The 62,888-nt window shown below is 41.5% G+C and overlaps 3 protein-coding genes and 1 long non-coding RNA gene across 5 annotated transcripts; 2 read left to right on the top strand and 2 right to left on the bottom strand.

Annotated features, from left to right (window-relative positions):
* Positions 1-20,693: 20,693 nt before the first annotated feature.
* LOC128455032 (phospholipid hydroperoxide glutathione peroxidase-like) lies at positions 20,694-24,777 on the top strand. Its single transcript, XM_053438660.1, has 7 exons — positions 20,694-20,848; positions 21,830-21,924; positions 22,563-22,707; positions 23,020-23,171; positions 23,707-23,731; positions 23,862-23,921; positions 24,273-24,777. The coding sequence occupies exons 1-7, from the start codon at positions 20,780-20,782 to the stop codon at positions 24,303-24,305; spliced, it is 579 nt and encodes a 192-aa protein (XP_053294635.1). The 5' UTR covers positions 20,694-20,779; the 3' UTR covers positions 24,306-24,777.
* A 4,949-nt stretch (positions 24,778-29,726) lies between these two features.
* Positions 29,727-33,064, bottom strand: LOC128454913 (uncharacterized). 2 transcript variants are annotated; one of them, XR_008341658.1, is made up of 4 exons: positions 32,571-33,064; positions 31,212-31,335; positions 31,010-31,099; positions 29,727-30,518 (listed from the first exon to the last, which is right to left on the bottom strand). It is a non-coding gene; the product is annotated as an uncharacterized LOC128454913 (long non-coding RNA). The 2 variants fall into 2 exon arrangements; XR_008341657.1 differs by lacking the exon at positions 32,571-33,064 and having other exon boundaries at positions 31,212-31,521.
* Positions 33,065-34,399: 1,335 nt separating this feature from the next.
* Positions 34,400-36,329, bottom strand: LOC128454568 (zinc finger BED domain-containing protein 4-like). Its single transcript, XM_053437992.1, has 3 exons — positions 35,223-36,329; positions 34,509-35,052; positions 34,400-34,420 (listed from the first exon to the last, which is right to left on the bottom strand). The coding sequence occupies exons 1-3, from the start codon at positions 35,498-35,500 to the stop codon at positions 34,400-34,402; spliced, it is 843 nt and encodes a 280-aa protein (XP_053293967.1). The 5' UTR covers positions 35,501-36,329.
* Positions 36,330-39,760: 3,431 nt separating this feature from the next.
* LOC128454569 (phosphatidylinositol 4-phosphate 5-kinase type-1 gamma-like) lies at positions 39,761-54,092 on the top strand. The gene is made up of 19 exons (XM_053437993.1): positions 39,761-39,836; positions 44,543-44,571; positions 44,673-44,762; positions 44,894-45,024; positions 45,128-45,245; positions 46,770-46,922; positions 47,594-47,893; positions 48,595-48,803; positions 48,887-48,970; positions 49,658-49,706; positions 49,831-49,915; positions 50,032-50,223; positions 51,126-51,282; positions 51,378-51,446; positions 51,534-51,913; positions 51,989-52,149; positions 52,846-52,918; positions 53,871-53,960; positions 54,058-54,092. The coding sequence occupies exons 1-19, from the start codon at positions 39,761-39,763 to the stop codon at positions 54,090-54,092; spliced, it is 2,481 nt and encodes an 826-aa protein (XP_053293968.1).
* Positions 54,093-62,888: the final 8,796 nt, after the last annotated feature.

Below are 62,888 nucleotides of genomic sequence, written 5' to 3' on the forward strand. Positions count from 1 at the left end.
GCCTCATGGTAATTTCTTAACCGGTCAACTACAGGAATATTGGTTAAAATTATCAACATTACGAATCTTGAAAAACTTTATTCGATCATTACCTGTTACGCCTTACTAGATGTCACCAATAATCGGTGCAGTCAGTGTCTACTCAACACTTGTAAGCAGAGAGGAGAGCTAGTCACTGTTATTCATGGCTTGCACATCAAATTATCCGATATGAAAATAGGCGTTGCAGCACAGCTGGAGTCTTACCTTATTCTGTGACAGTGTACACACACTGGGCTGAAATAATGAATACTAAAGGATGATGCATGAAATGTTCTCTAAAACATCTCTATAACCCTAACCCTACAAACATGAAAAGAATAGATGAAGCCAGCACGTGCACTGTATGGACACGTGCACACGTACAAACATGCTAGGTAATGGGACTCTGTCAGTTTTAATTGGACCAAGGCATGTGTGCCTGTTTATAATGAGGCCTTCCACACTTATCTGATTCTTGCCACAACCTGTTCAACCCAAGCTACAGGATCGGAACACCATTTCTGGCTCCAATTAACTCTCTGCTGTAGGCTGTCTTCAGGACAATGTATTGACCCACATAACAGTGCATGTCACTTAACCCAATCCTCAGCTGATGCCTCTGGATAATCGCCACTCATGTTGAACGGAGGGAAAAGTGTGGGCTTTTTCTACAGAACATGGCTCACTTTCCTCCGCCGCTCTAAACCTCCTTGCTTATGGTTCAGTTCAACCGTTTCATCCATCAGATTCATGTGAGAGTGTCAATGATCTGAGTGTCACTGAAGGACAGGGGATGTCGCACCATGTTAAGCCCTATGAGACAAACTGTGATTCGTGAATATGGGCTAAACAAATTAAATTTGATTGATTGATCTAAATGTGAGATTGTTTTTCGCCGACATCCATAACTTTGCTCCCGATTAGAATATGTCAACTACTGCTGGAAACGCTGGTGTGAGATTTTGTACATGCACATAGAAGGGATAGATCTACATTTAATTATACAATATGTTGCAGTTCTAAATGAATTTTCTAAAAACAACTAAATCCTTGTTTTTGATATTCAAAGTAACAGGCTGTTTGATTTGTTTAATTGGATAATATCCGCTATACAGGCGTCTCCCATCTCTGCTGTAACTTCCTAGGGAAACATTTGCCAAAGGAAAAGTTCTTGCCGAAGTTACATATTGTACGTATAAAGAAAACGTCTCAAAAATGTGTTTAGAATTTAATATTTTCCTATATATTAATTTAGTGTAAAATAGCGCTTCCCAAAAGTGAAGCCAAAACATCCCGATCGTCCCCCGGTGGATGGCTGCAGGATAGGTCATAAGCCCCACCCCCTTCCATGTTAGCAGATGAGTCATAGGAAAAATGTAAACGTCAAACTACACATCAAACAAAGCTTTCCCAAAAATATTGTCTGTCATTTCTGGTAGTTTTTATCATACTGATGTTTGTGTGTTAATTTTTCATATAAACTTTGTTTTAATTAGTGAGTCATAGTTAGTCATGTATGGCTCTACTCCCTGATCACTACTGCCCAGTTTGGCTTCAAATGCCATCAGCACAGAAAGATGGCAGAACCCATATCTGGGATGTTTTTGCTTCTTTTTCTTTTTACAACCGGAGGGAGAGAAGACATGCCGTCCATCTTCGTACACACTTGTACAATGTCACAGAACTGCTCACATGGCTGTTCAGAGATGTGGTTTTGATTTACAGTTGCAATCAGAGATATTCAACCCCCCAAAGATTTTAAGGATTTATCAATTAATGTTGCTTCGGATGACTTCTTTATGAGTTGAGTGATACAGAAAATCAACACGGAAAATGCATGATGTAGTATTTGTGTGTAGCAGTATATTTTGTTTGGATAGCCATGTCACAATTATTCAACCCCTATATAATATTGTTATTTTTAAAGCTGTCTGACAGTTTTTTTTGTCTTAAAGTTGAGTTGAAACATTATTAAGCCTTTGGGAACTCTATACTGATCCTTCATTTGCTTCAGCTGTGATGCATATATAAACCCCACCCATGAAGCTATTCAAGGTGAGTTGCAATCATGGGAAAGACAAAGGAGCTTCCACAAAAGCTGAGAGAGGAGATTATTTCATCACAACTAAAAGGCCTTGGGTAGAAGAAAAATGATATTCCAAGAGACACAATTGGGAACATTATAAGGAAGTTTAAAACTGATGGAGCAGCTTCAAACCTGCCTGGCCGTGGAAAAAAGCCCAACATTTCATCAAGGACCCTCAGCAACTTAGTCAGAACAACTCAGATAAACCCCTGTGTGACTGCAAGACACCTACAGGATGACCTGATGAAGGCTGGTACAAGTGCGTCAGTGGCAACTATAAGACGTGCACTGAATAAAAAAGGACTTCATGGCCGGCTTCAAGAAACACTCAGCTCTTGACCACAAGGAACATCAAAAGTCGACTAGAATATGCCAGGAGGAATTTGAATAAGACTACTGAGTTTTGGGTGACAGTTCAATGGACTGATGAAACCAAACTGGAACTGTTTGAACGTATGAACCAGCGGTATGTCTGGCGTCTGAAAGGCCAGGCTTAGGACCAAAAGAATACCATCCCCACAGTCCAGCACGGAGGTTGGTCAAAGATGATGTCGGGCTTTTTTTCTGCGGCAGGAACTAGCAATCTTTATTGTGTACATGGCATCATGGATTCACAGAAACCAGGCCATTTTAAAGAGGAATGTGATGCCTTCTGTTGACAAATTAAACCTTGATCGTGATCATTGGACTTTCCAGCAAGACAATGATCCAAAGCAAAACCTCCAAGTCCACCAAAGCTTGGTGGAGAAAAAGATCCTGGAACGTCCTGGAGTGGCATTCACAGTCACCAGATTCAAATTTGATTGAAAATCTTTGGTGGGATTTAAAGAAGGCAGTTACAGCATGGAAGCCATCAAACATCACTGATCTAGAGAGTTTTGCACTTGAAAAATGGGCAAAGATTCCAATTGAGAGGTGTGAGAAGGTTGTCCGCACTCACCGAAAACATTTTTTAGAAGTTATAAAAGCTAGAGGATGCGCCACAAAGTACTGAAGCTGGGGGGTTGAATAATACTGCACATGCACATGTGTTGAAAGAGTTACATTTTTCATTTGAACTTCAAAGTTAACTCAACTTCTGTTGTCAAAATAACTTAAATACAATCAATAAATATCCTTTGTTGTTTGATGAGGTTTTTTTGTCATTTATTGTCATTATCTCTCATCCACATCCCTATAATGTCTATTGAGGTGAGGGGGTTGAGTATTTCTGATTGCAACTGTATATCTGCAGCTGTAGGTTTCCAGAACACATTGTTCATGGTTCAGTGCTGAAGCTTCTACTCTGGCAACTTCTCACCCCTTTGACTTGAAAGGTTCCTACTTTTTTTTACTCCCACGTTATATCTCAGGAAAGGGATTGTGTTCCTTCTTGAACAAATGGGTCAGTCTCCTACGAGTTTTATTTTGCACATGCATAACAACATAATATGTTGCTCTGAAGGCGAAGAGTGTCCATACTCTTGCTGATATGATCAGTAATAACTTATGGTGTTACCTTCTATGCTCAGTAGATGTAGTTTCATAACATTTCCTTTATGAGATCCAAAACTTCGCCGCTGTTTTAATCTTAGAGTGACACTGCAATTTGATATTTTTAAACTTCCATTTGCACACCTAGAATGACATCCTGGGACATTACTCCCCTCGTTTTGAAAAGGAAGAAATGAAATTGGAGAAACTCAGCATGTCAAGTCAAATAGCAGTTATATTTCCTCATTTATATGCTATACTAGAACAAATGTTGCCTAAAAATAGGGCAGAGGTCTCAATAGACAGAAATGTTCAATTCCACCCACACCTTTCGGTGGCGGCGCTTCATTAGAGTGTATTCACCACTGGATGTGCTTTGGCTATCATCACATGGGCTTTATAGACAGAAATTGATCCCACATCACATGGCAAAGATAGGACCTGCTGATTTCAGAACTCATTACATGCAGAGCTGATGTTGGTGTTTGAATTCTCCTCCGAGAAACACGGAAATCTTAAGTGGATCAAAAATAATTTAAACATGGATTATAGCCTTGACATTATTATTGTACTGTCTGATATTCTGGAAGGTTTCATGTTCATATTTTAATGAAATGCAATTCAATCAAATACACCATTTTTCTTGTCCCATAAATGATTAATCCGACTAAAAATTCACAATGGGTTCACTAATCCATTTATTTTTGCTCTTGTCGTTTTGTGAAGAGTGGATATCAGTTTTACATGGAAAGTAAAACAAGGTTCAGCTGCCAGTGGGATTATGTTTTCACCCCTGTCCTTTGATTTGATTGTTCGTTGGTTTGTGTATGTGTTGATAAGAAAGATTACACAAAAACTGCTTGACAGTTTACCACAAAGCGTGATGGAAGGATGCAGAGTGGGTCAGCGAAGAACCCTTTAACTCTTAGGGCCGATTCAGATTAGGTGGCAGATCCAGGAATTCATTTTTCAAATTCTTTTTTTTCACATCGCAAGAAAGGCCATTCAACATTTTGAACCATTTTCCCAAAGAGTAAATGAGTGATTCTGATGATGAAAGACAGGCATATATAGGGAATTGATATCTATGAGTGTATGAGATTTGGTGCAGATTGATTGAGACATTTGCATGTTCCTGAGAACCGGTGTATTTCTTGTGTAACAGGTAATTCGTGGCAATTTCTGTTGTGATTTTCCACTAACACACCGTCTCATTCATCATATGAAACAATCATTATTCAATGTTTTTAAATAGATCTAGGATCTGTATGTTTTTGCTGTAAGTAAAACCAACCGCAATTTTCCTTTCTTGATTGGACAGAAACCAGTAACATTACGTTGATGGACTACAGTAATGATAATGTAGAATATACTTTATATAATAAGGGCAGATAATAGCCCACAATAAAGTCACAAGCTTTGTGAGTCATGGCCCCCCGCTGAGGTAAGATGAGAGGATGGTAGTGAGTTGAGTCGTGCTGGTACAGGAGCAACAGTTTGTGTGGGGAAAGAATCCAGGAACTTCCTGTTGCTGCAGCACTACATTACGCACATGATTGTACAGATGAGGAATACTTATTTGATACTAAATATTTCTAAACGGCAATTCACATCGAATATATTATGATTAACTGATTAAAGGATGTTGACGCACTGTTGATCATAGCCCTGCCTGCGTATATAAAACCTGGGTGTGTGTTATCGTGAGGCAGGTTTTCACTTACTTTGAATGTAAACCTCATCTTACAGGAGTATGTGCTGCACATGTGGACCTATTAGTAAGTGTCAGCGTGAGCAGATAATACACTGTCGGATAACTGGGAGTCGGTTGCCATGCGGCTAATCCTGCTGCTGCGCTGATATCCTCTTTATAGCTCTGAGACAACCAACCCATCTGGTTCGGGGCCACCGGGCACCAAGGTAAACACAACACCCATGCAGCGCGCACAGTTGAACACACACACACACACACACACACATTCACACATTCACACACACCGCTAAAGAGAGAAACAGTCTCTGTGATGTTGAGCCTTGATCTTCAGAGTGATGATGCTAAATTTGTTTGAGGTTTGTCACACATGCAAACCAACAGAAGCCATGAGTGTACGTAGAACAAGTGAACACGACAAACAGGAGGCACAAAAAGAGGAGACAGATGGAGAGGGGGTGAAGACAGTCCAAGATGAAGTATGTACAAAGTGAAGGGTGGACTTGTACCAATCTGTAAAGCAGTTGGGAGAAACAGCCCGAAGTAGAAGGAAACAGCAATCACAGAGAGGAGCAACTCGTTTCATTTTATGTGCCACTTCAGCACAGTTAACAGAGAGCAGATGTTCTCTGCTGTTCTCTCTGCTGCAATAAACACAAAACGCATTAAAATCATCTGTGGGGCACAGCTTCCAGCAACAGCTCATTCCTCTGACTTTATTGAAATTGCTTATAAAATATAAAAACTGCATATTCGCCGATCTTTTAGAGGTTATGTGAGGCTTCACATGGAAGAGAACAGGAGCAAAGCCTCCAACACGTTCATTGCATTTCAGGAGAGTTTTATTGAGGTATAATTGAGAATGATTAGAATGATATTAAATTCATCGTGAACATGAGGAATAGACTTTGGACCTCAGGAGGAAGAGGAACTCCATAGAACTGCCTATGCATTAGGTGCCTATTAAGATATGAAGGAGACTTTTTCCCCTGTAGGGACTGGTGATGAGAAATTAAGCATGAAGATGGAATGACCCCTTTGATTGGATGGTTGGGGGGAACTATGGTGTCCAGATTTGAGGTGGTGCGGGTAATAACATTATTTCTGGTAGTTGTAATAAAAATAATATGAAACTAAAGTTTCATCGTATTAAATGTGTCTGACAATGGGGTATATATAAAGCCTCTGAGTGGACATCCTGCACTTTGCAGGTTGATTCAAAATTATAGTTCTTGTCGTTTTTTACCATGGAGCTTGAACCAGCAGTAAAATTGTGAGGATCAATAAAACCAATAAAATGTGTAGTGCAGGGTCAAATAAATGTATAGTCTTCCATCACATTACCAGCAATACTAACATGACTAACAGTTTGAGAAGTCCTGGTATAATATTTCATCAAAAACTGCAGTCTTTATGTCACTCAAAGTCGACATAAAGTCGACATAAAGCTTTAAAAAGTTACTATATTTCCTCCACTGTGAATCAATTATCTACTTATACAATTTTTCAAATGTCAAAAAAGATTTGTATTTGAGGCTTTTCATCAAGAACTTCTGTTTGACAGACAAGATAAAATCCTTCTGTTGTCTTCTTCGGATCTCCTCCCACAGCATTTATACTTGAGAGTGTGTATGTGTGTGTGTGTGTGTGTGTGTTTGTGTCACACACTTGTCAAAATGCCAATTTTGACAAGTGTGTGACAGTCGAATCCGTCAACAACGGCGGCATGATGAATCCTTACACAATATGCTGGCAATGAAAAGTGTCTCTCAAACAGACAGAGGGAAAAGAAGGCGCTACCAAATAATGAGGGCCGCTGATTGGCTCGAAGACAAGAGAGGCTTGATTGGGTCCACAATCACCAGATGCCAATAGTTGTTGAATGTCTGGCTGCAGTGCTCTCAGTCATATCATCTCCTGAAATCAATAAACACAGAAAGTTTGACCGGTCTTTCTGTGGACTTCAAAGTTGCTCCTGAGTGACTCATAACACAGAGTTTTGTCAGGACAAACAGAAATAGTTCTGTGGGGTGCTGTGGAACAGTAGCTTTATTTTGACACCTCTGCTGACACACTGCCTTTGAACAGCAGGTTGTCCTTGGCTCTGTGCACTTTCTTTGCTTGTTCTTTTTGTCACATTTTGTATATATTGCCTATATTTTAATCCTGTCTCTGCAGCAAAAAAATACACCCCCCACAAATAAGCTCCACGGTGTCGACAAAAAGCCGGAGGGGGAGAAGGATGAAATGGCCGGAGCAAGGTACTCAGCTAATAGAAAAGAATTTAATGAAACGAGCACCTTTGAGGCTCAAGTCTCCGTGGACTTCTGAACGATGCTTTCACTGGCCTTTGAGAAGGGCAACGTGTGGATGACTCATTGCCCTGCTTCAACTGGCAAAAGGGACTGATTGCTGGTATTTATGTACAACACAGAAATGGTGAAGGGGTAAAAGGTAGCAGCGCAGCTTGAGACCTAACGCTATGTTCTCCAGAAAAGTGCAATCTATAACTGGTGGTTTGAGGAACGAGGCACTATGTGTTCTTATGGCGGAATATTATAAAACATATAAGAAAGTCATATAATTTGTACCTGCTGGGGTTTTTCCCAACTGAACATTCATTAAGTCACTTCCCTGAACGGTAATAGTTCTGTTGTAACTTAGCAACCGTGAGTAGGCACGGCCTCATGTGACAAGGGCTGAAGATATCGTATGTTTAAAACTGTAAAATAAAATGAAAACAGAAATATTTCCCTCCGACATATAGTGCATTAGAATTATACAGTAGCTGTCAAAGTATATACTCAAGTGAAGTACAATTATCTAACAAGTGTATTTAAAAATACAGATGTCGGAATCAGTGGCTGCCGACATTTTCTTTAACCTCTCCTGTCAGCCACCCTGTAACATGTGTGGAATTTGTTAGATTAAGTCCATGTGGGAATAGAGCGGGACCATGTTCTCAAAAATTCACAGCAAATACTCAAATAACTCAGGATTTAAAGAGTTGCAAAACACGTCGAAGACACTGACGTAGATGTTAGCGTGATTGTTTTCCCATTGAATGCGGAAATGAAATTTGAGTTTTTTCAAAAAGACAGCTGTCCTTGTCCTGGACCTTGCTCTCCAGTTTGCCTCTCATAATTCAACCAATAATTCTGTTTGTTGCAATACAAGAACAATTGACGGGTTCTGAGCAACTTCATCAGTGAGATTGGTGCACAGGCAGGCGGCAGAAAACTGACCAAGACCATATAAGGAGATCAACATTCTTGTGTTTGTGCTTAAAACTGAGTGAAGAAGAAAAACTATGTTCTGCTGATGAAATAAAAATGTCAAATGAGTGAGTTGTCTGACTTCACTGTACTCAGAGATGTCCATCACCTGAGATGCATGTTAATGGACATAAAAAAAAAAACTACACACACACACACATTACATGACTAAACTTAGCCTTTGATTGCTGCATTGTACTTCCGGCTCTCTGGCTTGTGTTATGCACTGACTCATTCACATTCAATTTCTCCTTAGTTTTTCATGTGAGTCCTCTCTGCAGAGCTGTTATCTTGGGTTAAAACAAGTCTACACCCTCGGTCAATATGACCAGCAATCCCCTTGCTATCCTGTTAAATGCCTTCCATATAAAAGTTCAGCATCCCTCTTGTCTTTGCCAACGAAATTTCTTGCCTCTCCAAAGTTGCTCACAATGGCAGCCTACGTGTGCGCTGTGTGAAATTGAGGAGGACCTAAGACAATAACTCTTAACACCACAGAGCCTGCATTTATTTATATTGTTAACACTCCCACAAACTAAAGTTGGAGACTTATCAGCCTCCAGTTATCTGGTGATAGGTGCCAGCAAACGCGGATGCCATCACAAAGCCACTGTTGTAATTTGAATGGATTATATCTTGTGTAAATCTCAGCCGAAAATCATTTACTACCTAAAAACAACTCTACACATTGTGTTGTTGTCAACATGTTCTTTTGTCACAGCTGCCCAATGACAATATAATACAGTATGACATCAGGACAGCTTCTCAAAAGTGAAGCCAAAACATCGCCCCCTGGTGGCTGGCTGTAGTTCATGTCATAAACACTGCCTCTGATAGGATGTGCTACTAAATAAAACAATTTTTTTTCTCTTAATATGGTTTCTGTACGGTCAGCTCTTATCACATTGATGCTGGTCCGTTGTTTGGATTATTTACTTGATGATCTAAAAATGCTCTGAGACGTCATGATTGACAGCTGAGACTGACCTTTTCTCAGGTCGTTATTGGATGTTGTTACCATGGCTCCACTTTCCCTGATCACTACATTTGGCTTCAGTGGATTAGCCCCTCTAAGTGACTCTCGGTGAACTGTATTATCTAAAATAAACTGTTTTCCTAAGGTGCCAGTGGTTTCTTCCTGCAGTTTTCAACCTGCTGTAATTTCCTACCCGGTCCAAATAGAGGGTTTAGACCCGGCATTGACATTCGATTGCAAGTGGACAGCTCTAAGTGCGTCAGTTCACACCTGACATTGGAATGGGTCTCCAGTGACCGTTTGTGATTGGATCTTGCGTCCCCGCTTTACATGCAAATAGACACTTGCGTCATTTCTGTTTACAAAGACTAAATTATGTTGTTTTTAGCCTGTCTGAGTCTACAGATGGGTCCGTTGTCAGTGAGTGTCTGTATGTGTGTGTGTGTGTGTGTGTGTGTGTGTGTGTGTGTCGACGTTCTTGCAGTTATGCAAATGATCAATGTTATGAGCCCATGAATGATGCGCTTTGGTAAATACCATACAGGAAATGTTGTTTTCATAACATGGAGTGTTACCAAAAAGTAAATATGGATATTTAACCCAAAGAAGAAGGATCTTTCTTTATCTGCAGTGTGGAAATGTCATGAGCTGTATGCTCACTGAACTGAAACTGAGGGGAAAAGAAAGGAAGATCACATGTCCCTCCATATCTACTCTGCCTGTTCAAATCCAAGATCACCACCTGATGAAGAGCTCCACCTGTAAACACACGTTTTCCATGAGATGTCAGCTGTGCACGCTCAAAGAAAGAGAAAATGGATGTACAATTTAAATAGATTTAAATAGCACCAGCTGTGTTACTTATATCTCTGTTTGTTCCTGCCTGGCTATTACAATTATGCCTTCAATGGAATTTTATTTATACCCTGAGAAATGTATATCTCCTCACTTAGTTATGCTTCACCCCCCTGGGAGTGTGAGATTACTCATGGTGGTATAGATCTAACATTTAAAACTCATTTCATTCTAACCTGAGCTGTTAACAGGTCAGAGACTCAAGAAACTCATTACCTCCGCCCAGGAGGTTATGTTAGCTGGCAAGATCGCACAAAAACAATTGAACTGATTCCCATAAAACTTGGTAGAAGGATACGATGTGTCAGGGAAGAACCTATCAAATGTTGGTTCAGAATTGGATCAGGGGGTGGATCCGTTAAATTTGTTTCACTTTCTTCAAAATTTTTACAGATTTACCAAAAATGAATTCATGGATCTTGTTGAAAAACATTATAAACACACATATATATATGTATGTGACTGATTTCTGTGAGTGGGTGATTTGGTGCAGCTTTGATGAATTCAAGAGGACTGCAGGTCCTTATGTGGGGAGTAGAGTCATTTCAATATGTAAAGCTGTGAAGACAAAACCAATAGTTTCTCACCTCGCAGGGAGAATTGAGATCCTACAATTGAATATGGAACTTTATGGTAATGTCTAATAACACACATGTGTCTCGGAGATCAGCAGGATGCTGAACCAGCAGATACTTGATCCATACTCCACATGCGAGTACTGCAGATTATTGTATATTTCGCTCTGCAGAGAGGAAAACCCAGGGAATAGAGTGAACTCACATGTTATGAATATTGTTAATATTTTGACTAGTTTATTATTGATATCCTGCCTACATATGGCAACTGTGGCTCACAAGGTAGGTGGGTCTTGGTAAGACTAGAAACATGCCACATTAATGCAGTCCCTTCAATCTCCAGTTTATTTGGACACACAGCTAAAAGACGTAAAAACACATTTTCCACATTAAAAGCAATATAAAGTTTTGTGTTTTCACAGCATATAGTAATTTCTACTTTTGTGAGATTCTAAGATTATGGAATATGTCAGTGTTTTATAAAACATGTTGACAACATGTTCTACTGTTGCTGTCGAGTTCCTAGGATTTCTGTCTACCCATCAGAGTGGAGATGTTTTTCTGCATAGAAATGCTTACTTAGGGTTCTTTGAGCAATACAATTATTAAAGTCATGTGTTGTTGTGTGCTAAAATACCACTCAAGTTTATTTGATATTTATTAAATTAATTCCGGTGATACTGCCCCCTGTATTATTAATAGCCTTAATCTATATGTGGGCTCTAGAACTATTCTATTGATGAATAGTAATGACTAAACTTCCCAGTGGAATGAAATTGTGCATTAATGGTTTTCTTTGTTTAATCTCATATTGGTTGGTTAGTTGAAATGTCTGTTTAAGTCTATGTGAAAAATAAAGTAAATACAAATAAGTAATGTTTATGATCAAAGTATTATATTAAAGACTTAGAGATTTAGTTGGATATTGGTTGGCATTGGCTCTCTTTCATTAGATCAGATGAGCTGACGTGTGCAACAGATGGATGGAAAGTATCGAATTAAGTTCTATCATCTGAAAATAAGCATCTATCAGATATTATCTCTATCCTTGAAAACAATTTAAAAATCCGTCCTTTTGAGTTATTTTGTACACCCACACATACAATAATAAATGGCGTGGAGAGAGAAAGGCTTTCTTTAAAGCCAGCTGCAGAGGTTATTCCTGCTGTGAGGCAGCAGGTGAACATGCCTCTTTGACTCTCTCCTTTGTGATATTGCTGACACACTCAACCCCCTTTTGAAAGCACATCTAGAGCCCGGGTGCACTGCTGCACTCGCCAGCAGCACATCACGCTTCTTAATAGTCTAAAATGACATGAATCCTAACAAGTACATTTCCAACTGATTCGCTCCCTCCAGCGTTTATGACTCATGTTCTGTTTTGAGCCACAAACATTGGATGTTTTCAGTCCAAACAAACTGTGGGGAAGGAGCCGCATTTATCTTTTCATTGGCTTTTTGGCTTTTAGGAAATTGATTCAGCTTCTGCTCCATGCAGTCAATTTTCTCTCACTAGCTGTAGCAGAGTTACTCTTCTGCTGCAGCATGTTCCGCACATGTTGGTGTCATTTAGTGAACGTGATTGGAGCCTGTAGACCGATGTACCAAACAGGTAAGATACAAATCCCTTGTCAAGCGTTATTTCATCACATTAATTCAATTATTCACTTTTGAAAACGGTAATAGTGAGAATAGGAGTGCATTCGACTGAGAAATAATTCTGGGCTTGGTGGCTAGATGAGAAGTAGTCAGTAGGTTGCAACATGCAACGTCACCACTAGAGGGCACTATATTCTGACCACTATACCTTTAATGAATTGATGTGAACTGTAAATTTACCACCTGTAAACAGAGGGCAGTCGATAGCGTTATCTCCCCTGTTGGGGACGGGGAAAGGTAAGGATTTTAGTCCAGCATTAAAAGTTAGGAGCGCTCACTATTTCTGCAGACCAAAATGTCCCCAGAGGTAAGCTGCACATGGACTGGAAAAAAACAAACAAATGATTCAACATCAAATTATTCAAATCTTTGAGAACACAATAGTTTTATATTACTTTATAAAACACTTTTTACTTATGTATTTAAATGTATAGTTTACATTTCCTTATTTCAATCCAAAATGATGCAAACCAAAATAGAAAAATCAAGTAAAGTGTGTTTGTTTCCACATTGTTTTCCGTGGATACTTCTTTGCCACATTTAACTTGAAGAGGTTCAATAAGTTCACATGGTCACTAATGTTCTAACAATTGACCTTTTTCAGAGCAAGAGATAATTTCAATTATGATGACCTCATGAGGAGCCAATGGAATATTCTATTTATGTTCCTTTTTGCATTTCAGTGTGATTATGACTCACATCATTACTTCCGCTACATCGTACATCTGACGTCCTTCCAGTTTTAAAACCCCAACTAGAAATAGTTTAATGATCACTGCCACTGTTGTATAATTTGGGGTGTTTTCTTTCTACTTTTGCAAAAGATACAACTCGGTTTTACTTTTCCATTTTGTTTACCCCAGTGCATGTGTGTTCCATGTCCATGTCACGAAATGCTGGGAGAACTCCACCAGGACGTTATAATATGATTTAGGTTTAACATTTTATTCCAAGTAATATCTTATTCAGGTTATTGTGATAAAATGCTGTTTATATGGCAGTGTCTTAATCAGACTATTGTCTAATCCCATTAATATCTGAATACTGTTGTCACTCAATGTGAATGCACAATTTAATAAAATGCCTTTGAACACCTCTGAAGCTTTCTATTCAACATGTTCTATCTTTTTCGATTGGACGTTCAGAATCTAAACTCTATGTTTTACTTCCTGTTCCTACCTGCATCCAGTCATCATGCTCAGATAAACCAATCAGCTCCATGTCTCAAAAGCAGAAACAAGTCTTGCATCAATTATCTTAAGACAACAAAAAACTCATACTTCGATTTCTGATTTTGTTATGCCATGGCTTTACCTCTGTATTTAAATGACTTACTTTTTCAACAACAATCAACATTAAAGCCGTTTCTAAAGTTGCGTTTGTTTTTATCTCTCATTCAAGTGTCCCGGCCCCTGCAGCTCAACACCAGCTCCTTCCCAGCATGATGTTGCCAGCTCATTGCCTCACAGTGGGGATCATGTAAAATGGTTAATGAGCTGTGCTGCTTTCTCTCAGACATGGCTCTTTCAATTACAGCAGAGAGTTCACGTCTTGTGTCATCAGACCACAAATACTTTTATCTGACGCTTTTTTCTTTCTGTCTTTGTGGCAACTCCAGTCAGTGCCGAATGCCTTATTCCTCCAACCACCAAAACCAACTGAATCTGTAGATAAAGTGGATGGTTAGTCCACCACTGGCTGTGAGTGAGGTGGTCAGGGTTGACCCAAATCTTGAAATAAACAAAAATTGGTGCCTGGTCATTGACGTGTGTGCGTCAGTTGTACGTACTGCCACAGATAGGTATGTAAATATGAATTAAGTTGGCGTACATCTTATAATAAATGAAACCACGCTGCATATTTTAATTTTCAAATTCTAAAGTTTGGTTTAGATTGGCAGTGTGATGCACAACGTAACCACAGATAGTCTGAAAAAAAGGACTAAATGTGAATAATGCTGCACGGAGAGGTTGCTGGCATGTGAAAGGTTACAGTTGTCTCAACTTTGTGATTTGTTTTGTAGACCTGCTTATCAAGCTGGCTAATATAGTGACAATGTAAACAGTCTGAAGTGCTGTCAGGTAGCAGTTCAGCTGATCAGGTAGCAGAGCTTGTTGGGTAAACAAGTAATTATTAAGTTAAACTAAACATTCAAGTAAGCTACAAGTAAGTGTTTTAAATTATGAATCGTGAACAATGAAGATGAAAGTTGATACCTTGATGTAATATATTGATTTCTAGAATGTAACTTTGTTCGGATTACCACCTATTTGAATTGTTCCAGTAACTACCTAGAGTTACTAAGTTCGTGTATTCTTTATATTTAATAATTTAATAAAACATTTGAATTTATTAGATACATTTTGTCACTACCAAACACTGATATCACAACGCATTTTTCTCACAATCTGATGTTTTTCAATCTAGTTTAAGATCTTGAAGAATTTTCCCATGAATAAATATTGAATCCTTTGGTTTATTCAAATAAGGGCTTGGCAAACATGTATTGTTTCAGTAGCAGAAGAAGATAACATTTGGAAAGCAGGTTGAGGATTCTTACTCATCTAAAATATATCATTTGATTTATTTAAAGCTCAGGTTAAGTCGATATGAGAGGTACGAGTGTAGGATGTGTTGAGGGGGGGGGGGGGGGGTATTCACCTGTCAGTACTAACACTGAAGGATTCAACACATGGCACGCCTGCCTGCTCTTACTTCTGCTCTCCCAGGGAAGATGGAGGGATAAGGAGGCTGATCTGGACCATTGAGATGCAGTCATGGGAAACAGACTGCAGAACCTGTTGCCTTGCCAACCAAGCCCCTCGGAGTGTGAGGGTTAAATGCAAAAGATTCTCTGCCAATGCAAATATAGGCTGCCATCTGTTTTCATTACAGCCCTTTTGTTACATTTTAAAATATGCAAGAATGTGCGGGCGTGTAGGTGTAGGTGTTCACATCACAGGTCCTTTTCACCGGGATCCTAATTGGATTTTTGATGTGAATGCAATTTGCATATACCTGGAGTAATTACACGATTCAATACGCTTCACAAGGTGCAGCTACGATATGTAGGCTCCTTATATTATGCAATTGTATTGATATCACTGCACGTGTGTACCGTAACATTTAAAATGATCACTGACAAATAATTGAATACATAGAATTGGTTGAAGCTTGTAGTCATCATTGTTGCCCCTGGTTTTAATTTCAACAGCTGCACAGTAAATATAGTCCATCCATCTATCCACCCATCTTTTTACATATCACCCAGTTGTCCATTCCAGGTAATACCAGTTTTAACTGCGCTTTAAATTATAGGAGAAACTTCTGAGAATCTAAAGTTTTGTGGTCAACTTGATTTCCTGTTTCTGACTCTGAATCTCCAGAGGAGCCGTCGCAGATACGGCAGCGGCAAAAACAGCAAACTTGTTGCTTAGGAACAGTGAGAAATAACCCTAACTTTTCTTGAAGCATCTGATCTTATCTCCTACGGTGCGCAAAGCTGTGTGTGTGTGTGTGTGTGTGTGTGTGTGTGTGTGTGTGTGTGCGTGTGGTTGAGTGTGTGCGTCGCAGGAGGTGGGGGTGGCGGTTAGGGGAGTCAGGTTGAGAAGAGGTTGTTTCTAGGCAACTGTTTGTTTTTTTTAAATATAAAAAACTTGTTTGTTTTTCTGATCGCTGTCTCTTCCTATTCATTACGATGCCGCTTTTCCACAAATACGATCTCAGTCCGGCCGGGGTTAACTGGGTCCCCGGTGTATGACCCAGCATATCTCTGTGATGTAAAAAACAAGTAAGACGCTTTGTGCTGTTTGAAAAAAGATCACAAAGATTGTAGTTATATGGATCCGAGGGGACCATGTCTTCTGCAGACAATACACTGTATATGCAGACTTAGGTGGAATTAAAGACGAACTGTTAAAGCACTTTTTTTTTATATAGGGAAAATATTTCCGTTTGTTCTCTGCATGTTTTTTTTGTCTGAAACGTACATATTCTACAGTTGTTCGCCTGCACATCCGTCTTTCTCCATGCACATGCCTGCACCTCGTCTGCAGTGGCCTTTGAGCATTTGACCTATAGCAGCTGCTGGCGTGCTGCCCAGTCCTGCCGCAGACCGGTACAGTTAATTACACTGCAGCCGCTGAAGTTCAGTTCATAAACAGGTAGCCTAAACCCGTTGTTCATTAAGTTTTCAAATGATATGGGGCCTGTTGTTGGGATAACATGCGTGTGCCATGCAGCAGTCTGAAATGTCATCTTGTGACCTTATTATCCTCATCATTCTAATTAAAACTGAGTGTGTGTGTGTGTGTTAGTGTGTGTGTGTGTGTGTGTGTGTGTGTGTGTGTGTGTGTGTGTGTGTGTGTGTGTGTGTGCGTGCGTGTGTGTGTGCATGCTTGTGTGCGTGCGTGCGCATGTGTGTGTGTGGCGCAGATACATTTGAACATTTGTCCAGCAATACTTGATGCATAAATACACAGAACAGAGTTGTTCTGTAAAGTTCATTTGAGGTAGTTACACATAATACATTTTTGAGGTAGAGAAAAACCCACTTGCACATCCAATCTACAGTATTATTTCCATAGAGTACAGACAGAGCGGTGACTAATGACAGCACCTACCTCCTCCTCCACAAAGCAAAACAGGACACTGATGTCTTTGATTTGAGTTTTAATTGGCTGCATGAGGTGTTTAATTAGAGGCTTCAAACTGGATGTTTCAGGTGGAAACCTGCGGCGGATTCCATGTTTTGTCGAAGCCCTAATTAAAAGCCCCTTCCTCAGAAGAAACGACCTCCACATTACCCAGACGCACATGCTGTGCATGTCAGCATGCATGGGTTGCGTGTCAGAGGGCAGACAGCCCGCTGCCACCACTCACAGCGAGTTCACATGCAGCATCCCTTTAATGATCCAGTGCAGTAGTTGATCCTAGTGATCTGACGCTGCTCATCTGTACGGCGGGTCGGTTTGGTCAAATCACTCTTTATGAACCTCAGTTATGCTCTTTATTGAGATCCATGAATGATTTCTCTGAAAAATCCAGGACAGTTGAAACACGCCCTATCTCACCATGTTAAACAAAGGGACAAAACAATTCCTGAATCCCCACCAAAGTTTAATGGGTTCCTCCTTGACCCATAGGACATCTTTCCCCAAGTTTTTGTGGAAATCAGTCCAGGAGCTTCTATGTGATCTTGGTTAAACAAACAAACCTGTAAATAAACAAACAGACAAAGGGTTAAACATAACTTTATGCGAATACGTAATAAAAATACATGTTTTAGAATAGTTTTCTGAGGGTTATCTGACATAGCACTGTGATAAAACATAACAAAGACTGAAAAATGGCTGTTGCTTACAGCATTCTATAATAAACAGTGGATATCTTACAAGATACAAATATAACGCTTTAAAAAGTACAAACATATACTTTTTAAAGCGTTATATTTGTATCTTGTTTTTTAGAATGTGATTGTCTTGGGGTGTGTGTTGGGCGGATCCAGGATACTTTCCAGCTCCTCTTGAGTCTGTCTGGTTGATATGGTTCAGATTTCTTGCATTTACCCCCTCTTTAATATATTGCTCACATTTAAATCCAGTTTCAGTCACTGTAAGTTTCTTAAAACATCAGGGAAATATGTGGCGTATTTTATAAATATAAAAGAAATTTGTCAGCAAAATCTGCTTTATTTTGTGCGGACTGATGTAATTATCTGTGGAGGATCAAGAATATGTTTATCATGCCCTGAGCAGCAACTTGTTTTACAGTCGGCAGGAACCACACAACTGTCAGACAAGTAATGATGATGAAAAGGGAATTTTAGACCACAATGAAATTAAATGACTGGTTTGGGCATTTAAGATCACCCTGACTCAGATTGAGCTAATATTGGAAAGTAAGCAACAAAGTAAAAATCCCAACCAATATCTGAATCACAAGCTCCTCTCTCGATTGGCCGCATGGTTTGGAACGATTGCTTTGTGTGTTGTGTCCCACTCCAGGATCCAGTTTCATACATTCAATTAAAGAAGGCTGTTTCACTGGGACTTTAATTCTGTCCCATGGTCTGACGTGAGACATGTGGAGTCTATTCTAAACAATGTCACGGAATAAGGAAGTGAAAAGGAATGAGTCCTTGACCTTATTTAAAGATAGCACCAAGATGCTGTGATCATTCACTTGTGGATCAGAGGGAAAAAAGGCAGCTCTCATCTAAATATGAGCCAAGAGGCCGGGATCAACCTGTCCCGTGTAGCAATTACTTAACATAGAGATGTTGCAGCCAACGTCAATATTGTTTCTCAACACAACTTTACTGCATGTTGCATTCAAACATGAAGAAGGTTATGGACTCCACCAGAGACAATCTACAAGGACTTCGACTCTATGTACAAATCTCTCCTGCAGCTAGATAGCGCCCTCTGTTGGAAAAATAAAGAAACTTCCACCACTAATTTCCACAATTTAAGTCTGTATTGTATTACTTTCAATATCAGTTCTTCACAGTTTTTTTATTACAATTGTTTTAAAACAACACATTTAATGTTTATTTTCACCAGGATAATGTACTTGATAAAAGTATTAACATTTAAATACACATTCCATCAGGGGTTTTTATCTCAGAAAACAGAGCTTTGGTGTTTTTTCAAGTGAATGTCATACGCTTCCGTATGACAGTTCGTAATTATGATAGTTACTGTAAACAACTGTCCTCCACCTCTCCTCTATTCTCACCCCATGAGTCAGGTACTGTTGGATTGGTTAAAGGGCGTTTTATTGTTTTGCTCACAATACCACCCCCATTGCACAACCCTAGTTTCCACCTCTCTCTTAACATTGTATAGAACTATATCTATAACATATAACTTGGACAGTGTTAATATATAATACTCTATATATTGTATCTGGGAAAATTATATTGTTTTATTATTTTTTTTAAATGTCTCTCTGCTTTCAGAGAACTTTCACACATTAAGACATCATGAAGATTTTGTGCAAACATTCATATCTAGTGTCTATCATTAGCCTTCCAGTTAATACGCCCCCTGTTTCTTCCCAGGGTTTCCAAGGAGGAGGTTTATTTGCCTTATTGCAGCAACATGTTTCAACAAGAAGTCTGATGACACAACTCGCAAGACGTCTAAATCACAAGGCTCCTGCCCTTGAGTCACAGAGGGGTTCTGGCTTATCAGCAGAAAAAACTTATCTTACTTTTGGCATTGTTTTTAGAATATCTTTGAACCTGTCTAAAATATTCAGTTTTTCTTCTTTCCATCACATAAGATGCATATTTGATGGATACCATCTTATCCCTTGATAGATTTCTCTAGCAGCAGGTGTGAAAGATGTGCTCTCTCAGAAACTACATTAAAGGATTTTGATGATTCATTAGGGAACCGTCGTTGAAGGTATGTGCTCTACCGAGTGTATTCTAGTTTGTCATTTAACACAGTTAAAAAAAGTCGGGGGGAAATCCTGGATCAGCCCCTTACTCTGCATCTGTACCAAAAAATGTATGGGTTCTTCTCGGCCCTATACATCCAGGAAGGTTGGCTCAGATTGGTCAATAAGTTTTTGCGCAATCCCCCAAAAAACATCAACCTACAAACAAATTAAAAACTAACTAACAAACACGGGTGAACAGATGACCTGTATACAATGTGTGTATCAAAAACTGGTTGGCAATAACCTGAAAGGTGATAATATGCTAATGTTGTTTCCCCTAAAAAGAGGACAGTATTATTGAAGGCTTGATTTTAAGTTTTCAAATAATAAGTTTGACTGCAATGGCTCAAACAGTCATATTTAGGAGAAGAGGGGGGGGGGGGGGGGGGGGGGGCAGTCAGTGATGAGTCAGGTGGAGTGTGATAAAAGGACACACCCTCCCTCATGGTGACCAGAGAGCCTCAAGTCACAACACCAACTGAAATTCAAATAGTTTTTTCTCCATTTGCACTTGTCATCTTGATTTGCATTGATCTCTCTCGGCCGCTGTTCTAACCAAACCGGTCTTACTTTTGAAAAGTTGCCATTTTTCCTCTCAGGTCCTTTCTTATTTCCAATAAAGTTTAAAAAGGTTGCGTGTTGCTGAAGTGGGCGGGCGCTGTACCACATGTGACAGCTGACGTCACAGCGGACGCCGCCATGCTGCAGCTCCTGCGACGCACCGCACTGTTGTGTCTGGTGGCGGAGAGAGGACTAGTAAGAACCATGGTGAGTGGACCGGACTCCTCCGTGTGTGTTTCCTCGTTGACTGTTTTGTGTGGTTCAACCGTGTACGTGTCTGATGCCTGTTTAAACTGCGATTAGAGGTCAGGCAAATCTAGGACGTCTATTTTTAAATGCAGTGCAACAGAGAAATAGGTCCGACTGGGATGCAGCTCGCGCCGCTAGCTTCCTGCAATAATGTCGGCATCTGGTATATACAGTCTATGGTCGGCACGTTTAAATCCAACCAGATACTTTAGTGTTTCTGCTGTGGTGTCGTGACTGCTGTCATCGGCCAGTTTTACTGAGACACCCTGAGATGAAGAGATATGGTTAAAGCTGCTGATAACATCCATTGAGATAAACTATCAAAGCTGCTTGTGGTTAATCCCCTGATTTTGTAATTCGTTCACTTCCTTATTCTGTAATTTCCTGTTCCTGTGTGACACTTAATCACAGACATCTGTTTTCCATGTAATGTCATGGGTTGGGATGTGTTTTATGACACAAACAGGCCGAAGTGCACTGAGATTAAGGAGAAGTTGTGGACCTCCACGTCTTTCCTCACATCTGGATCAGTCATTTTCCTGCAGAATCACTCTTGCCAAAAATTACACGGATATTATTATTTAAAGTCAGTCCATAACAATTATTATCATGATGAATGGCACATTGTTATTACTTTGAAGTTCAAAGAAGAACTTGTGCTCCTGAGTGATCTCTGTAATTTTAAAGGATCAATAAACAGCAAATCACCGAAGCTTCTCATCAATATAAGTTGAACCTTTGTTTTATTTCTACTGATTAATATTACGTTTTGATAATGATTGAGATTGTTTTATTGCCCAGCCCTGACTCGTCTTGTGTAATTCTCAAGTTGACACTTATATTTGCCCTTTGGTTTGCCACCATGGACTTTAACCATGATAAGCTCCACTCTACGTCTTACTCAATCACACCCCCTCACCTTCCTCCACCTTTCTGCAGTGTGCTCAGGTGGGAGACCCGAAGAGCGCCAAGTCCATCTACGAGTTCTCGGCCAAGGACATCGATGGCAATGAGGTGTCACTTGAAAAATACAGGTAAAGTGAATGTATAAAACTTAATATCATACATCCTTATGCTCTAACATAGGCTTTTTACAGTTCACCCAAACATAAAAATCCACTTATTATCTACTCGCCATTATGCCGATGGAGGGGTGGGTGAAGTGTTTGAGTTGATAAAACCCTTTTGGAGTTTCGGGGGGAAGCAGCGTTGCAGCCGGAACCAAATGGACTAACTGCAGCTATCGTTAGAACTGAGACAAGATCAGAGAGACTTCTGTTCTATAACAGAGGACATTTAGGCTGAAAACATGATGAAAATGACACCGTTTCGAGTCTAATTTGAATGTCAGGGCTTACAGACACTTGGATGACATCACAGGAGCACTATGGAGGCATTTTATGTTCGTTTTTTTACATTTGAAGAAGTATTTTCCATTCACGCTGTTTACACCTGAAACTCCTAAAGTGTTTATTTGGAGTCAAACACTTGACTCCCCTCCATCGTCTTAGTGGTGAGTAGATAATTAGTCATTTTTCATTTATGGGTGAATTATCCCTTTTAAGTTGCAAGAATTTGAATAGTATGGAGTTGAAATGTCTTGTGTGGTTGTTCTGACAAGACGTCATTACAAATATGACAAACATTCTTGTTTGCTTTTTGTTCCTGCCAGAGGGTTTGTTTGCATCATTGTAAATGTTGCCTCCAAATGAGGAAAGACCGACGTAAACTACACTCAGCTAGCGAAGATGCACACTTCCTACGCTGAGAAAGGTTTACGAATCCTGGGCTTCCCCTGCAACCAGTTTGGAGGACAGGTAACAAGCATAGCCTGATGACTTTTGATGGTTTCAGATTCTCTATTCTTTACTGTATCACGAGAATGCTGCCCAGTGATGCAATTCATACAACACATCACCCCTGAACTGTTAAACTATTGGCTGTTCATCTTGAACATTCCTTCCATTTCCCAATGTTTCCTGGTTGGATAAATATTTACATGATTATTCATCGTACCATTACGCAGTTTAAACAGACATATTCTGTTTTCATTCCATGTAAAGCTGTATCAATTCAGTTGCAAAACTACGATCAGTATAATCTTTTACTAATATATTTGTGTTTTTCAGGAGCCAGGGACTGAGTCAGAGATTAAAGAGTTTGCCAGAGGTTACAATGCAGAGTTTGATCTCTTCAGTAAGATTGATGTGAACGGAGACAATGCTCACCCTCTGTGGAAGTGGATGAAGGCACAGCCCAAAGGCAAAGGAACCCTGGGAAAGTGAGTTACTGGCCAACTTAACTGTTGACTTTATAAGTATGATGACATTGTGCAACAAACATGTTCATCAGCCAAATGTTCATTATTATCATTCCTCTGTAAAGGAGTCATACTGCTTGTTTGTTAGTCTTTTACTATGATGTTTTGAATCTTGTTATTTGATTCATCATCAGTGAATTTCAAACTTGGTTGGAGGCCTTCGCTTTTTCCCTTTTTGAATATACTGTATATTTAAACAACCAATAATTAATGGCTTTTAACACTAAGTGGATTAGGAAATATGGTAATTCCTCACTTTGTCCTTCTTCAACTTAGCAATAGCTAAAGGCAGCTCATGATTAAAACACTGCAGGTGAAACAGCCTTGAAAGTGTTTGCTCTGTTGTTGTAAAGGTTTGCTTCATTATTAAATCCAATGAAACCAACTGGAATTAAGTTGAACTCCACATTCTGTGTTCAATGGAGGATGAAACGGCAGTTTTTGTGTTAATGGCTGCTGGTTGTGTTATAATAACCTTTTGCCTCTCTCTCCACAGTAACATCAAATGGAACTTCACCAAGGTAATTCACTAATATATTTCCCATTAACCTTTTTTTAAACGAGCATCCTCAGTTCTAGCTCTACTTTCTTACCGCAATTTCATTACAATCCATTTTTGTGCTAATGTGTTTTTATCTCATTACTCAACAGTTTCTTATAAACAAAGAAGGACAAGTGGTGAAGCGATACAGCACAATGGATAACCCTGTTGTAAGTTGCATTCAACCCAAAATAGTTTTTGTAGTTTCATATTGCCATGCATTTCATGAGATGCATCATTTAGTGTTACACTATATGAAATATATGCATTTAGTTTCATGATCTTTTGATTTAGTTGGAACATTATTAATCTCAATTTATTGGATTTTCCTCCCACAATTTGTTGCAATAGATTTGTCATGGTGTCATGGAAATAGTGGATTATAAAGGGAAGATAATTATTGATAAATAATAATCCATTGATCAAATATGTAATAAACAATTATTCTCTGTCCATGGTCTGTAATGGTGTCATTCATCATCTCTGTCATAGTAAAAGTTTCTACTTGTTTCCGTTTGCAGGTGGTGGAGAAAGACCTGCCCTCTTACCTCTAATATGACTTTGTCTTCGTTTGACCCTTGACCTCTTCCATGGACATGAGGGTACTTGTGGGTGTCTGGACCAGTGACGGCTTGTCCGTAAACCCAACATTGGGGAGGGCAAGCCTGATGATCGCCAGCGTGCAACTGACCTACCAGAACTCCCCCACACCAAACCCTGTTAGACCATGTGAGAGGACAGTTTCAACAGTTATCAGAGTAGAGAACCTCCACATTTCACTTCACCCTAAAAATGGCCATTCCTTTGTCTCTCACAAACGCCATCATATCCTTTCTGAATGTTAGTTTACAAGCTTCTGCGTGTTTCAATGTCAGTTTAAAGTAAGGATATAAGATGCCATAAGTTTCACATATTTCTGAAATACTACTGATAACATTATATTGTTCGCACTTAAGTTATGAAAGAGACCATTATATGTACCATAAGAATCTGTTTGATTTGGAAAATAAAAGCTGTGTGACTTTATTTGAATAGCTTACTTGCGTTTTATAACTGATAATAGGTTTTCCTTCATACATTAAGATTACATTAGATTTTAGTTAATAATGCTTTACAGTTATTTCCTGTCAAGTGTAAAGCTTTATATATTTTTTTATATTTCAATAGTGTAATTTTCAGTATTATTCAAAGTACATTAAGAGACTAATTGGTACATTTTATTGACTACAAGTGAAGCCCAATTGAACAAAAGTATGAACCTCTAAAATGAGACACTACCTTAATTGGTATTGGTGGAACTATATATATATAAGCAACAATATGATTGAGTGAAGTCTTGTTTTGAGTATTGAACTAACAACATATAGCTTTTACTGAGCGAAAGCGCCCCCTACAGTCACATGTCATTCATTTTGAGGAAACTGTTTAGATTTCTTAATATTTTATATTTCCTCACTGAATATTGGAGATAAACACTGTTTTTAAGATATATTCACACATATGAATATTAGGTGGTAAATATATTTAAAAGAAACGCTGTAAATGTATTCAGCTAATAATTCATGGCATATTTTTCTTCTTCACATCAGAGAAGGACTACATCCAGATCTACCAAGATAGCATATTAGTGTGGTCTTCTTCAGGGAATGATGTGGCACATGTGGCCGTCTTGTGGTCCGGACGAAATGGAAGAGAGCCTGAAGTTTACCACTTGTAAAATGGCACATGTGTCCCAAACATCCCGAAAGACATGTGGTCCCTTTTTTGGAAAACACGTGGTGCTCTAGGCAAGGTGTAATCTGGATGTGAACCTAACAGTGCAAATGGTAAATATGGCTGAAATAGCACAAAACAAATTGGCTGACATGTGGTATTGCTGTGATGAAGTTGTGGTCCAGATGTGGGAAACACGCTAACACCGCCCAAGTGCCATCTTCATGTGGTACGTGGAGCGGATGTGGTTAAAAATTGGGCTACATTGCAAAATATTTAGTTTTTATGCTGCTACTACACAGGCAGCCATTTACAACAGATGAAGAAAAGAACATTTATCAAAAATGTTGACTTGAATTAATAATTTATCCTTGTGTGATTTATTTATGTTTTAGAACAGGACAATTTAACTTTCATCATGTAAGCTTCAGTTTTATTTGATTTCGTTAGGTTATCTGTAATGTGGGGGTTATCACTTAATTTCATACTCTTAACAGGGCCTGCCCCGGCAATGGTGGCGCCCTAGGCAAGATTTCAAATTGGCGCCCCCCCCCCGACATACTGTCATGCATCCCCAAGAAGTTTTGGACTGTATTTTAAGAGGGAAGCTGACAGGAAATATACTTGGTTTTATTGGACTATTAGCACATCAACTCCATCCATCTCTCATGCTGTGCCTTGATGTGTTGTTTCTCTGCTTCCTTTGGACTATCCCTCCATTTTATGTCCCTTCAGAGTATCTGGTCGTACCTCAAAACCTTCTGGAGCTGTTTGCTGATATTGGCACAGAAACACATCGTGAGATTAGTTTGATTTAAAAAAAATTTCAACTTTACTTGAAATTACTTTTTGATGTGACCCACTTAAAAACTGTAACTGGCTTTACAGCTGACAATGGTGCACCTATATAGAATACACTGTTACACAAGTTCATTTCTTTTTTTTAAATCCATTCTCACATTTCATAATTAATACTTGGCCTCCAGAAAGTTAGTTAATGTGCACAGACAAGTATTAGGAATCATAAGCTGTTTTTCAAGACATAGCACACCTACACTTTGACAAGTGCATGTTTTATTAAAACTATTTCAGATAATTGAATGTCTTCTGATGCATTTTGAAATGATTTAGTTCTTTGCTTTGGGTTTTTAAGCTATATCAGGATTAAGGTGTAAACAGAGACAGTTTCTCTGTTTGAGAAGCAAATTCTCTTCATCTAATATTAATGGTTTATCTAAATTCTTCTAATAGACCTGTAGTTTATCTACTTGACGGTAGGTCTTTTAACAGCTCATTTGTTTTGAATACCCAAGTATCTACCATCGCTACAACTGTGTACCATCATCCATATATTGTTGTGTTCGACTTTGACAGAAGTTTTCTCCTGTTAGTTCAACACGTTTGTGTCGCTTGTAATTCATTTTAATTTTCACCCTGACACAGTATGCTTGTTGCACACAGAGTTCCAAAGGAGATGTGTTGGTAGTAACATTTAAACCAGGATGCTGTGCTCTCAACGCAGCTGTAGTGCAGAGGAATCCAGCAGCCAGCAGGGGGCAGCCTCAGGGCATCACATGGAAACAAGCAGCAGCTTGATTCTATGGAGCCAGAACAGTCTCAAAAGGATTAAATGCACACAGAAATGAATACATGCGCAAAAAAGATCCACAAATACATTTTCAATGCACACACAAATGTTTCATTCCATATATAAGTAAAAAAAATTCACATGTAAAATATAAGATTCATAAACATATTTCCGATGCACACACAAATAGAAAAAAAATTCACAAATATATGCATGTAAAAGTATTTGCAATCTTCATCAAATACATATTTGGAGCTTGTTACATTCATATATAAACTGTTGGACCTGCATTTACAAAGTGCTTTTAATTTGTAAACCTCGCTGCATTTGTGTGTGAGACTTTTGAGACTCCCCTGACACGTCTCTGTTTCACGAATGCGTTTTTTCTAAGAGGGGATCGTCTATAGCCAATCAGATGTCTCACTCCTGTACAGCCAATCACGTGAGTGCCATTACACAACGTCATTAAAACGCGCGCAGGCAGCCTGGAGGTTTTTAGCCCGCCAGCCAATAGACATAGAATTAGTAGACGCTGATCCCCGGCTCCTCACAAACAGTGAACGATGACAACAGAAAAATGATGTTGATGACGCGACAGTTTTGCTGAAATAAAGTGACACCCAGCGGGTCATAATGCTTATGTTATCGTGTCTTAACGCAGCGGTTCCCCGGTATTGTTTCCAAACTGCGTTGCTAATTCAACAGCTTCAACAGCTTGAAGCTACACGGAGGCAGCTAGCTTCCCCCAGCTTCCACACACAGTCAGCAGGGACACCCGATACTAACTACTACCAAGTGTTTGCTTCTAACCTGACGGTGTTTGAGAAACAGTGTCATGAGAGCCTTGGGATTAAAGTCAGCGGGTTTTTGCGCTGTTCCCACCGCAGTTAGCATGGTGGCTAGCCCGCTATCCCCATTATCAAAGTTCGTTATAACCGTATGTGACCGTACACACATGCTGTAAGTGCTCTAACCAGCCACATTTTTCTAACTACACGTCGAAATGGCGGACAGCCCACGGATAGCACTTGGCTGTGATTGGTCCACTAAAAACATAATTTCCGCCCGGCGTCATTTCCGGACCTCTAACTTCCTGTTTCATTCCCTAAATCACAATAAACCTAAATCACAACTACGACTCTATGATTAATGTGACAAGTGTGTTAAGCCAGCGGCGTTGTCAGGCTGACTGTGGCTGGTTAGAGCACTTACGGCATGTGTGTACGGTCACATGAGGTTATAACGAACTTCGGGCTAGCCACCATGCTAACTGCGGTGGGAACAGCGCAAAAACCCGCTGACTTAAATCCCAAGGCTCTCATGACACTGTTTCTCAAACACCGTCAGGTTAGAAGCAAACACTTGGTAGTAGTTAGTATCGGGTGTCCCTGCTGACTGTGTGTGGAAGCTGGGGGGAAGCTAGCTGCCTCCGTGTAGCTTCAAGCTGTTGCAGCTGTTGAATTAGCAACGCAGTTTGGAAACAATACCGGGGAACCGCTGCGTTAAGACACGATAACATAAGCATTATGACCCGCTGGGTGTCACTTTATTTCAGCAAAACTGTCGCGTCATCAACAGCCCTTTTCTGTTGTCATCGTTCACTGTTTGTGAGGAGCCGGGGATCAGCGTCTACTAATTCTATGTCTATTGGCTGGCGGGCTAAAAACCTCCAGGCTGCCTGCGCGCGTTTTAATGACGTCGTGTAATGGCACTCACGTGATTGGCTGTACAGGAGTGAGACATCTGATTGGCTATAGACGATCCCCTCTTAGAAAAAACGCATTCGTGAAACAGAGACGCGTCAGGGGAGTCTCAAAAGTCTCAAAAGTCTCACACACAAATGCAGCGAGGTTTACAAATTAAAAGCACTTTGTAAATGCAGGTCCAACAGTTTATATATGAATGTAACAAGCTCCAAATATGTATTTGATGAAGATTGCAAATACTTTTACATGCATATATTTGTGAATTTTTTCTATTTGTGTGTGCATCGGAAATATGTTTATGAATCTTATATTTTACATGTGAATTTTTTTTACTTATATATGGAATGAAACATATTTGTGTGTGCATTGAAAATGTATTTGTGGATCTTTTTGGCGCATGTATTCATTTCTGTGTGCATTTAATCCTTTTGAGACTGTTCTGGCTCCATATAATTCTTGAAAGGCGTCCGACGACAAGGCTGGAAACTACTGGGTTATTCTCTAGCAATAGGTTTTTAAAGCATGTTAAATCATCCAGTATCTAAAATCCAAAAATATAAAAGTAACTTTAAGTAAGGCTGTCAAGTATATGTAGAAAAGTAGAACATATTTTTTCTGACGTGTGTATCAAAAGCAGCATAGAATTATGGAGGACCATACATGACTTAAAGGGGACATATTATGCCCATTTCACCACAGTTGATATGGTTCCTTGGGGTCTTAATGAAATGTCTGTAACATTTTTTGTTAAAAATACCACAAGGATAATTTAAAACAGCACCTTTTTACTCTGTCTAAAACAGCCCTCCTCAGATCGACCTGTTTTGAGGGCCCCGCCCCCCTCTCACCCCGCCCCCATCTTACCCCACCCCCTTTCACCCCTCTCATCCCGCCCCCTTCTCACCCCTCCCCCCTCTCATGGAGGTGTAGGACATATCGTTTTTACCTCCATTAATTAGCCTGTTTGAATGTGTTCTTCAACATCTATAGGGCAGATTATGGGCCTTTATGTCTAAAAGGAATAGAGCAGTAAGTTTTTTTTTTTTTATGCATGAGATATCAGTCATTTCTGCAATAAAATTATGACTGAGGAATAAAATACATAAATTACTCTTCCCTCTGTATTACTTTGCTAACTGCTCATCTTACACGTGTCAATTGTTGACATGTTACATATCAAACATTAAAAGCACACAACTGTTTCTATAAACTTTTATTGTCAGAAAGATTGCTAGAAAGATTGCCACAGAGCTTTTTAATCAGTTATTAAATGTACTGGCTGGGACAGAGGTAATAAATACAAAAAATACCAAGTATAATAAATACATTCATTACAAAAATGCAATTTGTGCCATCAGTAGCTATACTGTAAACAAAGGAACACTTTATATTTGTGTGTCACCTTTTATTCTCTAAATACAATGTGAACTTTGCTCAGCCGTTATAGGTATTTGGCGTACAGAAGCTTTGTGAGCTGGTGTTGAGGCCCTCTGGGCCGGAGAATCAGGGTGGTCCTGCCCTCCTGCTCGGTGCTCCAGATACGCAGAGTGTTCCCTGATGCTCAGGGAAGTTATATAGGGTTCAGACCTGCCCTTGATTGAAACTCGACACATAGCTGGCTATAACTTCCTGCTTGTCAGGTTTCTCATACTAGGCAGAGAGATCCTCAGGTTTTGAGATCTTCAGCACCTCATTCACATATGGGGCCGGGTCCTGAAAAACCTCATGAAAGATGAGGTCCAACAGGTTATCCATGTAATCTGTAATACAAATTGGGGAAAAAGTTGGACATTTTGCACTTTTTTGTATTTATTATTTTCTTTTTATAATTACATTATTCTATTTATCGTGAAGACGATAAATAAATAGTCTTTAAATGGTGAAGACCATTTAAAGACAGCAGTTAATTGATATGTTATTTATGTTTCACATACTGTTTTCACATTGTTTGGCTTTTAAATAGAGCCTGTGAGAATCACGGAAGATTGCTTCTGCTTTCACCGGCTTTTCTGTGCACTCGCCCTTCTTATATATTACATCTGTCCCCCGCCGACACACAGGACAAACCTCAAACAGCTCCAGGAGGCAGTTTTCATAGACACTATATGTGGGTGTCTTATGAACAGGGTTGGAAGATTCCATTCTATTAGAACGACTAAGATTTCACCAAAAGGCTGCAACAGCTAAAAAAGTGTAGGATGGTAATCTATGTGATTATTGAAATGTTTAGATTAAATATTGAGTCACTCACGTCACATCTTGTCCTCTCCCTCCTCCAAGCAAGGTCTCTTACAGCTGAGGTCCCAACACCGACATCAGTGCAGCACAGTTTTCTGTGTGCCTATGATAAAACAGACACAATATCCATGGAGTCACAACAAATGAGATGCTGTTACAACTTTAACACGGAGACACAATCAATGACATGACGAAGTAACTGAGGGTAAACAAACCTGTACTTTTGTAGTGAGGTCGCAGTGTTTTCATAGAAAGCTGCGTTCCATGTGTGCGCATCTTTGGTGGGTCCGTCTGGCATGCTACGTGATGTAGCCTAGCACCGTGAACAGATGTGCTTGCCTGAACACCAAAAGCAGCAATGTTATTCATGTTTGTACTACTGTCATGCATACAAGGATACAAGGACACATTTCCCCAAACTAGGGCTGGTAATGAATAATCGTTCTATTCCCGCACATTATGACAACAACATACTCCGGTATCTTGAACGAGCGGCCATAGCAGCAGCTGCAGCTGGAAGTTAGGTTCGTGAGTGTTGTGCTCTCCAACCCCCCCCCCCCCCCCCCCCGCTCGCGTGTCCTCCCGTTAGTACTGTGCCGCTGATTTTTTTCCCAAGGCAGCACTGGGCTGGAAGTTCGCTACGGCCGACACTCGTAGCAGCTGCTACAAACATCCGTAGCTAACTTCAAGCTCCAGCAGCTACAACCGGAGCTCGTAGCAGCTGCTACAAACATCCGTAGCTAACTTCAAACTACAGCAGCTACAACCGGAGCTCGTAGCAGCTGCTACAAGCATCCGTAGCTAACTTCAAGCTCCAGCAGCTACAACCGGAGCTCGTAGCAGCTGCTACAAACATCCGTAGCTAACTTCAAGCTCCAGCAGCTACAACCGGAGCTCGTAGCAGCTACTACAAACATCCGTAGCTAACTTCAAACTACAGCAGCTACAACCGGAGCTCGTAGCAGCTACTACAAGCATCCGTAGCTAACTTCAAGCTCCAGCAGCTACAACCGGAGCTCGTAGCAGCTACTACAAGCATCCGTAGCTAACTTCAAGCTCCAGCAGCTACAACCGGAGCTCGTAGCAGCTACTACAAACATCCGTAGCTAACTTCAAACTACAGCAGCTACAACCGGAGCTCGTAGCAGCTACTACAAACATCCGTAGCTAACTTCAAACTACAGCAGCTACAACCGGAGCTCGTAGCAGCTACTACAAACATCCGTAGCTAACTTCAAGCTCCAGCAGCTACAACCAGAGCTCGTAGCAGCTACTACCGGGGTTCGTAGTAGCTGCTAAGGGGCTCGTAGTAGGTGCTACGGCCCCTCAAGCGGAGGGGGGGGGGGAGAGAGCGTGGAGAGCACAACACTCACGAACCTGCCGTGCGATCACCGTGGACTCTCGCCAGCCGTCCTCATTAATGAAAACTCCTGTAAAGTCTCTACCTATCCCCCACCACTACATACTAGCCCCCCACCCCCTCACACACACGGCACAACATGCTAACGGCACTAGCCTCCACACAAAATGTCTAAAAGAAGCAAATACCAGAATTATAAAAAAAAAAGACTTACATTTCCCTCGTCTTCAGTATTGCCATGGAAAGATGGCACCGACCCCTCTTTCAATAACAACCTTTTAGAGAATCCAGCGTTATATTGGCCCAGTTGATAAAACAGTCCGATTCAAAGTGGTGGCAGGAACGTTGCCATCATATATGAACTCAATCCATCTCAATCTTGTGTCTTCTGAAGCTGGAGTCACATAAAAACATGTTTGCAGCCGACCACCGATTCATGCTGCTAGTTAGCTAATCCAAGTGTTTCCAAGGCTTGCAAGAATGAAATGGCGGACACCGGTGGACCGAGCTTATATAAAGTGGGAGGGTCCATCTAGGGGTGGGTCGAGTGGTAGTGGGGGAGTGCATAGAGCTATGGGGGAATGTACTAAATGGGCATTTTTCGACTATGACGTCTATTTCGGGGGAAATTCCATTGGACGCACTTTAGCACATAGTTTCTGAAATAGAGGAACCACAACAAATCGCCGGAGTGATTTTTTTCCAGAGTTTTTGGGACGGTAGACATGCCAGATACCCAAACTAATGTGTAGAAGCACTACAAAAGTGGAATTTTCATAATATGTCCCCTTTAAGTAAAAATAAATAAATAAATAAATGTATAAATAAATACAGAAATAAATAAAAAAGGAAATAAATAAATTAATACAGAAATAAGTGAATAAATATGTTAATAACAAAAGAAATGTCAAAAGAAATGTCTTAAATATATTTGCACATTTATTTATTCCCTGATACATTTCCTTTTCACTTGCAGTGTCCTTATGCTAATGAGAAAGGCGGGCCTAACCTTAGTCTCATGCAGGATTGGTCACAGGAGTGTAATGATCCATCCCTACGTCTGCCTCTCAATGCTGACTGGTGTCCAGTAGCTGTTTCCAGCGTTGAGCCAGTTCACACTTAAAATGAACTAGTTCAAGTTCACAGGTTAGTTCAGGTTATTTTTTATTGGGATGATTTAGGTGTCGGTAGTCCTGACTGTGAGCGTCACGTGTTCTACTGAGCACAAGGAGCGAGCCGAGAGGAGAAGGAGGAAACAGAAACTCCAGCTCGGTACGAACCACCTGCAGCCTCTGCTCTGATCATGAAGCAACTGATCTCTGAGCAGATGTGACCAGAGAAGCTCTGTGTTTCCACTGTTCTAGTTAATACTTAAAACTAGTTCATTTTAAGTGTGAACTGGCTCAACGCTGCAAACAGCTACTGGACACCAGTCAGCATTGAGAGGCAGACGTAGGGATGGATCATTACACTCCTGTGACCAATCCTGCATGAGACTAAGGTTAGGCCCGCCTTTCTCATTAGCATAAGGACACTGCAAGTGAAAAGGAAATGTATCAGGGAATAAATAAATGTGCAAATATATTTAAGACATTTCTTTTGACATTTCTTTTGTTATTAACATATTTATTCACTTATTCTGTATTAATTAATTAATTTCCTTTTTTATTTATTTCTGTATTTATTTATACATTTATTTATTTTTACTAGGGCTGTGAAATGATTAAAAATTTTAATCAAATTAATCACAGGTTTCTGTGGATTAATCATGATTAATCACATATTACCGATTTTCGCGGTATATTTGTAAGAACAAAACAATTTATGACAAAAGACGGATATATACATTTAACATGTTCTTTTTTATTCATATGGTTGAATAAAACATTTTTCTTTCTTTTTAAATCAAACATAAAAACAATGGCTAAGAAGCCCAAATCATGTCTAAGATTGTGGAACATTTTTCTCTATTTTGTCAAACAAACATTAACCACACCATGACACAATCTAATGCCTCTAAAGGCCCTCTTAGCTAGTCTTCCTTTAGCCAGTTGGTGAGGCATACTAATTTGTTCACGTTCTCTGACAGTAAAGCTGACCGCTTCTTTTGCACAATGTGTCCTGTGACTGAGAACAGTCTTTCACATGGAACCGTGGATGCGGGAGAGGCTAGATATTTGCGAGCTAGTGAGGCCAGCTGCTCATGGGCTCCTGAATGAGATGACCACCACTCCAAGGGGCAGTCCTCCATACCAATGCTGGGCTCTGCTCTGTACCTGTGTAGAGCTCTGTGAGGCTGCTGCACCTCTTCCTCTGATTCAGAATCTGAGCCCATTACCAGAAGGCTCATTTTCTTCTTGGGTGGCCCATCTTCAGCAGCTTGTGGAGCCCTCCTGGCCCTGGGTGACTGTTCCTGCAGCAATCTTTCAAGTGTGGTCCACACCTCTGGTCTCTCACTCTTGGGTAGGCTCTTCAGGTCTTTAAAACGTGGATCCAGCGCTGTTGCAATCTTGAGCCATTCATTGTTGGTATTTTTTTGACGGGAGGCTAGGTCTGTCTTGAATGCCGTCTTAAATTTCACCACATATGCAGGGTCATCTTCGGTGACTTCCATTACATGACGCAGGTGGCAGAGTGCAGGCAGTACCACAGAGCAGGAGACATAGGCCTCCCCACCCAGAATTTCCGTTACATACCTTCAGTGGAAAAACACAGACACAGACACACACACGCACACACACACACAAAAAGATGGAGGAGGTGAGAGAGAGAGTTAAGTTATTAGAACAGGTACACAAATATAATTTGAATTTAATCAGTTCAACTTAATATTAGCCTAATAGTCACATTATCATGGATTGCTTACTTGCAGGGATCTAGAAGAGACTCCAGTCTCTGCAGTTTGTCCCATTCTTGTTGTGTAAGCATCACTAGTTTGTGGTTGTGCTGGTCCAGGGCTGCTGTCACTGCATCCTTATTGCCGATCAGACGCTTAACCATGTCCAGCGTTGAGTTCCAGCGTGTTGGGACGTCTTGGATCAGTGGCTGCTGCACCTGCATGCGGTTCTCTTGCTCTGCGTTGAGCTCCAACAGTGGGGCTGTGTTTGAAGTGGCCGACAATTTTGCGACACTTGGACAGCGCATTCACAAATCCGCTGTCAGCGAGGCTCACGGTGATGCTTCTCTGCAAGATGTGAGCGATGCACGGCATGTGTTCATATGAAAGTAGTCCAGCCGCGGCTATCATATTGCGTGCACTGTCTGTCCCTATAGTGGTCGTTTTGTCTTCAATTGCCCAGTTGCTTGCAACAGTTTGGAACTGTTCCGCACATGCCTCTGCAAAGTGGCGCTCTTCTGTTTTCATGCACGTTAGTGCAAACGACTTTAACTTCCATCCGTCGGTGATTAGATGTGCAGTTACACCCAGGTAGTTATTGTTACTCACAGAGGTCCAGTGATCCCCTGTCAGCGCCACATAATTCGTAGCAGCCAAGTCATTTTCCTTTTTTTTCTTTTCAGCTTCATACAGCTCGTCGATTTGAGTCATTATTGTGCGTCTTTGCGGTGCTCTGATGCTCGAGTCCCCCGTTGCCACTCGCAAAACTTCGGTGAACCCCTCATCCTCAACAATATTAATCGGTCTACAGCTTTTTGCAATCCACTTGGCAACTGTGCTAGTCAACTTGTCACAGGCAGACTTAGTGAGGGGCCTACGTTGTTCAGTCAGAGTGGTTTGGCGCATTGCACTTGAACGCCCCTCGCCGACAAACGCATGCTTCGCGTTGAGGTGGTACTTTAGGCTGGTATTGCTACGGTGAAACGATAACATCTTCCCGCAGAGTGTGCACATCACCTTGGTTTTATTGAATGTTCCATCTTTGTTTTTTTGGAACACGAATTTCCCATCCAGAAGGTCCTCAGGTTCATCAGAGTTATCCATGTTTGTTTGTTTGGATGGCAGCTGCCGTCTGACTGCAACTCCGAGCGGCGACTAGTGCAGAGCGCTTGGAATTGTGGGTATATTGGAAGCTCATTCTGCGCATGCGTTAAATGCGTTAAAAAAAAAACCCGAATTAATCCTGTAATTTAATCATAACGCGTTAACGCGTTATTTTTCACAGCCCTAATTTTTACTTAAGTCATGTATGGTCCTCCATAGAAATGTGTTTGACGATCGAATTGTGAAAGTAAAGTTACAAAGCTGGTTTTACCGTAATGAGTCAAACAGCGCGGTTCAAATTGAAAAGATTCTCTGAATACAGTCGAGATGGCGAATCTCTCTTTTGAAATGCTAGGGACACAACTGGTGCAACAGTTGTTTCGCCCTAATCAAACTCCCCCCCCCCATCCTCCTCACCCATGAGTTCGGACCCAGCTCCTGTGTTCACTGGTGTCCTGGTTCCATAGGCAGCGTATAGTGGCGTAGGGCTGGCTCATCCCTGTGGCCCAGGGAGCGCATTTATCCGCGCTGGTTCAGGGGTAAATGACGCCGGTCTTCACAGGTGACTGACCCTAAGCAAGCCTGTAGCCGCCTGCCCCCCACCAGTAGTGATGGAAAGTTCGGATCTTTTTACCGTGTCGGTTCTTTGAATCTCGTTCAGTAAAATGAACGAATCTCTTTTTGAGTCATTCGTTCGTTTCAAGGGGGGGGGGGGGGGGGTGCAAACGATCCAAAGACTCGTACCCGGCAGATGAACGAATCGTTCAACTCCCGACCGTGTGTTTGGATCAATGATCGGGTTCATCTGCCCACTGAGTCTTCGGCCACACAGAGCGAGCGGCGCACGGGAAAATCGCCCGGCACCTCCATACCGCTGCACGTCCACCCGGACATGAACGGGAATCTATGGAGCTGCTGATCCGCACGCTGCCAGCACATCCAGCTGGCCCGCCGCATCCGCGGACACAGAGCTTAAACTGCTGCTGATCCACTGACTATAACAACGCCGCATTCAAATAAAAATGTGGGAAAGAATATTGTACAGTATCTAATATTGTGTTGGTCATATTTAAATCATTCATTATTTTTTTGGGGGGGGGGGGGAGAGAGGATAAAATAAAAGAATCGCATATTAAATCTTAATCGTTCAGCCCTATTCACAAGTCATAATGACTGGTTTTGTTATTTTCACTTTACATTTACACTTACAGTTTAGTGCAGTGTAATTATTTCCCGTGATAATTAAATGCCAGTTTGACAATAAATGACAATTTAAAACCATACAAACTGTCATGTTTTACTGTATTTAATAGAGGAGGTTTTCTTAAAAAATATATGATCTGCCACACAAAAGCTGTCAGTCATGGCTGCTTTTTAACAGCGGTCACGCGAAAGGGGATGAGGTAACTGTTTCCTCTTCTGAGCCTATGGAGGTCATGTAGAAAATGATCCAAAGACTCGTACCCGGCAGATGAACGAATCGTTCACCTCCCGACCGTGTCTTCAGATCAGTGTTTCGTTCTTCTGCCAACAGAGTCTTCGGATCAGTGATTCGTTCATCTGCCGGATACGAGTCTTTGGATCCCTTTTCACGTGACCTGCATCAGCCTATGCAACAGTCCCGATGCGCGCCCACGAGAAAATGAACGAATCTCTCTTTGAGAGGACTCGTTACTCCCGAGTCCTTGTAAGGATTCGTTCAAAACGAACGAATCGTTCACGCCGACACATCACTACCCACCAGGAGATTGTGTGCTTGTGTGTGTGGCCGCGGCACTTCCCGGTTCTTCCCGGCACTACTCTGCCGGTGCGAACAGCCCAAGTATTTAATATGGGCGAGGAAAGAAGGGGGACCGCTTTTCGCGGCGCTCCCGGTGCTGCCGGTGCGTCCTGGGGTTAGAGGATGATGGTGTGACGTTACTGTATTGTTTTACATTGCATGTGTCACGTCATGATAAATCAGTCTTTTGAGCCGCCCTCTCGGTAATTTGCACCCTAGGCCAGTGATTTTCAACCAGTGTGCCGCGGCACACTAGTGTGCCGTGAGAGATCGTCAGGTGTGCCGTGGGAAATTATCTAATATCTAGTGTTGCACCGAAGATGTTTACCGACATCTGCACATCGGTAATAAACTTGACTTTCACCGATATCATTGGTATTTGTGGTTAAACCGCTGGGCACGTGCCGCGGCTGGGGGAGCAGTCGCCCCGTCGCCCTCCTCTCCACGCCTCCGGAGAACCGGCGTGCGGCACGCCTCGACGTTTTTTTGGGGGGGAGGTCCTCTTCTGCGGTGCCTCACGGCGTCAGTGGTGTGGGGGCTTTCTTTCTCTTGGACCGCGGGGTGGTGTCCCCCGCCGGTGCGGTAGGCGGGCCGTTGGAGGGGACCGGGTACGGCGGTTGGCGGCGGCAACTCGTGTCGGGACCTTGTCGCGGATCACCTCAGCTACGGCGCCCGCTAGGGGAACCCTCCGTTCGTGCGGGGGCCCCCTGGCGGTGCGCCTCGGCTGGCACCTAGCAGCTGACTCTGGTGCGGACCAGGGGAATCCGACTGTTTAATTAAAACAAAGCATCGCGAAGGCCCACGGTGGGTGTTGACGCGATGTGGTTTCTGCCCAGTGCTCTGAATGTCAAAGTGAAGAAATTCAATGAAGCGCGGGTAAACGGCGGGAGTAACTATTGGCACTCAAAACAGGTCAATCTGTTTTAGACAGGGTTAAAAGGTCCTGTTTTAAATTATACTTGTGGTATTTTGACCAAAATATGTTACAGACATTTCATTAAGACCCCAAGGAACCATATCAACTGTGATAAAATGGGTATAATATGTCTCCGTTAAATAAAGTTTACTTAAATCAAAGATTGTTTCATAAATCTGATTCAATACCTCATTAAAATGTAAGAGTAATAAAGGGCTGAAATAATTTAAAATAGTGCTTTTTAATACATTTAGAAACTATATTACTAATTATATGTATTATATGTACTGTGTTAGGCCATAGAGTGTCATTTTGTGTCATTTTGGTTGGTGGTGTGCCCCAGGATTTTGTAAATGTAAAAAATGTGCCGCGGCTCAAAAAAGGTTGAAAATCACTGCCCTAGGCAACCGCCTATGTCGCTTGTACCAGGAGCCGCCCCCGTACTCTAATATGAATATGTTCTCACTCGCTCTGACGGTGAAACGTCCCTCGTGATCTGGACACGACGATGCCGGAGCTGCACGCGCCTCATCCGTTGCGTGAGAGCGCTGACGCACAGCGGCAGCAGCGGCACAGATGAGCGGCACCGCTGCCTCTCAACCAGTCTCCGAGTCTAACGGGGAAAAAACAGAGAGATGCACACGCCCGTGGAGCTACAGGCCCAGACAGCAGAGAACATCGAACACGGTGACATGGCGGGATTTCTGGATTGAGTGGAGGCGCGCATCTTCTTCTCATTGAGGAGGGACACGGCTGCTCGTCCCGGAGATGGACGGGGGCACTGCGGAACCCGGAGATGACGGCTCTGCCAGCCTCAGCATACAGCTCGACCTAGGGGACACTGGTGCGTATGTCTCCGTCTGACTCATTCTCATATCCTTCCATCATTGCACGGGGTGTATCCAAACCTGCTGGTCCACTGGAGGAGAGAAGATGGATCTATAGGGAGCAGATCCTGTCATGCAGCCATATGTAAATGTTTTCAGACTGAAAATAGATTTTTTTATTCCCCACTGAGACAGAAGCAGGAAATAGTAGTGAGAGGAACCTAAGCTGTGGAAATGAATAATCAATAGCTTGGTTAGATAACAGTGTCACGGTCAAGGCTGCTCAGCTGTGGATGCTCCTCAGTGTTAGTGGTTAACTGCAGGTTGGCACAAACACAAGGTGTGTAGTGGCATGCATACACAACTGTTTGCATATAGGTTATACACACACATGCACACACAGCCTTGTACATCTTTCTTAGTGGAGACACTCATTGGCATAATGCATCCCCCAGACCCTTATGCCATAACCTTGAACATCACAACTAAATGTGTTACTGAAACCTAACTCTGGGTTTAACCCTATCGTAACCTTCAATCAGCCCATTGAAAGGGGGTCAGAAAATGAGGACTTACCAAAATGTCCTCAATTTACCATAATGTTCTCATTCCATAAGGTTAAGGCTTCTAATGGTCCTCACAAACATATCTGAACAAGTATAGACACACAAGTACACCTATCCTTATGTATTGACTTTGCATTGACTTTCATTTATTGGACAGCCTAACCAAAACCTGAACCTTAACCATGACCAATTCATGCCTATTACTAACAATCATTTATATAACCACAATTCACATCTTTCCCATAACCTTAGTTAGGACCTAAAAACTAACCTTTAGCCTCATTAGGACTGGGCTGTGTTCCCTACTGCTCCTGACATGATCAATGTTTATGCTGTGAAAGGTCCTAAAGAGGCACAGAATACAGTAATTTGTATCTGTAAGAACCATATCACTGTGTGACAGGGCCCCTCAGCACTATGATAAACACATGCTCCCTCCTGTGTCATTCTGTCCCTCTCCTCAACCTCTGTGTGTCTTCATAATTCTTCCCATGTCCTCTTTATAGCTAAATCTGAAGAGTGCTTTACATAATCTGATATGGAATTATAGCATAAACCACACACTAATCCCTCGTGGGTATCAATTTCCGGCAACTCTGCAGTGTTGTGGGCTACAAAAAGAATGGCCGGATATCCTCGTCGGGTTTATGATGTTGCAAATATAATGTTCTGAACGGGAGAGAGCAGATTTGATCCTCGTTAGATGAGCAGGTCCGACAAGTTTTCTTTGCATGTGCACGTTCGGATATGAGAGAGATATAATCCTCTTATAAACACACATATACAACGGCCTTAGGGCAAACATCTCGTAATATTACCACACAATATTTTTAATGTGTTTTCCCAACACATTAAAAACACTTATCGTTTTACAAGTCGTCAGTTCCTCACATAATAATCAAAACCGCCAAACAACTGTTTGTTGCTCGCAGCTCAGTGGCACAATATTCTGGCGTGACCCTAATCCTACAGAGATTGTGTGTGTGTGTGTGTGTGTGTGTGTGTGTGTGTGTGTGTGTGTGTGTGTGTGTGTCTGTGTGTGTGTGTGTCTCAGGACACTCATTGTACTGTCTTACAGGCTCTAATGCAGCATTAATGAGGTTTCAGGTGTGAGTAGCGGTGTGCGCCAAAATGGATCCAGTCATTTTTTGTTTGTGCAGAGGAATGCTGAATATTGGCACCATGGTGGGTTATGGCACATTTTCCCAAATTTGTTTCATGCCCCAAAATACTTTTCCATGTTTTCCCTTTTTCAGCCGCACTAGTGGCATGGACCTAGGGACGGAGATGTCAGTTACTATGTTGGTCCAACTCTGGTCCTGACTCAAATATCTCAACCAATATCAAATCGACCTCCATTGAATTTGTGAAATGCATTCATGTCTATTTTCCCCTTTATCAATCCCCAAAACAGAAATACAAAAGTGAAGAGTAGAGTGGGTCATCCATTAACCAGAAGGTGGTTGGTTCAATCCCCAGCTCCTCCTGTCTGCAAGCATAAAAAGTGCTGTATATAAACTAACTGTGAATGCAACTTGTACTGTAAAGCTTTGAGTGATCTTTAAGACTATAGGAATGCTATTACCATATCAACAGAAGAGAAACAATTTAAACAACAGATAAACTGCCACACAATCAAAACTCAATATATTATCAGCATTAAAATGATATTAACATGTTATAACCTTTGAACATAGATTTCAGGTTTTTACAGCTTTTCTATTACAAGAGGTAGATAATGTTCTAATATAGGACCCTGCTTCTTTTTACCAAAAGGGGATTTCACTTTTACATTTATAGATAAAGAACTTGGCTGTTGACAGTTTCTGTCTTCATGAGCTCAACGTGTTTGAGCTAAATACTTATATTTATACCTCTACTATATATCATATCATATTATATCATACTCTTTGTATATTATTTGTATATATAAGTCTATATACACATATTTATACATGTGTACATTATATTATTATTATTATTATATTTACTATTTACTATTATTATATATACTGTTGCTGCCATTATTATTATTAATATATACTGCTATTATATTGGTATAATTACTATCATATATAATGTTATATTTATATACTATATATACTGTACTATTTTTATATACTGTCTAACAATGACATTACCAGCATATCATCAGTACTATTACCATCATCTTGCCACTGCACCTTATCTACCTATTTATCTTGTGTTTCTGTTTTTATTCTTTCTACCTCAAAATTTTATTTTTATTCTATTGTATTGTATTTTATTGTATTCAAATGTACCGGCTGCTATGACGACTTAATTTCCCTTCGGGGATGAATAAAGTAATCTATCTATCTATCTATCTTGATTGCTCCGCTCCTAAACGCTGTGTCTTTGTTGCTATATTTGTGTATTGTGCCTTTTCTCTTAATTCATTCTTATAGTTGTATTCTTTTGATATTTTTTAACTTAACAGTTATCTAGTGGAAGGCAAAGTAAGAATTTCATTGTAGGGGCTGTACATAGGACAGTAAATGCTTCGAACTTGAATTTGGCAGATGATATTATGAGGTTTCAAGGAGAAAAAGTTTTCTACATACCTTCTATAATGTTTGAGGCCGAACAACAAAAGCCAATTCACGTTTCCCCCCCATTAGGACACGATGTAATGTGTTATCATGACTTTGGTCATCTGCTGACTTGTCATCTAGTGCCACCATCAGGTCAACATTTGAAGTTTTCAATTTAGTTTTGACCAACTTAAATCTAATGAGGGACTAATTTCAACATTTTAGATTGTAAACCAGGTAAATATTATACCAGCAGAACATCAGCATGATAACTGTCATTATGAGCATGTATGACTCAGCATTTGACTGAAAGGAATAGTTCACCCAGAAGGGAACATTTTGGGTGAAGTGTTTGACTCCACTAAACCCTTTTGGAGTTTCAGGGGTAAACAGCGTTGAAGTCAAATCCAATGCAATGGGTGAACTATCCCTTTAACGTGTCCCCTGGACTGTACTATCTCACTGTCAGGCTTGTTACCCAAAATGTGTGTATTTCCGAATATTATTAGAAGTCATTATTTTTTATCATATTGTGTATGAATGGTCATTATATTTTTTGGGTCCTCAGTTATAACAACATCCGCTACAGTTGTGTGGTTAGTGCTGGAACATGGCTTAAAGATTCATTATCCCTGCTCTCAGCAGCACTTCTCTTAATCTTCATCCTCACATGACCTGAGACTCAGCTCCATGATGTGGAGTGTTTCGTAGTAACAGTGCAGTACAAGTCAACTGTTCCTTTTCTCATTCTCTTCCTTCCTGCTCAATCATCCTATTCAAAGCACACAGACACGGTCCAGTTGTGTCCATCATGTCCGGTGGGAAAGATTCCTCCTAATCCCCCTCTGTGATTGGTCTGCGATGTGATCTGGTGACCTCGGCCAATGACAGCTCTCAGATTAGTGAGGAAGTCAATCCAATAGAGTTTTTACCTTCTCAGTACAAATCTGACTGATCCAGGGATAGAAAAACAAACACACCCTTCTCTGCAGTGGTCTGACTGCTCAATGTCAGAGGTTGGGTTTGACAGGTTTCTTTTTCTTTATCTCTGGATGATCAAACTTTATTATTAATTACGTGCAGTTTTGGAACTCTTTACCGGTGAGTTACAATTGTCTGGTGAATTAGTTGCAGAATTAGCTTTAAGTTGTATTTGATGCATTAAAGAATTGTGCATCCTCCTTTTAAAAAAAACAGTATGGTTAGAATGAGCTGAAGACTGTTTTGGTGATATGCATAATATATATAATCTATATCATCAATAATCAACGCATAAGGTCCATTTGTAAATGCTCTGGAGCTCTGCCTTTTATGTGTTTTGCAGTTATCATTGATTAATATAATGTATTTTGAAATGTCTGCATTTCTGTATTGAAGATATTTAGATGATGATAGAAGAGATATTAAAACTTAATGATTGCACATTATACATTTATTAAAATCAAAAGGAATTTTTATTTTTGTCCTGAGGCTGGTTGGTATTCATTCAACTGATTTTATCCGGTCACAATCGCCAACCCCCCAATCCGTTATCATTCATTTCTAACTCATGCAAAATATCATAAACAACTTTCTCAATCTATTTCTCTCTGTTTCTGTCAACAGATTCAGCCAGGAGGGCTCAGACAACAGAGGTGAGAGGCCACTTCACACTTCTCCCTTTGTCCCTTTCTGTCTCTCTGCATTTGACCTCCGATAGGATCATAAACCATATCTACTCTACTCCTTTTGACAGATGCCGTCCCCGTTCGGAGCGGGCCTAACCAACGAGAGGAAGATCGGCCACAGGAGGGTCGACGCCTCTGGAGAGACCACGTACAAGAAGGTGTGGACCTCTTCCTCTTTACTTGACTCTTTGTCTTTTGTCTGTTTGTCGGTTGGCTTTGAGTCACGGTTTCATCAAGTACTCTCCACCCACGCCTCACGCTGCTGTTCTCTTCCCTTCTCCACCTCCAGACCTCCTCCTCTGCCTTGAAAGGGGCCATCCAGCTGGGTATTGGCTACACCGTTGGCAACCTCAGCTCCAAGCCTGAGAGAGACGTGCTGATGCAGGACTTCTACGTGGTCGAAAGCATCTTCTTCCCCAAGTGCGTTTTGTATGAGTGTGATCACAAGTGTGTGGGAAGCGTCTTATGTAAAACTTCCGCTACTTTTGCACTTTTGGTAACGACCCTGCCTTGCTCCACACAGCGAAGGCAGCAACCTCACGCCCGCCCACCACTACCTAGACTTCAGGTTTAAAACCTACGCTCCTGTTGCCTTCCGCTACTTCAGAGAGCTGTTTGGGATCCGACCCGATGACTACCTGGTGAGATTTTGCATTTCTCTGATGACCCCCGGTGCATTGAGAGTATCTCCTTGATAACATGAACAAGGGAATTGCAATCCAACTACACCATCCTGAATAATGCATGGGAACACACCACACAAAATGATTTGCATCAGAACACCTATGGTTAAACATTTGCTAGGACCTTTTTTCTTTTTAGGAAAACTGATTGTGAATCAGGAAAGAAATAAAGTACTTGTAAATTATATATATTTTTTATTTATTTTTCAGGAATATTGGGTTCAAAATAACTGGTCAATACATGATTAAATATGACATAGTCAAAATGAATGCAACATAAGACAGCAACACACATTTATTTGTTTTTATTTGTCAAATTAGAGTTCATAGAAATCAGTGTTTTAACTTTTTATATTATATCAGTGGGATAAATCACTGTATGATAAAAGTATATTAAACATACAGCAGCTTAATGTGAGGGTGAGGATTTGACTGATGATTAATAATGTTGTTAAAGAAAATCTGTCCTCATCACATCAGACGTCTGATAATGTGATGAAGATCATTAAACACCCACACACATCAAAAGAAAAGCGCGCACATACATATAAGACACTTGTGCGTCCCCCCGCCTCACATATTTTGCATGTCACGGTGCACACACACACACACACACACACCCCCCCTCCCACATGCGCTCACATGTATCGACATACAGTGAACTATGCTGCGTGTTTAAGCTCACTCTCTCCCTGTGCCAGAGGGAGATTAGAAGACTAAAGCTTCCTTTTTTAAACTTCCAAGTAGTGCAGCAGATAGTCAGGGAGTGGTCTGTGTCCGCATGTGTTTGTGTTGGTGGTGGGGTACCAGTGTTAATTGCATTGTGTCGACTGAGTCACAGGAAATATAATTACTTGGTTACAAATTAGCAAAGCCAACGGGCACTTTCTCTCACTTTTCAACTTAAGTCTCTTATTCTCATTTAAGTCTCTTATTGGCTGTGAGACGTCGGGTGTGAATTCCAACCCACTGGTGCTGCTGTTCACGTTGAGCTGACACTTGTGCAGTTTAATATTGTTCACTTCAGTTTAACGTCCTAATAGTCTCCTCTGCATTCAGCACAGACACAAAGTAAGTGAAATCAGCATTACCACAGAAATCTATAGAGTAACCCCCCACCCAAAAAGTATAGGTTTTACTGATGTTTGGGAATAAAAGTCAAACCGTGTCGCAGTTTACTCTCATAATCATAATCATCTCCTTACACAAGCAATGCTTTGTGCGGGGGTTGACATGTTGGTGTTTTGTTGGTTATTTGAAAGCTGTTTCGGATCCAACCTGAGCCCTGCAGGAAATACTGACGTGTTAAACAAAACTCACAAATTACATTTAAAGACATTTTCAGCGTCCTTTTCTAAAGGGACAGATTATTTCTTCAAAGCAAGAGAAGCTATGTCTAAACGGTCTTTTCAAAGATTCTAAGTGAAATTGTCTGACAGATTCTAATCTATATTCATTCCTCTGTGTCCCTGCTGCTTTTAGTATTCTCTGTGTAATGAGCCGTTGATCGAGTTGACGAATCCAGGAGCTAGTGGCTCCATATTTTACGTCACCCGAGATGATGAGTTTATCGTCAAAACCTTGCAGCACAAGGAGGCTGAGTTTCTACAGAAGCTGCTCCCTGGATACTATATGGTAAGTCTCTCTCTCATCGGCATCTTTTCAAATGCTTAACGTTAATATTCATTTCAAACACATATTTCTGGAAACTAGTTATTTTAGATCTGTATTTACACTAGATGAAAGAAAATGTAAAATTACCAATCTGCACATATTCAAACATGTAAAACCTTTTTGCTACAAGTTTTACTGAGTACACAGTACACAATAGTATGCAGTCATAAGGCACACAGTAGATAGGAGGAGAGTAGTGCAAATCTGAATAATGCAAAAATACATTGAGAGTTCAGAAGTACTTCATGGTAAGTAATGTAATGATAGTGTGTTTGTGTACATGAGCACATGCTTAAGTGCAGTGCAGGGGCTGGAGCTTGTGCTCATCTTTATCCTCTTTACCCCTTGGTGTTGGCCTCAGTCAGCAGTGACGCCAGCAGGCGGCCCAGTAAGAGATAAGAGCAGAGAGCTAGAACCTGACTAAGACCTGGGCTAAGTACTTCATAACAGGTTAAGCATGCACACAGCAGAGTCACAGTGTTGAGGGCTGAGGCCTGTTGGTGGGCCACGCTGAGTGGCAGGTGCACGGTACTGGGGCAAAACTACATAGACCAGGTGACTTGTTGCAAAACAATATTTATTCCTTTCTCACTGTCTCTTTTCCTTTGTCTTCTCCACCAACCTCTCTCCAGAACCTGAACCAGAACCCCCGGACTTTGCTGCCAAAGTTTTTTGGGCTGTATTGCGTCCAGTGTGGGGGGAAGAACATCAGAGTTGTGGTGATGAACAACATTTTACCACGTTCCGTACGCATGCACCTCAAGTTCGACCTGAAGGGCTCTACGTACAAGAGGCGAGCGTCCAAGAAGGAGAGAGAGAAGTCCAAACCTACTTTCAAAGACCTGGACTTTCTGTGCGACGTTCCTGACGGCCTCATTATGGACCAAGACACATACAATGCTCTGGTCAAAACGCTACAGAGAGACTGTCTGGTGAGAGAGAGGAGGAGGTGGAGGGGGGGGGGGGGGGGGGTGAATAATAGAGAAGTAGAATTTATTTTATTTTACACGCAAAGGATAAACAATCTAGATTCTACATGGATGGACGGATGAATTTTATTTTGTTGTTTGATTTTATTTCCAACTCTTATTAGATGAATTATAGAGCAAAAGGCAGAATAAAAGAGTAGATTATGTGGTTTATGTATTTCTAAAGCATATGTTAATTTTCACCATTGCCCCAGGCCGCAAAATTATAACATTTACATTAACTAGAATAGCAGTCAGTGGAACACATGCCTCCATCAAGGTCAGCAGTTCCCTTATGAAACCTTACTATAATGGTCTTATATTCCACAAACAACACACACATTAAACATACCTAACTTTTCATTCATCAAGATCAATGAATAAATAGAATTTGAGGATAATGTTGAAAAACACCCTATCCTGCAATGTAAAGGAAGTGGAAAGAAAAAACAATCCTGGTTCCTCCCTGATCTGGATCGTTACCAATTTTGAATGGGTTCTTCTTTGGGTCATGTCTCTCCGCAGCAATTCATGTAAATCGCATCAGTAGTTTTTGTGTAATCCTGCTAAACAACAAACAAACACAACCTTCTTGGCAAACGTAAACGTGTTATTCTCTTGGAAGCTTGTTTTAAAGTGTTGCTCCTGTGTGTTTGTCATGTGAGGTTCTGGAGAGTTTTAAGATCATGGACTACAGTTTGCTGCTCGGTGTCCACAATAAGACCCAAGCAGAGAGAGAGTATCAGTCCCAGGGTTCACCTCCGGCCGGGGGGGACGAAAAGAAGCCGGCAGCCCAGAGAGCCCTGTACTCCACTGCTATGGAGTCTATACAGGGAGGCTCCACATGCAGGGACACACTGGACCATGACGACACGTGCGTTCTAATCTCACAACATTTGTCCTCATCATCACATTTAATTGTTCATTGCGATGGTAACTACTCCTCTCTGTCTGCAGTATGGGTGGCATTCCAGCCGTCGATGGTAAGGGAGAGCGCCTCCTGCTGTTCATCGGGATTATTGATATTCTGCAGTCCTACAGGTGGGCAACAAAAAGCAGCAGTTGAAGGTCTTTCACAGTTTACCTTTGTAATATCAATAAATTAATACATAATTGAAAATGTGAATTTAAAGAGAAACTTTTCTCCATTTTCACAGAGTGTAAAATGTCTGCAGCTCGCCTCCAACATTTACATTTCTTATGGACACTTATTGACAAGAAAACACAAATCCTCTCCTTGAGAATTTCATTAAAAAAGACAGGGTCTGGTGGTTTTCATATTTTCAGGGTTATATATAAATGTTTTAAGTGACCTTTTTAGTCTGAGGTATAAGTAGTACTAATTTAAATTTATTTTGATTATTATTATTGGACATCTAAACACATTAAAAGACTAAATATATATTTCTCGATGGCTTCACACTGAAGATATGCTCGGGTTTGGTGATAGAAATTCGGGCTTGATGTGTCTGCAAGGAAATATGAGAAGATGATGAGAGATCACAGAGAAACAGTTCATGTGTGACTGTGTTTAAACGGAGGAGAAACAGAACTGTGAAGTGTGGACATACAGAGGTGTGAGGGGTTGGTCACGAGATACAGTCTTTTAAAACAGATCTATAACTGATAAGGCAAGTAGGACGGCAGCCTCTGGTTCAGCCTCGGAGTTGCCAGGTAACCACAGTGAGTCACTGGTTCAGATAAATAATTGATTGTCTTGTCTGACAGGCTGATTAAGAAACTGGAGCACTCCTGGAAGTCGCTCATCCATGATGGGGTGAGTAGCTTTCACACAACTGGTGTACGATACTGTACAAGCTAAACAAACCTCATAAAGTCTGACAAATCTAATGTTTTGCCACTTTTAGAACTGTTGTCCTGATGTCTCTTTTCTTCCACAGGACACAGTGTCGGTCCACAGACCTGCTTTCTATGCTGAGAGGTTCTACAAATTCTGCAGCACCGTTGTGTTCAAGAAGAGCAGCTGTGAGTCTGCAAAATGTGCACGAACCTTATACCCTTCTACATTCTTATGTTTGATGACAACATTGCAAATAGTATCCACATTGGAATGAGAGTATATGTGTCCCCTGCTATCACAGCATTGCGATCCTCTCCATCTAAGAGGGGCAGAGGGGCTCTCTCCATGTTCAAGTCCAGTGCAGGAACCGGCTCAGCTGGACAGAGACCCTCAGTGAGCGACGAGAGGCAGGAGAACCTGGACAACCTGGAGAACCTGGACAACCTGGAGAACCTGCGTGGAGCTCACAGCTTCCCAATGCTGGAGGACAACGGTAGGACATCTAATTAACTCTTAGTCCACAGTGATTGAAAGACCTGAAGTACAATGAAGTGATTTAAGCACAGGGTTCAGGGTCTTCACTTTTCACTCCAAACAACACCAGAAGTTCTTCGTCTGAGACTGTTTAGAGACTTCAGTCTCCATCCCTTGACAAAATTTCATAGAAAAAAGATGAATAGTTTTTATGTAATGCTCCTAAATAACAAACAAGCAAAGGCAACAAACACTTCTACTTTCTTGGCGAAGGTAAAAGTGTAATTTTCTTGGAAGCAAATCACACAAGGTTAAAGAAAGTGGAAAAAAAGACTGTGATCCACATCCAGACCAAATTTGAATGTGTTCTTTCCCTGAAATACATAACCTCCTTGACAGAGGTGAAGAGAGTTAGCTTGTCCTCAATTCCTTGTGTCTTTCTAAATTTAGCACGTTATTAGCTTCACTTTTGTGCAGTTGAGAGCTGCATTTTCTCTTTAAATGACATGAAGGGACCCTTTAATCGATCCCTGAGGAGAAATAAGAGCAGCAGCGAAATAACAGCAATTGCAAACGAGTTGAGACTAGATAGAGATATAATGTGATCAAAATGCAAAACGTGGAGAGTAACGCCATCGACAGTAATTGTCTGCGATGTGTTGAACATCTAAATGGCAGTTTGTTTGAATTGTTATTGTTAATTTATATCTCGTTCATTTTCATTGCATGCCGACGTGTCCTTAGGCAAGATACTGAACCCTGAATGGCCCCCTCTCATAGAGAAAGTGAATGGCAAAAACTGCACTGCAACTCGCTTTGAGTTGTCGTGCAGACAAGAAAAGCTCCGTACAAATACAGAGCTTTTACCATCCATCTTGCAAATGTCTTATTTTTTAGCAAATGTTTTTAAACAAATGACAGGGAGAGAACCACCCTGCACTCCGCCGTCATTTGAAGACGCCACCACGGCGTCTATTGCGACCACGCTTTCTTCCAACAACTCCTTACCCACCACCCCCTTCGATACTCCGGAGCACCCACGCTACAGGAGGCAACTGCACTCACCGAATGTGGTCAGGTGAGAATATGCAGCTTCATATCTTATTCGTAATATTCTGCTGGGGAAATGTACAAATGTAAGACATGAGGGCGTCAAACTTTGTGTTTTTTCAGGTCACAAAAAGAGGTGGTTGAGGTTCATGGGGAAAAGCAGGACACCATAACAGTGGAGGTGGAGTTAAGGTGAAAACACATCCACAGGACTTTAGGTCTTCCAGAGCTGCCTGTGTGACAGTATGGTAACAGTGTTATTCGTTCTGCCTCATATAGTAAAATCCCCCAGAGCACGGAGCTCACCCAGATGACAGAGATGACCTCTCCCGGCCACCTGTCACTGGATCATCAGCCGGGCGCCTTCGCTCCCTCCACCCCTCCCTCTGTCAGTCCGTCCGCAGCACATTCCTCCTCTACCCTTCCTCCTTGCTTCGTTTCTTCCTCCTCCGCTGCCCAAGCCGCCGGGAGGTCCTCCTCCACCACACTCTCCTCATCCATCTGTCCGTCCACCAAACCACTCACCTCTCCCACGGCTGCTCAGGCTTCCACTCTCTCTCCTCTGTTCTCTCACTCAGCCGCACCATCCACACGTCCCACCTCGGCCAACGCCTCCACGCTCCCTCCCGCCTCGGCATTTACTCCCATCTGCCCCGCGTCTTCTTACTCCCCCGCCCAAAGCTCCTCTCACCCTCTCCCCTCGACGCCTCCCTCCTCTCACCCTCTCCCCTCGACGCCTCCCTCCTCTCACCCTCTCCCCTCGACACCTCCCTCCTCTGTCCCTCCGAGCCCCCAGGTGCCACGGCGGGAGCCGCGCACGTCGTGCAATCAGCTGTCCTTGTCCAGCAGCCACAACTCTTTGGATGGAGAGGTGCAGGTGTCCGACATCTATTTTGTAAGTTTGCTGTCCTTCCAATTTTTGGCCCCCTTTTTTAATGAAAACCCGTTTCAAAGAAGTGAAGTTAAAGGTGTAGTGTCAATGTAGAAAAGTAAATAGACATTATATCAATAATGGATGAATCCACTTCCAGAGGGTAAAGGGTTTTCTTCTTCCTCTGTTTTCCTTTTATCCACTGGGTCTCTTGCAGTGGCACAGTCAGGACAGCGTGGTAGAGTTGTGATGGTGAGAGCGTGGGGTGTTTGTGTGTGTGTGTATGTGCGTGTGTGAGTGTGCATGTGCGTTTGTGAGTGTGTGTGTGTGTGTGTGTGTGTGTGCTGCGGTATGCACGTATTATGCGGTGCTCTCGCTTTCCGAAATGCTTTTGATCTGAGTTCATGCTTCTGGATGCACCAGCAAAACACTGGGGTTGTCTTTCCTTCCAGCATGATGTATTTCTATCTGTCAGTCTGCATTCAATTGCCCGTCACTCTCATGCACAGCTCTCCATTACTCTGTCTTTTGTATGAATTTCTGCTCATGCATTATTGCGTTTATTCTCCATTTCAACTTTCTTTCTTCCTCCCAACCTCTAATAATCGCTTCACATCATCCATTGTCGTTCTCCTTTGTTACTTGTGTAATATTTCAATTCCCTTTCTTTTCCTGCCCACACATTATCTCTGTGTTCATCTGTGTGTGTCCGTCCATCAGTACGCAGACGGCAGATACTGGGTGTACTCCCCAGTGCTTGGCCGTCGTAAGCTAAACTCTAGCTTGAGTTACAATGTAAGTCATCACCAGGGGTAGTGGGAGTCCTTTGTAATGCTGGGAGATGTTCCCATAGAGGGGGGCATTTCTGGTGACTGTTGGGACTGTCACGAGAAACAGATCCTCAGAAGGAGTTAAAAATAAAAGCTACAGCGCATTATACATGACTTATTTAGTGTCATGTGCAAAAAGAAGTAGTGCATGTAAAAACTGCACCTTCCCATGCAGCTTCTCCATGCTTTTACAGGGAGCATGAATCTGCACAGAACGCATTACATAGACTGTGAATGAAATGTCTGAGGATCTTGCCCTGCAGTTAGTCACCTGTTGTCGCTTGTATTGGCTTAGTGATCCCTCGAGGTTACGCCCCCTGGCACCCAGGTAGAACCGAGGAGCTGATCACTGTTGTCCGTGCTTGGCTACAATGAAATCTCCTGTGTGACGATGACAATCCCCTGTTTATTAAAGCTGCACTTGACAGTAGAGGCAAGGAAACATAATTAAATTGAATTATAATGTTACTGAACTCTGATGCACTTGACATTGAATCATTAAGGGAAAAAAAAACTTGTCTGATAAAAAACTAAAATTAGACTTTAAATACTGTGCTCCTTGTGGATCGTATCTGTCCCAGTTAACTGACTGAGAAAATATGATTCCACTGTGTTGGAAGTAAAGTTGCACTCATTAACTCAAATTAATTTCTCCCATTCAAACAGAGACTCTGCTGAGTTTCCTTATTTCATCTAAATTAAATTTAGATGAACCAAGTGATTGGTATTTAAAACACAACAAATCATCCTCTGGACAGTAATAATGAGTCACATACTGACTGACCGATCATATGAGATCACACAGTTCAGCTTTAATCAACTCGATGTTTTTATAGATATGTATTTTCCCAACTCACTCCTCTGCTCTCTCCTCTGTCCCCCCGCTGCTGCCCTCTGCTGGATGGATGTGACGACGGCAGACTCAGGAGGATCGGAGCTGGGTGTACTCTCCTCTGCACAGCTCAGCAACCAGAAGGGGCTCAGATGGGGAGAGTGAGACAGTGAGTGAGCATCTCACTCAGGATTTACAGCTAATGCACAGAGCAGAGTGCACGTGTTTGCTTTGCCTCGTTCCTGTTTTAATCTCCCGTTTCCCTCTCAGTAACTCAAGGTGGAGACGGCAGTGACAGGAGCTGAGAGGATTTAATAATAAAGGCGCCAGGACTCGATGAAGATTCGACCCTGGGTGGCCAAGCTGCACGCGGACGCCCCGCTTCGCCAACTGTGACAGACTCGAAGGAATGAATTTAGAAGTATACAACAATACACAGACAAACAGTTATAAAAATATTATGCAAGAAAACATATTCATAAATGTTAAACTATTGATTCACGGACAATCTGACTGACATCAGGTGGAGAAATGAACTAGGGAGGATTTCTGTGGCTTTAAGTCAGGTGGTGTTGTGGGTCCTGCTGTGGAGGTGTGTAGTGTCCACGAGTCACATGCACTGTGCCAGCTCTGGCTATGCAATACAGACGTACAGGACGGGATCTCAGTTCCTCTTTTTGACTGATTATGAGTTTATCCATGCTTTTATTTTCCATTAGGGGCATGTCAATGCTGTATATACTCTTAATTGTTTAGCACTTTATCGGTCATTTGAAATCATTTATGTTGGTTATTGTGTGAAAAAAAAATGACACTGAAACGGTCAAAGATGTTGTGTGTTTGCACCGTGTTCTGTTTCTACAGTGGTGTGTGATGATCCACTTGATCTGACAGTGAATGGTCGTGTGTCAAAATGCCTTATCGACAAACTCGTTTTTTCAATATTTCAGTCCCACCATTTTAAAAGCAATCATTTACAAATAAAAAAAACAGTACATATATATATAAAAAAGTATTATATTATGCATATAATATATAGCAGCCATGCATTTACACCTTATCAGGTTTAGAAAATGTACATCAAATGAGAGAGAAGAAAAAAAAATCTAATTATCTTTTGTATATTGTGGAGAAAGTGTGTGTTGTGTGTGCTCAGGCACATGTATGTAAGTCTGTACGTGCCCTCATGTGTCAGTGTGTGCATGTGTGTGCATGCATGTGATGTGTGATTGGGAGATTTTGCTGTCTTCCCTAATTGTCAAAATGTCAAAAGCTTAAATGTAACGTCCATTTAATGTTATGAACCGTGAAGGTCTGAAGCAGCTATGAGCATGTTGGCTGTGACATATCTGAGAAACATCAAACAGGACGTGAACGACGCTGGATCAAACAAACTGAGCTTCTCTGTCCAGTTTAGTGAGAAACCACAGAAAACATCTTCCTCCTTCCATCCATCATACATGGTGATGCTCAGTGAAACCAACCTGCCCGTGTTCGAACTTCCTGTCTGTGTTGGTGAGCACTGCTGTAACTTATTACTGTATCATGTGAGTGTGCTGCCGCTAACCTGCCAGTTTGTGAGCGACAGTGTTTGTAGCTGATCACTGTGTAAAAGAAATTAAAGATTATATTGTGTAAAAAAAAATTATCAGTAGATTTGAGTGTTTTCTTATTATTGTCAGACGCACAACGCAAGCATCATCCGCCACTAGATGGCATCATAATGTCCCACACAATACATTTCTCAGCATTGCCTCATATTAAATTTAATGCTTTATATTCAGTCTATGATTGAATCCCATGTTGCACTACTGGAAAAATTCGAAAACCTTAGTTGCACTGTAAAATAAAATTGCACAAAGACATCTGCCAGCAGCCTGAATGCCATAATTCACTTTAGTGTGTTCTTGATGGATCATAACAGATTAAAGGCTCACCCTGCACATCGCACTGACATTTAACACAAACAAACATAACGAGATGAAATCTTGATTGTTTTACTGCAGCTGGATTTTTTTTTTTCCATATCTACAGAGGCTTTGCAGCTTAAAATAAACTGAAATAAAAAAGTTAAGGATCGATATGGCTTCAACCACAGCAGCCCAAGGGGATCTTAGCTCTCTCTCTCTCTCTCTCTCTCTCTCTCTCTCTCTCCCACAAGTGTGGGTTCACATTGTTGTGTGTATGTGTGCGTGAGTTACGCGTTGGACAGAGTCGTGAACACCACTCAGTGTGACTCAGTGTCAGTCATGTCAGGTCAGGATGGAATGTGGGATGTATCAGTAGCCACCTGTCCATTTGTCCTGAAATGAAATTGTCCCTCTCCCTACTTTTACCCTATTATAACTTCACACACAAACACACACACACACATACATACACTCACACACACACACATGCACATATTGCTCTCAGACGTGAAGTTTCTCCTTCACCAGTTAATTGGTGAAACTGATGGACTGAGGCAAAGATAATTATTAAAGAAGCCTGTTCTCCGTGCCACGGCCCTGCACTGTTGTCTAACACAAACCAGTGGCTGGTTTATTTTTGAATCAATCCAACACATACACCGTGCTACTGCCATAAGAGTCCAAATTAGGTATTAATCGCGGGAATAGAATAGTCTCACAAAAAAATATTTACTCCTCTTAGAATGATGCTTGATAACAGTGGCCAGTTTTTTACTGACAATATTTAGCCATTTTTCAGATCTTTTCAAATAGTAGCACTTGGGCATTTCCAAAAGGCGTGGGGATGTGAAGCTGGGTGTATAAGTAGGAAAAAACACATTGTTGGTGTTTATCTTTTCACAGGATTTGTTGACAATAACCAAAATATGGGATGGGCAGGGGACCCTCTCAGAGCGGAGTTTGTATTATCAGCCAGCGTCCACTTGAGGCTGCTCTGGTTGTTTTTCACAGGGTCCAAACTCATGCACATCTGATTCATGTCTTTGTGCCGCTGGGGCTCCTCCTCCCAGCTGTGTCCGCCAAGTGCAGGCTGGGATCAGTCATTAGACACCTGTGACTTTGAATAGAGACAATATCATCATGATTTTCATTAAAAACACACACACACACAAAGAGAATAAGCCAGATACAAATGACTACAAGGACAGAGTGCCCATTGTAAAAAGACTCGATGAATTTACAAAAAAATGGAAAAGCATCTGTAGCTGAGGTGAAATGAGGCGTCACAGAGCCGAGCTTTCATCTCCAGGAAACATACACAAATGTCTTTGTTCTTTCAAAGGGTAGCGGGGCGAAAGCCACAACAAACAGGGCAGGGTGTGTGTGTGTGTGTGTGTGTGTGTGTGTGTGTGTGTGTGTGTGTATGGTCCAGGTATTACACATGTTGTGGGGACCTGTTTACAGAGTTACATAATGGGGTCTTGTAGCCTAATGGTAAATGGCTTTTCTATCCCTGATGAGCACTTCCAAGCAGTTTTTGCTGTTCACCCACACGCTCTCATACGGCACTTTCTCTGGGGCAATTTTGGGGTTCAGTATCTTACCCAAACAAACCCAGTCAAGCTAAATTGGGAAGACTGGGATCAAACGGCCGACCTTCTGGTTAGAGGATGACCGCTTTACCTCAGCACCAGCCGCCCTAAACTTTTCTTAATTATGGCGACAAAAATCAAGTCCCAGTACTGTGAGTCATTACATTTTAAGGTGAAGAATAGTTTTTAAGGTTAGGTTTAGTTTAAGGTAAAGGTTAAGGTAAGGGAAGTAGATAAGGTTAGAATAAGTCTCCAGGAACTTAATATCTATCTATATTTTAGAGCTTATTTTGGTTCAATACCATCATATAAATATATATGTGAGGACATTTTGTCTTTCTTATGACATTTTGGCTGGTCCTCACAAATTCTAAGAGTTGTTTGTGGGTCATGACTGGGTTTTAGTGTTAGAATGAGGTTTAGGTTTGTGTTAGGCGTTTAGTTGTGATGGTTAAGGTTAGGCCCTAACCTAAACCATCACAACTAAACAACCGTAAGGGTAAGAGGCTGGTAATGAATTATGCCAATGAGTGTCCTCCAAACTATAGAGAGACAAAAGTGTGTGTGTGTGTCTGTGTGTGTGTGTGTGTGTGTGTGTGTGTGTAAGTGTGTGTGTGTGAGTGTGTGTGGAAAGAGAGATAGAAGGGGAGTGAGTGAGTGAGTGTGAGTGAGTGTGTGAGAGAGAGAGAGAGAGATAGAGAGAGAGAGAGAGAGAGAGAGAGAGAGAGAGAGAGAGAGAGAGAGAGAGAGAGAGAGAGAGAGATCAAAGCAGGGGGCATGTTTTTGAATCTCTGTGTGGGAGGTGTAGCCTCACCTACCCAGAATGCCTTGCCTCGCTCCTTACAGCCCACCAGGAGCTTTTAGGAGCATCACTCCTCTTTGCGGCGAGCCCTTTACAACGCCACCTCTTCATCACTCATCTCCAGCTATTCTCAGAGAGTCTTGAATCAGTGACTTGATGTGAACTAGCAGTCAATCTCTGCTCCATCGCACACACACAACCTGCAGCTCCCACGCACATTTCAACGTGTGCACTTCATCCACTTTATCATCCACTGCAGCGTACAGAGCAAGAAGAAAATAGAAAGCAGAGTCTCGCGTGGATCCCGCTGTCGAAGACGACCAGTAAGTTGGATCAGTGCCCATCCCCCACCCGACCGATCTCATGAAGGGATCGAAGCGTCTCTTTTTAACTCGGCATGAGAAGCTGCAAACAGATGTCTGTCTGTCCACACACAGCGAATGTCATGCCCTCTCACACGCAGATGAAAAGCCGTGAAAGTCTCTGTGCTGCCCTGTCAGTGTCTTAAGGCAGTGTTTATCTTTGGCAGGCCGAAGAAAACAAAGCCATCGATTTCTAATCCTAATCCCCCTCTACCGCTTCTCTCCTATTGATCACCTATCCATCCTTAATGAAATGGAGGGAGAGAGGAATGGAGGGCTGATGAAGGACAAAACTTTCGCTTTTCCCCCCGACTTGCCATCTCTCATTTCAATCGGCCTCGCTCTCGCTCACGGGGCTTTCGCTCACTTCGGTTTCTGCTGGAATGGAAAACAAATGCAGCCCCGGTGCTTTTGTAGAAGTTCATCAAACCTGGAGGCTGACGGAGTCGTGGAGGTTCGACTAAATATTGAAATTGAATGACAAGGATGGATGCACTTAACACACAGGAGCACATCTCTGCTTACACAGTGAGAGGAGATTGAGTTTCACTCCCAACAGCAGTAATGGTGTTTTTCTCTGTATGGCGCTAGTACTTTCACATGCTCATGTCTGATATACCTTGGTTTAATTCAGTGGAGTTGGTTGGATGTTCATCGGGTCAGTTTTAGAAGTTTGCCCCATTCACTAATATGGTGGAGGTGGGGTTTATGACCTTTGCTGCAGCCAGCCACCAGGGGGCGATTAAGACTATTTGGCTTTACTTTTGGGAGGTGTCATCTTTATAAGTCAATGCATTTAACAGATACGGGATGTCTATGGATATGTGTCTTATATTTGGCTCATACGACATCATCAGAACCAGCCAATGAGCAGAGGTTGAAAGATCCTTTAACACAAGCATGTTATGTTGTAAGTTACAAAACTTTATTAAGTTTATAAACACCAGAAGTCACAAAGTTAACAAGATACATTTTTTTTAAATGTTCTTTTTAACGAAAGGTTTGAGAGAAGACGATGCTTTGTATTAAAATGCAGACATTGCAATAACCAGAAAAAAGTACTAAACCTGTTTGAAGCTGCTCCACTTTAGAAAAGGTGAAACTTCCACCTATAATATGAAAGATGTCCCCTGCAGTGACAAACCCACAAACCAGCTCTGTGAAGTGTCTCAGCATTTTTAAGTTCACTGTTTGCAAACTGTTTGAGTTAAAAGTGAATATTGGACTTTTACCTACAACTGACCATTAGAGTTTCTATTGAGGCGGATGTGATATAAATCCACATTATTATTATTATTTCCTTGGGGTTAGGGTTACGTAGCTATGGACGACTGGTTTCTCGTTCTAATCTTCTTAGCGAGCGTGTGTCTGATTTGTGTCTAATGAAGACAAGTTACTAACTAGAATAATCCGTAAATGTGACATACAAAAACAGATTCCTATGCTCTATGGCCACGGCGTGATTGGAAAGAAATAATGATGGGAACATGTCGACTGACCGTGACCTCTGTATTGAATAAAAGTGCAGAGACCAACTCGAGCTTGAATCTGGACACAACGTTAACATCAGTGACGAGAGACTTTTGAACACCTGCTGTTGATGTGGGTCATCTTGAGATGGTATTCCTGTTGTTTGTGCACAGACTTGTAGGATTAATGTTAATCACAGTGGTATTCCCTTGGGGCTCACGGGTAAACAATCAATTGGATGTGGGAGGTCCGTGGGCCACACCCACTCACATTCCTCGAGTCACTTCTGAGACCAGCTAGCGAAAAGCCTGCACTTAATTGCACAGGCAAAAAGATGAGAAAAAGAGGGACTGACCAGATTATAGGAGCATGGCACTAAAAAAGCTTTCAGTGAAATTAAACTAAGTCTCGTTTTATCAAAACATCGCTTTGCTTGCAGACATTTCAGAGAATTTTGTGTTTTTTTGAATATATAATGCATGCCACCGCAAAAATGCCCCCCTGGGGATGTTTCTGCCTAAGTGTGCGATAATGGCTGCAGTGAAAGTCATTAATAGCAGGCTAATGTGTGTCAGATGCTACCTGTCCAGCAGCAGCAGCAGCAGCAGGGGAGGGAGAGCCAGGACACGAGTGACTGGCCAGCATAATGAGAGGGACATGGCCTGCCAACTTGTGCAGCTGCTTCTCCAGTGGGACAAAGTGTGTGTGTGTGTGTGTGTGTGTGTGTGTGTGTGTGTGTGTGTGTGTGTGTGTGTGTGTGTGTGTGTGTGTGCAGATATTCCTCTTCTAATTTTCAAATGCTCTCCTCCTACTTCCCTCCATCTGCAGCATCACACACATACAGCCTCACACACACACAAGCACACACACACACGCAGACAATCTCATCGGGGTTACCGTGGGAATGCCTGTGGCATAATGTCAGTCGCTGAGGTGATGCCTCTAATCCTGAAACAAATCTGGACTTTGTGTTGTGTGTTTGCGGCTGTGTGTGAGTGAGCGTGCCCGTGTATAAAGCTCAATCTCACAGCCATTAGATTCCGGCTGGCCGCGCAGCAAAGACTCCCCGCTGCCACTCCCACATGGAAGAGCGGGCAGGATTAGCCGGCTCTATACTCGCACTTATCTGGGGACAAAACACACAATCCCCTCCCGCTGAGACACAGAGACAGAAAGATTTGATTTGATCTGCCCTCCTCAATAGAACAAGAGTGTCTTTTAGGGTTAAATTACTACTGCTCACTCTACCATCGGTCAATGTGCATTCCGCCTTAAACTGTGTCGTTTTTATCCCGAGGATCGATCTCCTTTGTCACGATGTGGAACACCTACAGGCCTCGTTCTGTGGGGATGAATGCAAATGGGTTGTCCATTTGTGACGCTGAGTCGAGGACTATATCACAAGTGTCTGGTTGTGAAAATGTGCTGCTGCTAAATGGAGGGTATCAGAGCTCTTTGCTCTTTACATTACAGAATCTAACATTCATTAAAGCCTGCAGCACGGCAGAGCTTTGGTAAACACACCCGATGCACAACAGGGAGAAAATTTCGGTCTGAATCTTTTCAGTCTACATGTTTTTGTGATTTGAGCTAAATGCTAATGTCATCATCTCAATGGTGACATGTTTAGCTGGTACATCGGCCCCAGCTGAACTTTTTTTGTGCTTATTGGCAAATGTTAGCGTGTATTAGTAGAATGGAGAATGTCGACACAGCACAGGCTAATAAATTAACACTTAGCATTCCACTCAAATCACCATTTCCTATAACCTCAATGACTCTTGCTAATAAGCGGAGGCTGATGTACCCAGATAGCAAAATTAATCTTCAGAGTACTTCTGTTAATGCATAAATTAGTTCTCCTCTGGAATTAGCCCTGATGAGGAAATATGTGTCAGATTTGAACCCAGCAAAAAGAGTGTTAATTTTGGCTTCCTGTTTTGCAGCTCAAAAAACAAAATATTGGACAAGTTCTGTTTTTCACTGAATAGTTAACAAGACGTATACTAAAAAGCCAAAAACGTATGACTCATGGTGGCGCTACATGCAAAGCCAGGGAACAGTCAGTTGGAGTTATCCTCTGGGGACCGATGCCAGACAAGTTGTGCATAGCCTATGTCTTGATAGGTCTGGACATTTCCTGGAGTTTGCCTTTCACATATGAGGAAACTCATTAAGAAGTTGTCTGGCAGAGGCGCATTCGCAACAACAGGAAAATGAGGAATGGTGTCTGGGCAAGCAGGACATATTATACATATATACTTATTGTTTTGTTTGTGTCCCTTTCCGTGTTATTAGGGTTAGACCACATATAGGTGAAGCCGAAATAGTCAATATTTTGGTTTTTCTCAGTTTCGGAGTTCCCTACGTGTTTTAGCCCTCAAAGTATTTCCTACAGAAACAGATGTATTTTTTTTCTTTTCCAGTAGACTTAAGTGTGTGTGAGGCATCATCACAAAAGGCAACCTGATGGTGTCAGTGTCTCATTATTTGACAGAAGCTTTCAAGTTTCATTGCCCCCAAGCCAAGTCGACTCTTTCCACTTTCTGTCTCTTACCGGGAAGCATCTGCCTCATTAACCACCATCAGCATTTTGTTTGCTCTGTGTAATTTGGATGTATTGGGAGGGAGGAAGGGGGTGGTGTGTTTGTGTATATGTGTGTGTATGTGTATGAGCGCTGTGCATTCACTTGTGCGTTGTGAGTGTGTGTGTGTGTGTGTTTGCAGGCAACTCTCATTAGGCTGGAAAAACATTGACATTTTTGCCAGAATCGAGATCTCATCTTCTCTCCCTTATATATCAAAGGCTTCCTCCAATCAACTCCCCAATGTTTGTGTAAATGTGTGTATCTGGTGGTGCTGTGTGAGACAGATGTTTGCTGATTTGACAAGTTTGTGCTGCAAACTCAGCCCAATTTAGTCGACAAAAAACATGATGCCATACAGACACGCGCAGTGACAGCCC

Source organism: Pleuronectes platessa, chromosome 13, assembly GCF_947347685.1.
Source record: "Pleuronectes platessa chromosome 13, fPlePla1.1, whole genome shotgun sequence".
NCBI classification, from domain to species: Eukaryota; Metazoa; Chordata; class Actinopteri; order Pleuronectiformes; family Pleuronectidae; genus Pleuronectes; species Pleuronectes platessa.

Bases quoted from the DNA above. Each gene is read 5' to 3' on its own strand.
- LOC128454568 (XM_053437992.1), bottom strand. From the start codon at position 35,500: ATGCGCTGTCCAAGTGTCGCAAAATTGTCGGCCACTTCAAACACAGCC. The intron at 35,053-35,222 runs GTAAGCAATCCA...TTTCCACTGAAG, and splicing joins TCTCTTCTAGATCCCTGCAA to GTATGTAACGGAAATTCTGG. The intron at 34,421-34,508 runs GTTCCATGTGAA...TGAACAAATTAG, and splicing joins TAGCCTCTCCCGCATCCACG to TATGCCTCACCAACTGGCTA.
- LOC128454569 (XM_053437993.1), top strand. From the start codon at position 39,761: ATGGACGGGGGCACTGCGGAACCCGGAGATGACGGCTCTGCCAGCCTC. The intron at 49,707-49,830 runs GTGAGTAGCTTT...TTTCTTCCACAG, and splicing joins AGTCGCTCATCCATGATGGG to GACACAGTGTCGGTCCACAG. The intron at 50,224-51,125 runs GTAGGACATCTA...AACAAATGACAG, and splicing joins CCCAATGCTGGAGGACAACG to GGAGAGAACCACCCTGCACT.